The sequence below is a fragment of the Neofelis nebulosa genome, chromosome X (genome assembly GCF_028018385.1).
Source record: "Neofelis nebulosa isolate mNeoNeb1 chromosome X, mNeoNeb1.pri, whole genome shotgun sequence".
Lineage (NCBI taxonomy): Eukaryota > Metazoa > Chordata > Mammalia > Carnivora > Felidae > Neofelis > Neofelis nebulosa.
The window spans coordinates 84,310,084-84,382,172 of NC_080800.1; the positions used below are offsets into that span (position 1 = coordinate 84,310,084).

Below are 72,089 nucleotides of genomic sequence, written 5' to 3' on the forward strand. Positions count from 1 at the left end.
AAAAGATTTTTAAGTAATCTCTATACCCAACATAACATGGGGCTCAAACTTACAACCTTAAGATCAAGAGTTGCCTGCTTCACCAACTGAACTAGCCAGGTGCCCCTTGGCATGACCACTTTATACCTGTAATTTTCTAACTGGTGCCAAGATTTGTGCTATCCTCTTTTTATGAGGACTGTGGATATCTAATATGGATATCAGCCAATGTTTAACATGGCAGAGATTGGGGACTGAATGGTCATCACAAAGACAGTTTCCTCAGTTGCAGATTACCTTTGGCCTTTAATCTTCTTCAGTCTGTCACAGCAGTCTCAGAAATGAGCCTCTGAAGTTAACATATTATGACAGCCTTTGGTCTTTCACTTTCTTTTCCATTCTTCCCCTTCATAGCTTCAACTAAGTTGAAAAAAAGGGGAATTACACCTGGGCCTGGGCTTTGCCCAATCAGGCCTCAGTATCCCATGTTGTCTAATGAGCAGACCAGACTAAATGATCTGGGAAGGCCCTTCCAGCTCTGTTGTGCCAGGTTCTAGAATTCCAAGACATTGTGATCCATTGACCCAGATGCCTTATGGGAAATCCCATGAGAGATTCGTTTTCTAAAAGAGCCAATTGTTTGTTTCTCTGTGTGGGAATAGTGGTAAATACAGTCAATATAGCAAATGTGCTGCTGTGACCATAGTCCCAAGCATTCTAGCCCTTCTGATGGTCAGGGCTATCTTTATAACAATTATACTCACTGCCTGAAGTAGGTAAGGATTCATGCTAAATTAAGGACTGATAAGACTGTGATCAGTCAGAAAAACATTGTCAGTAAGTGAAAGGGGAGGGAAGTTAATAAAGATTCAGGACTTCTGTAGGTTGATAACTTGAAGGGGAGCTTAGAGTCAAAAAGATGTCCAATTGTTAGATTATTTTGTCATGACTGCCTTTCATTTTGGACTATACTCAAAAACCAAGCTCTTTTTATATACTATTATCCAAATAATACAGTTGTAACACCCCTTGACCTGTTAAATGAATTACCTCTTAAAGTTGTAGATGATGTAGTTTTGTTTTTCAAATTTTCATTTTTTAAATTTTTTTAATGTTTATTCATTTTTGAGAGACAGAGAGAGAAAGAGCATGAGCGGGGAAGGGACAGAGAGAGAGAGGGTGACACAGAATACGAAGCAGGCTCCAGGCTCTGAGCTGTCAGCACAGAGCCCGATGCAGGGCTCAAACTCACGGACTGTGAGATCATGACCTGAGCCAAAGTCGGATGCTCAACCGACTGAGCCACCCAGGCGCTCCTGTTTTTCAAATTTTTTTTTTTAATTTTTTTTTTCAACGTTTTTTATTTATTTTTGGACAGAGAGAGACAGAGCATGAACGGGGGAGGGGCAGAGAAAGAGGGAGACACAGAATCGGAAACAGGCTCCAGGCTCCGAGCCATCAGCCCAGAGCCTGACGCGGGGCTCGAACTCACGGACCACGAGATCGTGACCTGGCTGAAGTCGGACGCTTAACCGACTGCGCCACCCAGGCGCCCCTGTTTTTCAAATTTTTAAAAGCAGGAGTAACTTATCTTCTTGCTTCCCCTATCCCTACCCCAAACAAAATATTATGGTGAAGTAAATATATCAGTCAAAACTAAAGTTAGTCTAACTGAAATATGTGTGTATAGTTGTGTGATGGGGGAGGGACTGCCTATTGTAGGGTTTCTTGAAGGTGACTTTGAAAATCTTTTGCCAGGTAAATAGGGCATTGAACTGAGAAATGAAAAATCTGGGTTTTGGTTTTGCCACTGTCACTAACATCGTGAGACTTGGGTGAGTCACTTGGCTTCTGTGAGCCTCATTTCCTCATCTCTTGTGTGGATATATGTTTTTTTTTACCTTAAAGGTTTACTTTGAGAATGGCATGCCACCTAACTGCTTTGAAAAGAAAAAGGCTACAAGCCTGCTTGTTACCTTGATAGTATAGTCCCTCATGATACACCCCTTGCAAAGTAAGTATAGTTGGTGAGAACTGATGTTGCAATTGGGTGCTTGAAAAAAATTTTTTTTGAAGAACTACAGTGCTCACTAAAAAGAAATTACCTAGCAAACACTAATTAATTTCATGCTGTAAGCTCAGTGTGGGAAATTCAATGATAAATACATGAAAATCCTTGACCTCAAACTCATATATATGTATGAGGGAAACAGATAAAAAGAACCCTATATAATCTTACAAGTATAAATATAGAGCTATGTACAGAATGTTATTGGAGAACCAAAATTTGTCTGAGTGTTGGGGCAACAGGTGTTTGAGACAGCTTCACAGAAAATGTGATATCTGGTTAGAATTTTGACAAATGAGTAGGGATACCTCAGGTGGAAGAGTTCATAGGAGGGCATTTAAAAGCCCAGGGAACAACAAAGGCACAGAGCATTAAACTGGTTGAATTATTGAGTTCAGGGTTCTGTGGGTGTTTCAACATGGCCAAAGACAGGGTGCATTTAGGAGATTGAGGGGACTGGTGAGAGAAGAGGCTGGAGGAACTGGCAGGGTCCAGAGCAGAAAATCTCTTAGAGGTCAATTTCAGAAATGTGGAATTTTTCCATGGGGCGCCTGGATGGCTCAGTCAGTTGAGTGTCCAACTTTAACTCAGGTCATGATCTCTCAGTTCATGGGTTTGAGCCCATGCCGGGCTCTGTGCTGACAGCTCAGAGCCTGGAACCTACCTTGTATTCTGTGTCTCCCTCTCTCCCTTCCCTTCCCTGCTCATGCTCTGTCTCTCTCTCAAAAATGAATAAACATTAAAAAAAATTTTAAGTTAAAAAAAAAGGAATGTGGACTTTTTCTTGAAGACAATAGGGAGCTATTGATGGATTCAGAGCAAGAATGTGTCATAAATAGATTTGTGTTTTAGAAAGGCCAAGTTAGCAATAGTGTGGAGGATACAAAATGATACTGGAATTAAAAGTTGAACCAAGGGGTGCCTGGGGTGTCTCAGTTTGTTAAGCTTGTTAAGCTTCCAACTCTTGATTTCAGCCCAGGTCATGATCTCACTGTCTGTGGGTTCGAGCCCTGCAGTGGGCTCAGTGCTAACAGTGCAGAGCCTGCTTGGGATTCTCTCTTTCCCTCTCTTTCTGCCCCTCACCCCCTCGCTTTCTCAAAATAAATAAATAAACTTAAAAAAGAAACTACCAAAATGAGGTCAGGGAGAATAAAGAAGGGGTGGGGACAGATTTCAGAAATATTTCAAAGGTAGGGGTGCCTGGGTGGCTCAGTCTAAGTGTTCAATTTCAGCTCAGGTCATGATCCCACAGTTCCTGAGTTTGAGCCCTGCATTGGGCTCTGCGCTGACAGCTCAAAGCCTGGAGCCTGCTTCGGATTCTGTGTCTCCCTCTCTCTCTCTCTCTGCCCCTCCTCCACTTGTGCTGTCTCTCTCTCTCTCAAAAATAAATAAATGAACATTAAAAAAGAAATATTTGAAAGGTAGACTCAGCAGGACTTGGTGATTGATTTGATCTGAGGGCTATGAAAGAAGGAGTTGTAAAGGATGACTCCCAGGTTTCTGGCTTAGGTCATTGGGTAGGTGGAAGTCCCACTTACCAAGATTGGGAAGATTGGTGAAGGGAGTGGGAGAGGAAGTTTGAAAGAAATTGTGAGTTGTTTGGCTATAGACATGTTGAATTTGAGGTATTTGAGGGATGTCCAGTGGAAAGGTTCAACAGAGAATTGGAAAATAGGACTAGAGTGGTGGAGAGTCTGAACTGAAGGTAGAAATTCAAGAACCATCTGCATACAGGTTATCACAGCCATGAAAATAGTTAAGAACAGCCAAGCAATAAGTATGCAACAAAGGGAGGTAAAATCCAAAGATGTAATCCTGGAGAATAAGGAAAACCAAGAAGCAATGGCCCAGAGGAGCAAGTGAAGACACTGGAGAATGAAAGCCGAGGAAGAAGAGAATTTCAAAGAAACTGTGATAGCTCTGACAAATGTTACAAGAAGTCATGAGACATTAGGACAGAAAAGTATTGACTTGATATAGCAATTAAAAAGAAAGTGTGAGGAACATGGGAAAAGCATTTTCATGAGGAAGATAAGGGGAGGAAGCAGAGGATAGGTTACAGTCTGTTAAAGAGTAAATGGTAGTCGTGAGCATGTGGAAATACCTAATAAGAATAGGCTTTTTAAGAAAGTTGGTGATGCAAACGTATGGCCAACTAATCTTTGACAAAGCAGGAAAGAACATCCAATGGAAAAAAGACAGTCTCTTTAACAAATGGTGCTGGGAGAACTGGACAGCAACATGCAGAAGGTTGAAACTAGACCACTTTCTCACACCATTCACAAAAATAAACTCAAAATGGATAAAGGACCTGAATGTGAGACAGGAAACCATCAAAACCTTAGAGGAGAAAGCAGGAAAAGACCTCTCTGACCTCAGCCGTAGCAATCTCTTACTTGGCACATCCCCAAAGGCAAGGGAATTAAAAGCAAAAGTGAATTACTGGGACCTTATGAAGATAAAAAGCTTCTGCACAGCAAAGGAAACAACCAACAAAACTAAAAGGCAACCAACGGAATGGGAAAAGATATTCACAAATGACATATCGGACAAAGGGCTAGTATCCAAAATCTATAAAGAGCTCACCAAACTCCACACCCGAAAAACAAATAACCCAGTGAAGAAATGGGCAGAAAACATGAATAGACACTTCTCTAAAGAAGACATCCGGATGGCCAACAGGCACATGAAAAGATGTTCAACGTCGCTCCTTATCAGGGAAATACAAATCAAAACCACACTCAGATATCACCTCACGCCAGTCAGAGTGGCCAAAATGAACAAATCAGGAGACTATAGATGCTGGAGAGGATGTGGAGAGACGGGAACCCTCTTGCACTGTTGGTGGGAATGCAAATTGGTGCAGCCGCTCTGGAAAGCAGTGTGGAGGTTCCTCAGAAAATTAAAAATAGACCTAGCCTATGACCCAGCAATAGCACTGCTAGGAATTTATCCAAGGGATACAGGAGTACTGATGCATAGGGGCACTTGTACCCCAATGTTTATAGCAGCACTCTCAACAATAGCCAAATTATGGAAAGAGCCTAAATGTCCATCAACTGATGAATGGATAAAGAAATTGTGGTTTATATACACAATGGAATACTACGTGGCAATGAGAAAAAATGAAATATGGCCTTTTGTAGCAACATGGATGGAACTGGAGAGTGTGATGCTAAGTGAAATTAGTCATACAGAGAAAGACAGATACCATATGTTTTCACTCTTATGTGGATCCTGAGAAACTTAACAGAAGACCATGGGGGAGGGGAAGGAAAAAAAAAAAAAAGAGGTTAGAGTGGGAGAGAGCCAAAGCATAAGAGACTGTTAAAAACTGAGAACAAACTGAGGGTTGATGGGGGGTGGGAGGGAGGGCAGGGTGGGTGATGGGTATTGAGGAGGGCACCTTTTGGGATGAGCCCTGGGTGTTGTATGGAAACCAATTTGACAGTAACTTTCATATATTAAAAAATAAATTAAAAAAAAAAAAAGAAAGTTGGTGATGAATGAAAAGAGAACAATAGGTCAATACCTGCAGGGAAATTCAGGATCAAATGAAAGGTGGTTTTGATTTTATTTTTCATTTTTTAAAAAGATTTTATTTATTTTTTTAATTTTTCAATGTTTATTATTTTTAAAGGAGGGAGGGAGGGAGGGAGAGAGGGAGAGAGAGAGAGAGAGAGAGAGAGAGAGATAGAACACAAGTGGGGGAGGGGCAGAGAGAGAGGGAGACACAGAATCCAAAGCAGTATCCAGGCTCTGAGTTGTTAGCACAGAGCCCAGTGCAAGGCTTGAACTCATGGACTGAAAGATCATGACCTGAGCTGAAGTCAACGCCCAACCAACTGAGCCACCCAGGCACCCCCTTAAAATTTTATTTTTAAGTAATCTCTACACCCAATGTGGGGCTTGAATCCATAACTCTTAGATCAAAATCCTGATGCTCCACTGACCAAGCCAGCCAAGTACCCCTATTTTGCATTTTGAATGAGAGAGATTTTCCCTTTCTTTCCTCTCCCTCCCCTCCTCTCCCTCCCCTTTCCTCTCATCCCTACTTTTCTCCTTCCTTCACTCTTCCTCCTTCTCTACCTCCTATTCCTTCTCCCCCTCCTCCTCCTCCTCTCTCTTTCTCTCTCTCTTTTAAAAAGCTGAGATTCAGAAAGAGATTAAGCAATTTGCCACAGTTATGTAATTTGTAAGCATGTTATATACATCAGCAGGAAGAACCCAGTAAGAGTGGAAAGATTGAAAAACTAAAAAAGAGGTCCATGTACTAGAAATTTGATATGTGTATGATTATGTGGTCTGATCATGTAATAGCTAATCTTTACTGAGCACTTACTATGTGCCAAGCACTGAATTAAGCACTTTTCCAAAGTTATCCCATTTTATTCCCACAATAACCCTATGAGGTTGGTACTGTTATCACCTTCTTTTAACAGATGTGAACATTGAATCACAGGTTCAATGATTTGCTCAAGGCCACATAGTTATTGTGTGCTAGATCTTTCAGAGCCTTCAAATGACCCTTTAGAAGAGGAAACTGAGGCTGAGGGAGGTGAAGTCATTTGCCTAAGAGCCCATATCTAGTGAGGATTGGACCTGTAATGCAAACCTAGGCTCTGTTTGGTACCATAACCATGCCCTTAATCACTACACTGTCATGAATGGAAGCTATTACAATAGAGTATATGTGCATATTTTTCTAGATCCAGCTCTGTAAGACAAAAATGTTCCCCTTGAATTTAGTTGATAGTACTAATTGCCCTTATTCCAGAGAATTGATAGTGAGAGTATGTACTTCCTTGTAATGCACCACACAGTATAATGCAACCTGGGTATTTGTACGTAGTCCCATGGTGAAAGCAGAGACTAAAAAAACAGAGCTAGTCAGGCAAGTAGCAACAGTTGAGTTCTCATGTGACTTTTTCAGGTGGCTTTTTCAGCAGCCATGCTTCATCCCTCCATGCAGAGAATACTCTGAATGAGAAAGCTCCTGGCTCAGGTGTCCTTCCTCCTTCCAGCCTCAGATTTGCTAACAAGCTGTTCTGATGCCACTAGTCCAAGTCTGTAGAATGTAAATGTTATCCTAGATGTGAAGTATAATAGAGCAAGCAGTATAGGGCTGGGGAGAACAGCCGAATTGCTATCCTTTCAGGGATGACTAGCTCTCCAGTGGGAACAGCATGTGGATCAGGGAGAAGTGTATTATTGTAATGCCAAAATCCCCACTTCTGTACTCGCTTGTCACTGCCAGAGTTTTCATTTGGTGATTGGTTTTTGAAATATAGTTTGATATTTATTAGTCTTCATATTTGGAATAGTATTAATGTTTAATCAGATCATTATCATTCTTCATTCAACAATGCAATTTACCAAGTTTTGATGTTTTCTTAACTTTGGTTCTATTATACCCAAGGACCAGCTTGGGTGTGTGTGTGTGTGCATGCACATGTGTGTGTGAGTTCTATCTGATTTGATAAGTCCCCTTCTAAGGCTATTTTTCTGTGATCAATAGGTTAATGAAAAGGGAATGAATAAAAATGTGCTATATAATAAACCATGTGAGAAGGCATACTTTCATTCTATATATACCTACTGAGTATTGCTATGTATCAGGAGCTGCATGAACTAAAAAGCTGTGTAAGATGCAGTCCCTGCCATCAAAGAGCTTATTCTACATTTCTTCCATTCAACAAGTGATAATACTACCTGAGTTCCTAATCCCTTGATAGTTCCCATGCTTGGCTGATTTGTCTTTTATCAGCAGTGCAGCCTAGGAAGATCTTTAATCTCAACAGAGTGTATTTAAATTTAAGATTTTGACAGTCATAAATAAGATAATAATAATTACAATCTTGAGAATAGTAAATTGAGAAGGGAGAGAGGCAAGTGGGGAAACATATAAAGATTTCCAGGAGGTGATAGGTTCTGGACAAAGTTGGGACATTTGCATGGCTCAGTGAAAAGGGAATATAACTTTAAGAGTGAACTTAATATTTCAACTATAAGTGTCATTTCTTTGGTGATAGGTGGGGAGAAATGCTTATGGGAGAAAGTAAAAGGAATAGATTGTATTCACTACCTTTCTTCCACATCAAAAGTTCTTTTTGATTTACTGTGAATTCTGGGAGAGCAAGAGGCCCTGCTGGTGGATTGAGGGGAAAGAGGAAGACAGATTCCTGGTTTTCCAAAGAGCAGAGCAAACTGAAGGGAAAATGGAAAATCAGAAAGCCTTAACAACAACTGCATGACAATAACTCCCTTTTCTCTGGAAAAATATATGCATAAAATATTCAACTGACATTAAAGATTAATGATGAATTAATGAAAACACCCAAAGCACTTTATTTATATAGGAAGTTTTTTCCCCCTTTAGAAAACATGCCATTTTGGAGTGCCTGGCTAGTTCAGTTGGTGGAGCATGTAACTCTTGATCTCAGTGTCATGAGTTCAGCCCCCACATTGGGAATGGAGCCTACTTAAAAAAAAGAAAAAAGAAAAAATGCTGTTTTAAAACAGAAAGTTAGTGTGGGTCTCTGGAGGGATGAGTACTATGAGGATAAATGGAAGTGACTTTCAAGTGAGTCTCTTCTGTGACCTCTCGCCAACTCACTGTGGTGAAAAGCATCCACATTCAAGAATTTCATGACTGAATGGATTGGTAGGTGTCAGATACTTCCAGTGGGATCCAGCTTTCCCATCACCCCTCCTCCATACATGTGTGGTAAGGATGAGGAAAATGAAAGTCATTTCCACCTGATTCTGACACCATGTCTCCCTTCTCCGCTTGGGGGCTCTGATGGGGAAAGACAGTACCTTCCACCTGGCATTGCCTCTCAGTAGCTTTGTGAACTCCCTTGGGCTATTATGTTGGTTGGTACTTTGGCTTCTTTGGCTCCCAGCACCAGCTGATGCACTGAATTGAGTCCCAGTTGGGCAGGCTCTATTGCTCAGTGCTGTAGCTGTCTCTAGGGCATTGTTCTTGAGACTTCCAACAGGGCAGATTTGTGCAGTTGGTCCATCTGGACAAGATCTATAACAAGTAGAGCTCTGTGCAGTAAGCTCATCTCCATAGTCCACCCCCCACTACCCCCGCCTTCGGGCTGCAGCAGCCTGACACTCCAGCCCTGCCATGGAGAATATCAAAGAGATACTCTCTGCTCCTTTCAAAGGGGTATTGCTCGTGGCCTCTCATTGATTGGCACTACCTAGGAAGAAATGGGAAAATAGGGACTCTCTGCCCTCTTAATCTCCTCCCTTAAGCCAGTCCTTTAGTTTTGAATCCAGTTGGCACCAGAGTTATAATTAATATCATCAGTAAGATTAACTTCTGGTCCAGCTGCCCTGGTCAGCCCAAATTCTCTCCTCAAAACCAAGAGACAGATGAGAGGAGTATCTCAGTGAACAGAAAAGAGCAGATGAGCTCAATAGGAAAAAGAGTGAAAGAAAGAGGTGAGCTCTTGCTTTAACTGTAGGATTTGCTTTGGTCATTGGATTTATTGACTTTCAATTTGGAACACCATTTTGAGTAAGAGAGGGAAGGAGGGGATGGGAGGAATGAAACAGAGAGAAAGAGAGGGAGAGAGAGAGAGAGAGAGATTAGATTCACATAGGTACTTATTCTAGGTTCAGAGAAATGGACAAGATATTTAAGAGATCACTGGATCACCCATCTTCCAGCTGTTAGCCCTATACTTTAATCTTCCCTTTTTTCAGTGCTTCATAGTTGTGTCATTTCAAAGGATTCGGCATACCAGACCCATGCTTCCCCATGTCCCATTGGTATTTCAGACCTGAAATGGGCTCTTTCACATCCTCTCTATTCTGACATTTCTGGTAGCTTCAACTGACTGCCACCCTTACTCACTGTGGAAGGAGAAGAAAAACAAGAGAAGGGTTAAGAAATAACTGCAACTTATGGGTCTTTAACTTCTACAACTACTACTCTGATGTTGGCCAAGTCAATGTTTGTCCAGGATCGGGGTCTTCTATATGCCTAGTTCCTTTCCAGGAAGCTTGAAGCCCACGTTATCCTGGACAAAGTTGAATGGCACTTTTATTTGCTCACTAAAAGAAGGTTAAGGAGCAAGTTGAAAATGAGGGATCCTGGGAAATAAAAAGACTTCAGAGAAAAAGAAACAAATGATAGCCCAGCCAACAAAAGATTCTCTTAGGATATTTTCTATATTTTACTCCTTCCAGGTCCTACTACCTTGGATTTCACTTTTTTTTGAAGGTTTTCTAACATCACTAAGTTTCTTAAAGAGTAAGAATTTTTCTCTTTTTACACTCCTGAGCAGCCAAACATACCCTGCCACCATACTAGTTAGGGAATAAAACAAATATTTCTGAGACCTGGAAGTTCAGATGAATCTGGAAGGGTGGATTTTCTGAGAGTCTAAGATTCCTGACCACATTTCTGACAGTGTTGAACATCCTAGGAGATTTGAAGACCTCTCTGTTGAGTAATATAGCAATACCCTACCTCAGTGCAGCCCATGACTGTTCCCACCTTGCTGAGAGGTAGGGAACCTGTCACCCTGCTTTCTTCCCATAGTCAAGGACAACTGACTGTGTCACAAAAGGCAGCACTTGCGGATGAAAAAGACTCCCTATTTGAGCCTGTGGTAGGAGGGACAGAGGACAGAGCAAAGGCCAGGCTCTGGGTGGGAGGTAACAGCATGAAGAATGATGCAGGTTAAGATAACAAATGCCAGAATATAGTAGCAATGATCTGAAAATTCTCCACTGGAGAATTGGAAAACAGACAGGCTCCATCAAGGGAAAAAGGTCATCCTGGACTCAGAAATATGGCCAAACCTTACTCTCATGAGAAATGGGATAGCATGGAGAATAACCGGATTCGAGCAGATAAGCCATCTTTCTAAGTACAGCCACCACTGGCACCATGCAGTGTAGACATGCATAGCTTTGGGATTGGCTGTTGAGGTTCCAGAAATGAACTCTCCAAGCTCCTGATGGAATCCAATGGAGGGGGAATCTCACACAAGAAGAAGCAGGAAGACAACAGCTGGACTTTCTAGCCCTTAGCCGTACCCTATTCACAGTGCCTGGTGGATATCTTCTGACTGTAGGACTTTATAGACAACCCAGTAGAAGATGTTGAAGATGAGGAAAGTGAAAGGGAAGACAGCCTGGGAGATGGTGTCAATCCTCTTGGCTTGCTCCACGTAAAGTTTCTTCATGGTTTCTCCCTCCCTTAGAAGAGGGGCTGGAGGTTGGGGGGTATAAATATCAGAACTCTCCTTTGGACCTCCATCCCTTGCCTGCAGGCAGTGGCCTAGGCCATAGCCACGGAAATAGAAGTGACATTCTTGGATGATATCTTCCTCCTGAAATTACATGGCAGAAAAGACAGAATTTGAGGTTATAGCTCTAAGGCAGAGGAATAGAGACCAGGCCACACAGAAATATCTCATAGGTGATGCTAAGCAGACAGGTAACTTGGTATACAGGACCACTGCATGCTTTTTATGGCCACAAAACTCATGAGATAGATGTATGCTCAGCAGCTATTCATGGTACATATGGTATATTTTATGATTCCGTTGGCAGATAAACCCCAAGATGCCTTTTTAAATTGCATAACATCATTTAAAGCCATCTAAAACCCAGCGAAGTGCCAACCCACTGTGAGAAAGATATCTCAATGCCAAGTTATCTCTGACTGGTGATCAACAGAATAAACAGAACAATAAAACCTTTAGAATGCACAGTTAAGATATTTAGACTTGGTGAACTTGACTTTAATGACTTTCAAAAGCTGCAGGATTAATTCTCCTTCTATGTAGTATCTTTTAAAAAATTGTTTATCTCCATTCAAAGCTGAAAATTCCAAAAGTTTTAAATAACCTCGTTGGTCATTCAAGTTACAGTAAAGCTGATTACTCTATTGCAGATACATGTGCTTCTCTGCAACTCAGCAGATTTTGACAAAGGGGTCAGTACATCTAGGGTAACATTTATTACCCAATACATATTACATTTATGTAGAATATATGCATTATGATGAACACATTAGCATTGGGGAAATAAATTTTATATCAGCATTAAATAATGTAGCAGCTACACAAAGTTCATTTATCCAGTAGTCAGTGGATAACCTTAAGTAGCTATAATAGTTGGAAAGTGAGGTAAGTAAGGACAGAAAGAGAGATAGAGGGAAAGATAGAGATAGAGGAAGAGGGAGAGGGAGAGATATAAAGAAGGAGACATAGAAATAAAAAGAGAAAGGACCAAAGACACTGAGCTATCAATAGAGAGAGTTTTACTCATATGAGAGCCCTACAGGCCCCTACTCACAGCCTATTTACTCTTAGCTTATATACAACCCAGACACACCTAATTTTGTCTACTTCTAAAGCACACACTGCCATTATAAATGATGGTTCACAGTCTGGAAAATAGAGGACAGCTAAGTACACACTAGAACCTAAAAATACTTCATTCAAAGATGGTTGCAATTTTTGCAAGTGTTGATGTTTATAGGAGTAAAAGCTTCAGCTATCTAAGAAATCACCTAAAGTGAAATGCCCCCTTGTGGGATGATACCTACTACCTCCTTGGTTTGCCTAGGACTGGGGGCTTCCTAAGACTCAGGACATTTAGTGCGAAAACAGAATAGTGTATACGTATACTGAATTGATATGCCATATATCTGTATATTTATATATGTATATATATACATGTATATATGTGTGTATATATATATATATATATATATATATATATATATAATGTGGATAAAGTAGGTTTTAAACACATTGTATAGTTAGAAGGACATCATAGAGTCTTTATAATGGGACCTTTGCAGCTATGGTAACACACTGAAAAGTGGCTTCATAGGTGAGATATTGGTGTGGTGGGTCCCAGTAGCCCTTGATTATTACTTCACTAGAAGGCTGAGTCTGTCGCTGGGCATCAGGAATGGGCAAGTTCAGGCCAGATATTTACCAACAGATTCCATCTCTTTCTCTGTTTCCTGTGGGCTCATAGGACAGACCTTGGGAAGGGCATTGGTCTTGTTCACTGCCGTGTACCCAGCATGGTGCCTGGTATCCAGTAGGCACCCAGTAGATATCAGTTGAATGAATGAATGGACTGATGAGACATATGCTTCAGAATATAAGACAGGGAATGGCTTTGTTCTCATGAAGCTGGCATCCTCTTAGCGTCTCAAACTGAAGAGTCTACTCAGAAGAGAGTCTTACTCAGTTACAAAGTGCTTGGCAGAAAAAATGATTATTCCTTATCCCACCCATGCACAATGGCCTGATGCCCTTCAGCCTCTAAAAAAATGGCACTTTTGGCATAAGGAAGAATATAAGTCTGCCAACCAGAGAGCTTTGCCACCCAATCTTTGATTTTTCCAGTCTCTGTGAAGAGAGTTGTATATGTGTAGGCCAGAGGCAATTCACTACTGTGGCTTTGCTTTGACCCTGAGTGGCAGTAGGGCTGCCTTAGCTGTCTGTTCAAAGTTACTTCCATAACCTTTCACCAAAGGCCGTGTCTCACCTCACCTGTATTTTCTAGTTCATTTTTATACTTTTCCTACATGGCATTTGTGTTGGACCCACTTTGGAAATGAAGAACCAGAGGTAAACAAAATATCTTTCAAGTAATTGAAACATGAGAGAGGAAAAAAAATTTCCTCTTTTGCTTTCCATTTCAGGGTCCCTCACACCCCTAGTTCCCCACTGCTCATTCTTACCTCCTCAGCTTCTCAGCTCCTCAGCTAGAGGATAAAAGTATGGAATATGTTTGCCAAAGACTCTGAAAAAGAAAGTTGAATCCAACTGCCGTTTTCTGTTTCTATAGATTCATTTACTTCTTTTCTCCAATCATAGTAAATCTAAAGGGAATTATTTGGAAAAAATTTACCAGGCTGAAAAAAAGCTATCCCTCATGGGACAAAATATATGACCTCTAGAGTAAGCTGCCCTTGACTCTTTTTGATTTTAACATATTGTACCACTTGCAGTTGGTGACAAAGATAAGTGGTCTGAAATCCAAGGGTTGGGGTCTTGGATAGGAGTATTATCTATTTAAGCCAAATTCTGAGGTGTGTTTGGGGAAGGGGGAGGGACAATGGAGACATAAACACCACTTAGTGGCTTCCATGGCTATTGAAATAGAATATTTTTGTTGCAGGTATCTATAGGGGAGGACAGCTGGGTGCTAGAGAGTAAAGATATTCCAAAACCAAGTTGGGGAAGGAATGAACAATGTGAGAGGTAAGGTGTGGAGATGGGAAAGAGTGATAGGTATTTAGTAGTATGTATTGAAGTGAATGAAAAGAAGAGATTGGAGAGTGGGGGGAAGTGCTGGCAGAAGGAGAGAGGCAAGCAGGGTTCTGGGACCAAGCCCCTGAGAGAACTTGGCAGTATTTTGAAATTTCTTCCATTTCTCAAGTTATTCTGCTGATAATGGCAAGGCCTCCTCTCTGTTTAGCTTGAAATACTGCCCTCTCCAATGAGCCTGCAAAGGTTGGTAGAATAGGTAACATGGTTGCTGTGTCCAGAGCCTAGTGCTAAGGCCTGCTGAGGTTGTAAAAAAAGAGAGTCAGACCCTTCCCTGTGAAGCTCATAGCCTAACTGGGAAGACAAAGCAGAAATGTATGGAAAAGAAATTAAACTATTTTAGACAGTGACATGAAAAAAGACCACCATGCAGTGGAGATGGGTGGTTGAGGAGAGATTAGAGAACATGATTAAGCCTGGAGCTGGATGAACAGCTGGCTGGCTCCTAAAATACTCCTAACTTCCTCTTGGCTAAGGGCTCCCTGAAAATCATATGGTTGCTCTCCCCTCCCCTAAGAGGCTCCTCTCAGACCAAACACTCCTGCTTTTCTAGCTGGAACAGCACAGCCCAGAGAGAGGTTCTGGAAATAGATTAACTCTGCATAAACTTTTCCTGCCAGCTCAGTGGCCTCCAGGATTCCTGCTACAGTTCCACTGCAATGGTAATGGCTTTAGGAAACACAAAAAGGGACATGGGCTAATGGCACAGGTTTTGATTTTCAGGTTTTATTTATATTAGTAATAAGCCCAGCCCACTTTTTGGCAGGATTCAGGAGCCTAAGTGGGGCCCAGGCCGTAGTTATAACTTTGTAATAATTGAGCACTGGTTATGACAGACTCCATTATGATGTCAGGATCAACATATATATGACCAGGAAGGGATAGGCTGTGGGCAGCTGGGGGCTGGAGAGGTGCAGGGAAGGAGGTGGGACTAGTGTCAACCTGGGGTAGTTCTACAGTAATTGCAGCAGTACTCTGTTGCTAGGACACTCACAAAGGCAATTTAGCTGGCAAAAGGACACTGGAACTGTTTGGCAGCAGGTAGGCATTGAGAAGGCATCAAGATTAAAACCCCTATAAAGATAAGATTTTGGTAGCTGAAGGCAGGTTTGACACAGATAAAGAGGGGATAGTGACAGTTACCTTGGAAAAAGGGAGCACTCTTTTCTTTCCCTTCTGTCAAGTCTATATATTATTTTTCTAACATTCAGCATGCGATAGGAGGAAAGGTTTTAAGCCTCCTGAAGGAGTCCTACTCAAGGAGATGCAGTTGTGGATCAATCCACTAGAGGGCATGTTTCTCAGCCTGACTAAAGTCCAGGCAAGAACTGATGAATTCTGACAAACCAATAGATGAAACAGGAGCCCTGCTTTCAGCAGAAAGGGATCTTAGCTAGGGACATGAGATCCAGGAGTTGGCTTTTAAAGATATTTTTAGTGTGGACATATGGTTGGGCACTCCAGAAGCAACTGAGGTGGGAGGTGGGGTATTTGGAAGAGAGAAAATCTTAGTGCTGGAGTGGCCCCAATAGGCTACAGCCAGTGGGATCAGATCATTTTCTCTCCCCTAAGAGGTCATATGTGTATATTCTCTGGATTTAAAGCCTCCAAATTGGGCAGAAAACAAGGAGTCAGAGCTCAAGATAGACCAGAACTCTGATTATTAGGCCGCCAGTATGTAGCTCAGCAAAGGCTTTTGGCTTTGCACATAATTGGGCACTTGCTTCTGTGAAAGTGGCCCAGGAACCTCTGTTGTCATGACAACATACCTAGCACCCATTGTCTGGGCAATGGGAAGGGGCAATCTGCCTCTGTTGTCAGGGTCGCAAGATCTCTATTTCCCCTGGGTGATCATTCTGCTGTACAAGAAATGGGGTTAACAAACAAGAGTGAGGGAGAACAACACCTCACACCCAACAACTCTGATACACCCAACAACTCTGATGCACCCAATGAAGATCAAGGTGAAGAAATCCAACAGCCAGAAGAGGCAAGTAGTGGTTTTCAATTCCAGCTTAGCTATGGGGACCCTCTTATAATGCTTCCCTAGAAAGGCCCCAATGCCGGACTCTTGAATTCTTAACCACCAATCAATGTATGGCAACCTGGGGTACCTTCCTCCTGGGTGAGGGGAGAGCCAGGGAAAACCATTACTAATTCTCAAAGTAATCTCATATTGACTAAATTGACATGGTTCTAATACTAGCTAACATTTTTTTCAGTGTTTACTATGTGCGAGGCACTGTTTCATGCTCTTTTTTTTTTAATTTATCCCGTGATAAATTATTTCAGTAGTTTCCCAAGGAGACAATATCTCTGTGTCTCTCATTTACCTCGATAGCTTTTTTAAAAAAACATTTTATTTTTAAGTGATCCCTATACCCAATGTGAGGCTTGAACTCATGATCCTGATATCAAGAGTCACATGCTCTTTTTTTAAAAGAGAGACAGACAGTGAGAGCAGGGGAGGGGCAGAGAGAGGGAGAGAGAATCCCAAGTAGGCTCTGCACTGTCAGCACAGAGCCCGATTTGGTAAAAGGTGAAAGATTTATGCGATTTGAAGAGAAACCAGAGCATTACAGAGCCCGATTTGGGGCTTGAACCCACGAACTGTGAGGTCGTGACCCAGCCAAAACCAAGAGTCAGATGCTCAACTGATTGAGCCACCCAGGTGCCCCGAGAGTCACGTGCTTTTCTGACTGAGCCAGCCAGGCACCCCTGTATGTCCATGCTCTTAGTCACTCTACTGGACTGCTCTTACAGGGATTAACGTCTCATTGGACAGATAAAAAAATGGAATCAAAGAGGTTAAAATACTTAGTTTATCTGTGACCAGCCTAAGACTAGGATCCAGGGTTCCTGACTGCCTGTCTAGACCTTATAGCACTATGTTGGGTCTTGGTTTGTGGGAGGAGTAGTAGGGAGGAAGGAGTTCAAAGGAGAAAGGAAGTGGGCCCCTCTCTAGTTATATTTACCATACATTGGCGCCTCTGCCTTCTTCGAAGTCGCATGAATTCCTTATGCTGACGGGAGACAAAATTGACAGCAGCGTACTCCAGCAGGGCAGCGAACACGAAGAGCAGGCACACAGCCATCCAGATGTCGATTGCCTTCACGTAGGACACCTGCAACATCAACCAACAGAACAGTCAACCTTCTTGGAGCCCTTCCATGGTCTATCCAGTTGTTTGCCAGCCCATATCAACTGCCTGCTATTCTTCAGTTTTATCCTGAATTTCTCCTGGTTTTTAAAGAAGCTTTCCACAATATGTCCCATTGCCTGAAGGCCCTTGTGAAAGAGATCGGGCTACCCATCATCCTTTACTTCTCTGCACTCTCCACCCTCCACTTCCATCTCCCTTTCCTCCCTACACTTCTTTTCCTTTCTTTTATTCCTTTCTCACTTCTGCTTCTGTTCCTGTTTATTATTCTTTTCATTATTACCTTCTTTTGATTCTCTTCTTTCAATAAACAGCAATGAACATGAACACTGCTTTTGTTTGCCCTCTGTTAATCTCCTAGGGTTCTCACAGCTCTAATGGAAATTGGGCACGGTTTGTTATTCCCGTGTGAGACGTGTGAGGACACTTGAGGCCTAAAGAGGAAAAGTCTTAGCCAAGATTACTCAGTGAGAAGTTGGCACTAGGATTTGGGGGTTCTGGGCTTTTAATTCAGCGTCACTGCTATTCATCGAAGCTGCAGTCTCAATATCAGACTAGGAATTCCTTCCTTTCCCTCCTCTACCCCCATTATTCTCTTAACCCTGTGTGTTTTTTTTCTTCTGCTCTTTATGAGAGGACCTGCCACACCTGTTGGGATGAGCACTGGATGTTGTATGCAAACCAATTTGACAATAAATTACATTTCATATACAAAATAATAATAAAAAAAGAGAGGCCCTCCTAAAGAATTGAGCTCGGTGGCCCAAGGGAATGCCACTCAACCCCCAGCTATAGACACTTCTTTAATTTCAAGGTGCTGTTGGCATTTACCTATCTGGTTCTTAGTGCTCTCCTCTCACTACCTGCCTTGGAAGACTTTAAGTACTTTTTTCTTCCATTTCCCTTGTGAAGATTGAACATTTACCTCTCCTGGAATGGGGTTTTGGCTGAGTGGGGCCAGGAGAGGTACAGAACTTAGGTTTATGAAGTCCTTTCACCTCTTGAACCAGATGGACCCCCTACATAGTTTTGAGCTGCTGAGCCCACCTCATGGGACTCCCCAGTTGGAGTAGGATTCATGACAGACAACCTCTTTTACCAGCTATTTTGGGCAGTGAGGGTGCTACAGGCTCCAGGTAAGGAGCAGGTCTCACTGGATAAACCTTCTACCGTAGTGGTTCTTGTGATGCCACCCCCCCCCCCCTGCCTCTTCACCTGAGTCGCATTTGGCAATGTTTAGAGATATTTTTAGTTGCACAATTTGGGGAAGGGTTGCTACTGGCATCTAGTGGGTAGAGGCCAGGGATGCTGCTAAACATACTATAATGCACAGGACTCCTCCCCCGCCCCCCACACATAGACATACATACACACAACAATTATAAGGTCAATAGTGCTAAGGTTGAGAAAACCTGCTCTCTTTTAAGACAATTTCACTAAGGCAACCCTGATTAAGCATCCCTTGGTGTTTCCACTTTGCCACCTATTAAGAGGGCATCCTATTTCATTCACCATCTCCCAGTCCCACTGTGTCCCCAGGGATGTCAAGTAAGTGCTATGAAAATCCATAATAAGGTAATGACAAGGGAGGTCCATGAAGGGCTTTGGACCATCAAAAGAAAGGACACCTCAAGCCACAGGAATGAAATCTTATTAACAATAGTGTGTCAATAATACACCTTAAATATCTGTGGAATCCATCCACTCACTATCCTAGCTCATCTGAATGACTCCACACTTTCTTAAATGGTCTCCCTGCATCTATGCTTGCCACCTACAATATGTTTTCCAGACAGCAACTAGAATTTTGTTTTCAAAATGTAAACCTAATTATATCATTCCTCTGCTTACAACCTTCATGGCTCTCCATTATTTTTACAATACAGTTTATGCTCCCCTTAGCATGACATTTAGCCCCTTGCCTACTTCTTCAGCCTCATCTTGCCTCTTGTAATCTGTGACTCTCCCATGATAAATTTTTTCAGTAGTTTCCCAAGGAGACAATCTCTCTGTGTTTCTCATTTACCTATTGCTTTAAAAAAAACACTTTGTTTTTAAGTAATCTCTATACCCAACATGGGGCTTGAACTCACAACCCTGAGATCAAGAGTCACATGCTCCACCAACTGAGCCAACCAGGTACCCCAACCTCGATAACTTTTAAATGTTCACTTTATATATGACATCCTCTGGTAAGCCTTCCATAATCATCTCAGTGTGGTTTGGTTGCCCCTGCTATATGTACCCAGGTTACCTACACATTCTTAGCATCCATCAAATATACCTGGCCATTTCCTTCAATAGATTGTGAGTTCTCTGATGGCAGAGACTGTCTCTACTATGTTCATTATTCTATTCTCAGGGCTTAGCTGAGTGCCTGGCACATAGCAATTATTTTGTAAATGAATGGATGGACGGGTGGATGGTTTAGCAGTGTATTTGTCTCTGCTGGCTTCTGCTTGCTTTCTTGGCCCTCTTCACTAAAACCTGCCCCAGAAGTAGTGGGCCATTTAGATCACAGTTTCTCAAGAAAATTGGGTCCCTCCTCCCTGCTGCAACTTTAGGTCAATTCTGTCAGTCTCTGGCAGAAACTTCCATTTAGCCCTCTGTCCTGGTCTGAGCCACCCAGAGCTATGTAGACTGAGAGCAGGCAAAGAGACTGTGATCAGTGCCTTTGGGAGCCCCTCAAAAGGCAAAGAAAGTGTGGTTTCCTGGGAGCATGAGGAATGGCCATGCCAGCTGAATTCCATACAAGTGAGCTTCTGCTTCTCTCATCCTGGACACTAGAGTTGTATTGGGAGCGAAATTACTGACCTTTCCAGAAGCCCCTGACTTTATCCCACCTCTTTCCTTAGGGGTCTCCCCAAATCTAACATTGCACAAACTCAAGAGTGAACAGAAGCTCCCTGACTTAGTCCCTTACTTTGTGGGCTGGCCAATGAGTCTATTTACTTTGGGGGTGAATGCCTACATATTTTGCTTACTGGTCAATGAGACCACAAAAAGGTCATCAAAATATGATGAGAAGGCACAAAATACTGCAAACAAACAGCCCTCTAACAAAGTCCATTTTTTTTCCAAATGAGGAAACTAAGTGATTCCTAGGAGCAGACAGATCGTGCTTGCTCACAGGAGGGGACTAGAAAAGGAGGTTATCTTGGCAAGAATAAGGCGCTAATTGCAACCTCCCTGCAGGTCAGAGAAGAATCTCCTTGCATGGCAGCTGCAATAAACCAGGGCAGGTTTCTAAGGTCTGAACTACTTTTCTGTCTCTGGTTTTCCTACAAGTCTACTACCACAACACAGCCATCACAGCCCCACCTGGCCCTTTCGTCCTTGCCTAAACCCTGTCTGTCTCTCAGAGCCTTTTCAATATCCCTGTCCATTTAGGAAATACATTTATAGGAAATACTTTCTGACAACTTCCCCTGAAACACTTGATCCTAATCTGAACTTTGTCACTGTTTATCACTAGAGGACTTCGGTTACCTCAAAGGTTTTCCAGCAACTCAAAGATAATTGGGAGCATCACCAGCTGCTTTAGCCCCAGGTCCACCACTCCATTCTTTCCACTTAACACCTAACAATTTTAACAATAACAAACATTTATTGAATGATTACTAGGTGCCAAACACTGTTGTCTGTGTTAATACATTATCTTATTTATTTCTTTCAATAACCTTATGGAAGAGGTAATATTCTTTCCTGTGTCCCAGGTAAAGAGACTGAGAGGTTAAGGAATTTACCTAAGAATACCATTGGTAAATGATGAGGGTGGAACTTAAACCCAAATCTTCCTGCCTCCAATCTCCTACTCTTAACCACTACACCAATCCCATGGCAAGTTTGTAAATTCACCATGGATGCTGAGATTACACCCTGTTTAAGTTCCCTGTAAACGTCTTCTTAGGAATAAGCACTGGGAGATGGGAGATCACAGGGCCTGGTTCCCATCAAATCAAAATGAGAGGGACTATGTTCACAGTAAGTTCCACAAGTAACTGTGTTGCTTTTGCTTCCTATATTTTTCCATGGCCTAGAACAGTGCCTGGTACATAGTACATGCTCAATAAATATTTACTGAATGAATGAATCAGTTTGTTCCCTGATTTCTCAGAATCTTGCTGACTGTAAGGACATTGAGGTAACCTCTTAATTCCCTACATGAAGACATAAGGCAGGAAGAACCTGGGCCCAGTTTCATGAGCACAAATCTCTTTGTGTAATCAAAGCATCACCAGGCCACAAATGTTCAGAGTCCACTGACTTTAACTGCCATTTGCTACCTCAAAATGTTCTCACCCCAAAAGAATGGACGTTGTCTCTAAAGCTCTTTATAATAGTGTCCAACTTCTGACATAGTAAGAGACAGATGTTGGTTTAAAATCCTTATATATTTTTTTTGTTTCTTATGGGACATGACCTTGAGAAGGTTTATTCTATCTCGCTGGGCTTTATTCATCTCATCTGTACTATGAGGGAGTGGGACTTTCTACTTGCTAAAGGTCTTTTGATTTTGGACATGCTAGTATTTCCAGATAAGAGTCAGAGTAAGTCAGGCACTGTCTGCTCAGTCCCTACCCAGACAACACCCACAACCTCATCTTCCACATCTTTAGCAATATCATTAGCAGTATGTTGTAGGGGAAGAGAAAACTCCGGCCACTTGCTCTTGTTCAATGGCTCTCCTCTATCTTAAATCCAAGGCAAATAGTGATCAGAAGGGAACAGGACTATGAATGGGACTATGGCAAGCAAGTTCTCTTGCATGTCTCTTCACCTTAGGCAAAGATGCTCGGGAGCCAGAGCTCTGAGTTGTCATGGTGAGCACAGTGGTTATGCCTAGGCCCACACGAGCAGGGGCGGCATCCATGTTGATCCAGAAGGAGACCCAGGACAGGATAACGATGAGTAGGCTGGGGATGTACATCTGAATCAGATAGTAGCCCATCTGCCTTTCCAGGTGAAACTTTACCTCGATGCAGGTGAACTTCCCTGTAAGGAAAGAGGTGAGGTATCAGGCCTCAGGTTCCCAGCCTGCAGCTGAGCCTGAGAGGCAGGACTAGGGCATCCCTATCTCTATAGGTCAGCCTCTGGGAGCCTCAGCTGGGCAAATAAATGAGCCTTTCAAAATAGTCCCAAGGAGCACCAGAAGTTTGTTCTAAGGAAGCTGTCAGAGCAGCCATCAAAGACTTGGCCTCTTGGTCCAAGCACTAGTTTCCAGAAGAGGGCCTTCCCTGTGACCACACAGCAAGAGGATTAAGCACAGAAGGATTCCAGAGCCAGACTGCCTTGGTTTGAATTCTGAACCTTCCACATACGGTGTGACCTCAGGCAAAGCACCCAAGCTAATTTACCTTCAGTTTCCTCGCCTATAAAACAGAGTAACAATAATATCAACTCCATCATTGGAGGAATGAAATTAGGTAATGTATTTGGGGCGTTGAGCACATGGGTAGTTGGTGCTATCGTCATTATTAACAAAGCAATGAGCTTAGACTCTGCCCAAGTCTCAGCAGCCTTGCTTGAGCTTGCTGGTACCCCAGATGCTCTCTAGCAACAATTCACTGAAATAAACACTGTCTGTATCTTAAGCAAGTGGGAAGAGCTGGATAGGAAATATCTGGAAACAGTGTCCAATAGACATCAGCTCTGGATAGCAGGCAGCAGGTGCCCAGAGAGCATCAGGCAGCAGCATTCTATCCCACCAATAAAAAGTGCATTAGTCCAAAGCACATGTACCAATGCTCTGCCTCCTCTGCCAGCCATCTTCACTTTACCCTGCTTCCCATGCCCTGAGGCTACGAAAACACTAGCTCAGAGCTTCTCCCAGCAGCAGAGGCTTAGGATAACCAAAGCAAAAAGCAGGGGATGTGTATATTGCTATTTTATTCTGGACTAGGTTTGCTCTTATCAGGCCTGATTCCTCAAGGCTAGTAACTTCATCAATGACTGATTATGGCTATGTGATGCTGTGACCTCCTATTTTTCCCAGAGTCCACCCCACCCCAGACTTTTTGCTATGACATGTCTTTGTTAGGTGTCCATATTTTCTTTCCTTCCTTCATTTTTTCTATCTATCTATCCATCTATTTATCTAGTTTTGGTAATGGTAGTTTTATTTTTAATTAAAAAATTAATACTTATTTAGTATAGGAAAGAAGTGAGAAGTAGAGAAAAATAATATTTATAAGCTCACATTTATCAAGCCCCTACTAAGTGCCCTGATTTCATATAGTTTATCTCATTAAAATTTCATAGCAACTCTTTGGGGCAGGTAAAATTATTATTTCCAGTTTTACATATAGGGATACTGAGGCTCAAAGAGATTAAGTTATGTTTTCTTGAAGGCACCCAATAGTAAATGGTAGAATCAGAATTCCAACTCAGCTCTATCTTACTCCAAAGTTGTTGCTTTTATCTACTGTATCACATTACTTTAGAAATATTTAGTGATATTTCCTTCCAGGATTTTTAAACACATGCTTTTGGTTTGTTTCTTTTACCACAATATAATGATTCTGTGTATACAACTTTGAATCTTAACCTTTTCCACTTGTACTTTCAATGTTGATATAATAATCTTGCAAGCATCCTTTTAAACATCTGGATAATATTCCACCAAACAGATGCACTGTGTAATTTACTTAACCTCTGTCATGTTGGTGGATATTTAGAACAGTCCTAATTTCTTTGCTGTATAAGCAGTGACCCAGGAACCCTCTTGGGGTCTAAAGTCAATGTGGTATTTTGGACTATTTCCTTCTAATAAATTCCGAGAAGTGGGATTCCTAGATCAACATATAGGGAAAAAAATAACTTTTAAAGTTTCTCAAAGTATGCTTCTCAAAGTATGCATCAGAAGCCTCAGGATGCTTGTTCAAATGCAGCTTTCTGGGGCGCCTGGGTGTCTCAGTTGGTTGAGCGACCAACTTTGGCTCAGGTTATGATCTCACAGTTTGTGAGTTCAAGCTCCACGTAGGGCTTTGTGCTGACAGCTCAGAGCCTGGAGCCTGCTTCGGATTCTGTGTCTCCCTCTCTCTCTGCCCCTCCCCCACTCATGCTCTGTCTCTTTGTCTCAGAAATAAATAAACATAATTTTTTTTTAAATGCAGATTTCTGGGTATCACTCCAAGTGCATATAATAAGAATCTCTGGTAGGCAGAGCTCAGGAATCAACATTTTAACAGGCTCCGTAGGGAAATATAATGCAGACTGAAGTTTGAAAACCACTGACCTATACACAAATTGCCAGTTTTCTCCCCAATACAAGTTCTACTGATTTCCACTCCCATGAGCATTTTCTAAATTCAATGGTTTGTTCCTATCTCCACTTCCCACACCCCTACATACACAAACACATATTCATAAGGTGGTACCCAAAGCGTGTCAGTACACCATAGAAAGATCTACCTCCATTTTTTAAGATAAAGTTTGTTTATTTTGAAAGAGGTGGGGAGAGTGTGAACAGGGGAAGGGCAGACAGAGAAGGAAAATCCCAAGTAGGCTCTGCGCTGTCAGCACAGAGCCCAATGTGGGGCTCAAACTCATGAAACTGTGAGATCATGACCTGAGCTGAAATCAAGAGCTTGATGCTCAACTGACTGAGCCACCAAGGTGCCCCAAGGATTTCCCTTCTTTAGCCTCTAGCCTCTACCTCAGGTTCATAGCACTTTGTAGCCAAATTTCCAGGGCAACTGAGGAACAAGTAGTTCTTAGGGAAGCTGCAGGGAGCAGATGCTCAAGCTGGAAAAGCAACCTTTCTCCACTTCCTGGTCCACATTTCACATCTGGGAAAACAAACCAGTTCAAGAGTTGGTTGATGGTGGCTGTGGTATGAGGCGTGGATGTTAAGCCTGCCAGTGCCCTGAAGCCTATTACTTCCTGGTTCAGCAGAGCCATTGGCTACTCTCAGATGTAGATTCCCCACTTTCTATACAATGTTGGCCCCAGGACAGGTGGGACACTACTGTCACTCACTGGCACAGGTCCATCTACTCTGCAGCATGTGATAGGGACAAAAATATGGGCTTTGGAGTTAGAACTGGATTTGAACTCTAAATCAGCCATTTTCTAGGTATATGACTTGGAAAGTTGATTTAACTTCTTAGAATCTTAGTCTTCCCTTTCTGAAAAATGGGGCTAAAAATTCCTACCATAATGAGATAAGGCATATGAAGCACTTAGCACATTTGGCACAGAGTGGACTTTCAATAAAAGCTGGCTTCCTTGTTCCCTTTCCTCCCTCTGGAGGCCCTTCTGTGGCTTACAGCCAGTAAAGATCCTGGTTTTTACCTGTGTTGTAATGCTTGGTACAGTAGCCTAGATCCTTCTCATCCCGCAAGATAAACTGGGGCAGAGTCAGCCCCTCAGCCACTTGGACAGCAGGAGCATCTTCCAGCCACTCAAACACGAGGTCATTCATGGTGTAGCCAACTAAAAGTGACAGAGATGGCAGAGGGCTGCAGAGTGTGGTGCTGGGTGGGGTAGGGAGAGGGTTAGAACCAGCAGAAAGAACAGATGAGGAGGTAAGGCCTGGGTTTTAGGAGCTTCATGCTCATCTTAGAAAGGGAAACCTTTCTGAAGAGGGTACTTGGTCAATTGTCTTATGGGCCTAACCTAAGTAGGTAAAGAAAAAAGATTTCAGACTCCTTTCTATCTAGTTCTCAAGCTTTAGAAAGTCCCAGAGAGAAATTATTCTGGCAGACCTATAAAGCAGGTCAAAAGGGTTGGAAATATGTCAAGGAACCCAGCTAGGAACCTCCTGACCTGTCTCAAATCCAGTGGAGTAAGGATGTGTACTGACCACATGTCTTGAACTGAACCAGCCTCAGAGCTAGGCCTTCTGCCACTTCACCCCAGGGAGGAAAGACTATTTGTACCCTGCAAGTCATGCATGGGACAATGTGCATATCACAGACTCCTAGCCAGGGCCCTGAACTGGGGCAGATATTGAGAGTTAACATCTGAACACGCCAAGTTGCTCACAGCTAGCAGTTTGTAAAGGCTCCTGCCATATATTTGACTGTGTTCACACATGTCAGGTAGAATTGGAAGAAGAAACACTGAGGCCCACAGATATCCAATGTAGAGCCTTGACTCAGAGTAGCCGTGTGACTTTGGGCAAGTCATTTCCCTTTTGGTAAAATGCTCTACCAACTATTCACAGTTGTGAGGGGGTAATAAGAACCAGGATGTGAAAGTGGTTTGAACTCTAAAGAGCTGACCACATTCTACCCATCATTGTTATTATATGCTGGAAACAGCCTGAGAAGCCTTCTTCTCTGAGAATTGAATGCATATGTATTGATCTCACAGGAGATGGCCAAGGACTGCATATAGGTGATGGTCCAGACTTGTCATCCTTTGACTTCTCTGCAATTGGGGCAGCCCCTACAAGCTGGCACCCCTGCCACAGACTAGCCCTTGGCTCACCTTGACACTCTGGGCACTGTCCTATGCCTAGAATTGTCCTCTTCTGGTTCTCTACAAGTTATCTTTGTTTATGAGCAATCAGGGTTCAGTACCCCCTCTACCGTCTCTGGCATTTTTATAGGCATCTTGAATGTCTTAATTCAGGGCAAGTAAAGGTAGAATTACTCCAGGCACTGTGAGAGGGAATATATTTTGGCAGAGAAAGTATCTTTAAAATAACCCCCCACAACCAACACAAGCACATTTGTATGTAAAGCTGGTACCTTCCCATTCCCCAGCCCTGTGGAATAGCCAAACCGGTAAACAGTGTGAGGATGGAAAAACACATTGGGTGGCGCGTTAGTGGGTCCTGGCTCCTAGTCTCATCTGTGCCAACAACTGATTGTGTGTAAGGGTAAGTCCCCACTCTGGGTTGCCCTTGTCTAGAATATCATGGGATGGGATTAACTACCTGATATTCCAAGCCTTGCTCTGTGACTCTCTAGAGACACTTACAGCTCTCCAGCTGCATCGTGCAGGTCTGGATATCCATGGGGAAGTTCTTGAGGTCCATTGGGCAGGACAAAATGAGGGTCAGCCTGGTAGGGACAGTAAAAAAGAAGTGACATCAGCTTACTGCGGCCAAGTACAACACAGGGGACCCTCTTTCCACCCCTCAGCCTCCATCTGGTTTCTTCCCCTTGACCCAAACTTTCCTGGGCATCCACCAGGTGCACCTGATGCTGTAGAGCACATTCCCGTTCTTGAAGATGCGCAGTAACTTGTTGTCTGTGGTCACCTCATGGAAACTGGCCCCTTTATCATTGGCAAAGAACAGGTCTGGCTTCCAGATAGAGTCTAGCATGGAGGGATCAAGGTCCAAAGAGTCATCAGGATATTCTCCATAGGCTAGGCGTGGGTCATTCCACTGTTGCCGTAAGAAGACATTCACCTGGTAGTCCTGGGAGGGTGCACAGATGGGCCCTTCAGAGGCAGTGTTATTCCAGGGACCCAGCATGGGCAGGGGCAGGAGGGTCATGGGCAGGAGGGTCATGAGGAGGAAATGCTGGGAGCATATCTCAGGGGCAGTGGATATTTTCCACTGGATAAGGATCCTGCTTTGGCCTGATATGGCACAGGTGGGAAGGGAAAAGACATTTATTAAGCACTTACTATGTGCCGGGCTCTCTGCTAAGTGCTTTATTTATATGCATCATCTCATTTAAATCTTACACCAACACTGTGAGGAGGGTACTGTTATGATCCCCATTTTACAGATGAGGAAACTGAAATGAGAGATTTAAGTAACCTGTCACACAGCTATTAGATGGTAGAGTCAGGACTTGAACATGGGTTTTGTCTGATTCCAAAGACTGTGCTCTGTACCAAGCTACCTCCCATGATTGGCCATCTGCTCCTTAGGCTAGTCTGCCTTTAGCCACTGAACCCTAGGCTAGAGAAATATATCTCCCAGTGACCAACTTCAGATATCCCATGGCTTTAGCCATGATCATGAAACAGGGAGAGGAAGGCAGAGGGAGGAAAGGTTCGGTATCTGGTGGGTTTCTTCCATTCACACAGAATGGAAGCAGGGAACAAAGAGACTCCTTACCATAGTAGTCTCAGTGACAGAGCCAAAACTGTTGATGAAGATGTTGCAAGTCACGTTCACAGGTGGGCCTAAAGGTGGCAAAACACAGCCATATTGGCAGGGCATTCCAGGAGTCTGGAAGCATGTTCTAGGACTCCCTCCCTGAGCTTAAGGCCAAGGCACTTCTGGGAGAAGGCAGTGCCAGCTACACAGACCCATGGGCACTAGGGAGGGGACACTCCTTCTGAACTGTAAGAGCTAGCCCTGTGCCCCCAGCCTCCTCTTCTTGGGGCAGACAATAGGGGTGGCATGGCAGTGCGCTCCAAAGAAGAGTGGGGAAGAAAGGGTTTTTGTAGGATGAATGCTTCTTACCTTTAAAATTGGGTCGAATTCTGGCATCATATCCTGATGTTCGTCCCATAAGCTTGTCCAGGAAATCAGAGGGGGACATAGGTTGGGGCCCTTTGGTCCCAGAATTGACTTCCTCTTTTGCCAAGGCCACTCTGGACAGGATAGATAAAGAAGTCTGAGGCAGTTGTATTCTACATTTACCACAGACCCTCTACTTTCCTGTCCCTACACACCTCTGGCTGGTCTCTCCATCAGGCAGGAGGATAGGAGAACATGGGTGTCTGGGTACCTATTTGCAAAATGAGGAGAACAGAAACCTCCATAAGCCAACACTGCAGCTCAATAGTTAGTCCTAAAAAAGTGCTTTCACATATATGAGATCTTTTTACCCTCACAATTCTCAGTATAGTGAAGGTGAAGACAGATGAGAAAAGTGACTTGTGGGATTGGAACAGCCACTGTAGAAAATATTATGGAGATTCCTCAAAAAAGTAAAACTAGAATGACCATATAATCTAGCAATTACACTTTTGGGAATATATCCAAAGAAAATTAAAACACTAATTCAAAAAGATATATGTACACCTTGTGTTTATTGTAGCACTATTTATAATAGTCAAGATATGGAAACAATCTAAGTGTCCATCAACAAATAAATGGATAAATGGTATACACACACACACATACACACACGCATACACACACATATATATGTACACACACACACACAACAGAATATTATTCAGCTGTAAAAAGAAGGAAGTTCTGCCATTTGTAACAACATGGATCTTGAGGGCATTATGCTAGGTGAAAAAAGTCAAACAAAGACAGACAAATACCGTGTGATCTCATTTATATATGGAATCTAATAAAGACACAAACCAAAAGAGGAGTGGCCTACCCTAAAGTCTCAAAGTTGGTGAGTGACAAGATCAGGGCTCAAACCCAAGGGGTTGAGGCCTAACCTAGTATTCTCTTTCTGAAGGTGTTTTGAAGAGTGACAACTCACTGGAAATAACATGTTTGCTGCAACGTTTTGGCTTAGCCAAGGATGGGAAGGAGTCAGGGACAATTTGCATCACTGAGAGTTGGTTTTAGTTGCTTAGCCTTCATGCTAAGCCACTCAGGATCTAAGGACCTAGCTTCACCTAGCTTCTAGAGAGAGAGAGAGACTTGGCTTCTGGTGTTTAGTCCAACAGGAAGCTATGTTTTGAGCTGGATTTCAGTTAATGCTTGGGGAAGCTTCAGGCATATAACCTCTCTTTGGCAACAAAACAGGTGAGGTAGCAGGTCTCTAGAAGCATGAGAAGGGCTCCCAGAAGGATGGCTATGCCAAAAAGGTCAATTTCCATCTTTTCCCCCTAACAGCTTGATTTTGAGGAAAGGACCAGTGTGCTTTGGCCTAACCTAGAGGCTGGGCCCCTTCTCCCCTGACAAGTTTCCTTCTAAGAGCAGCAAAACTCCTTCCACATGCCTTCTTGTCTGCTTACCAGCCAACAGCTAGACTAGGGACCAGGAGCTCAGCCTTGAGGGCCAAGGTAGGGCTCAGGGCCAAACTCAGGTTGGACTCCTGGCTGGGCCTAGCCCTCCTGCTCCATCCTGCCATCATCATTGTGCTAGCCACAAGAGTTAGCTCTCTCACAGCCACTACTATTGCCACACTCTGTGGTTGGGAGGCAGGGTGACTACTGTCCTTCTGGGTCTAATTCTCTTTGAGCCAACAGACCCTGGTACATCTGTGCACCATGCTAGGCCATATAGATCATATGCACTGTGATCAGTAAAATAAGAAAAATAGCTAAGACATCATGCTACATGCTTTACTCACCTTATCTAGTTTAGTTCTCACATCAGTGCTCTCAGATAAAGGTTATTATTATCCCCCTTGTATATATGAGGAGACTGAGGATCAGCAAGATAAAGTGACTTATTCATGATCATACAGCTAGTAAATGGTAAAGCCAAGATTCTAACCCAGAGCTATTGACTTCAAAACGAAGTCCATCTACCACAATGCAATGATGCAAGCAGCCCAGGGTGGGCTGCCAAGGAACCAGAGTGGGGGAAGATCAGTGGAAGCCACAACCTGATGTCCTAGAGTCCTGCCTCTTTGAATCCCCTGAGCAAAGGAAGCCCTTACTCTGGGGACAGAGACCACTGAGGCTACAAACAGGGGCTGCCAGAGCAGGTGGCTTAAGCATGCTCTGAAAACCCAAGGAGGCTGGCGGTGGTGCTGGAGCAAGCAGAAATCTGTGGCTTCACTACAGGATGTCCATGCTGGCCACGTGCTGCTGCTGGCCACCTACCACCTGCCTGCTGGGAGGCCACATTGTCCTGTACATGGAGCAGCCAGACCCTCTCCAGCATCTTCGGCCCCACTCTCAGGTCACCTCTCCCAATAGTTCCAGAACTAAATTTTTTTTCTCATGCAAGCTTCTGGGGTGGGGTAGAGGAAGAACTCTGATTCTGCTACTGGGTGGTGCCTGAGTGACCTTGGACAGGTCACTCCCCTCTCTAGGACTCAAGTTTCTATATGTACAATGAAAGGCTTAGACTCAAGACTTCCTAAGGTCTTGCCTTGCTCTAATTGTCCAAGTGGGAATGCTGCCACTAAAGCTTGGGCCTTGAGGCAGCCTCCCCTCCAGGAAGGCCAATGAGCTCCACCATGTGCCCCCTTCTGCCTGCATCCTCCTACCAACTGCAGCTGAGCTGCCATTCTACTCTGGGCTATTTTTCACTCTTAGGAAGTTTTTTGCCCCACACATATCACATCCCTGCCTGCCTGCCAGCCAATGTATCTGTAAGCAGTGAGGCAGGAGGCTCCTCAGAGACAAGCAGTACTAGTGTGCTCCTTGAATTAAGAGAAGGAGGAGGAGGTTATTACCGTGGCACCTGGCCCTCTTCACCTCAGAAGGCACCCTTCTTATGACCATTTCAGCCCAAGCCACAGCTATCTTTCCTCCTCAACTCACCCTGTCCACCTAGACTGGCTCCTGGTCTCATGAGAAAGTGGGAATGGGTAGGAGTATATTTACAGGAAGCTGAAAGCATGTCTTGCCCTCAAGCCCAGAAAATGATTTTCACTTAGTGCCCCTTCAGGGACAGCAAGCAGCCACATGTGCACAGGCAGGGTGACTGCAGAGGGACAAGGTTTGCTCAGCTCAGCTTCATTCTGATATGGTTTAGAGCAAATCCCTGCTACTTTGAAGCCTATTTGGTGGGCAGCTGACAGACATTGGTGTCATTTTTAGGAATTTGAGCAGTGTGTGGCCATACTAGTAGGGAGACAGGAAAGGATGGCAGGACAGATGACCTCTGTTCTGGGGCTCATCTACCCAGCCCATACCCAGGCCCAGAAAGATCTCACCCATACAGAAGCCTTCCCACCAGCTCTGGGGCCTTGGCATTCCTCACAAAAGCCTCCCAAGTCCTGGTTGGGGGGAGAGTGTCCTTCCCTGGAGCCCTCCAGACTGTAAGCTTTTTTGTAAACTTAGAGGAAACTGTGCCAGAAGCCCCTGCTGCCTCCAGCCAGTGTTTGCATGCACCTTCTTCTCACTCCGAATCAGCTCACCTGAGGAGGACTTGCCCTGGCAGGGTCCAGAGGAGAAGGAAGGAGAGGGTTGCAGGAACAAGAGTTGTCATTCCACAAGGAACCTGGAGCTCTTTCTCAGCCTGGCTGCCAAGGTAGGTGTGATATCCCAGCAAGGGGAATGCTGCAGAAAGTACAGAGCCTTCCTCCAAGTTGGTCTGCTCACATGGAGCCTGTGGGGCCAGGCTAGGAGTTGTGCACTCTCCCTCCTCTTCTGCTCTCTTCTCTGCCCTGCCGTTACCAGTCAGGGGCCAGAACTATTCCCCCTGGAAATGATCCTGATTTGGATAACCCTACCAGCTCCTGCTCTGGCTTGCTCAGGGGCTCCGGAGGGCCTCAGCCTGCCTGCCTGCCTACCAAGGAGCCGAAGGAGATTCTCTTTGGGCAGCACTCACCAAACCCTGGAGTGTCTTGGAGGGAAGGAAGGAGGGCGACTGGTAGGAAGATGTTGCCCTCCCTCCCACCTCCCCCTAGATGCACCCTCCTAAAGCATCAATTTAAAGGCACAGTCGCCTGGCAGCTGGAGTGGGGTTCAGAGAGTGTCGTGTGTTGGGGAGGACCTTGGGCAGCCTCTGCTGCCGCTTGGAGAGGGCTGGAGGTGTTCTGTCCAGCTTCTAACTCTCCAGCTGGAGGAATGCATGCAGGCTGCCCTGCTCCCAGCTCCCCAGCAGTGTCCCTTATAGCCTGGAGCTAAGCTGGGACTGAGCTGTAACATCCTAATGATTTTTGTAAGGGGGAAAAAGACCTGAGAGGGTTTAGGCGGAGGCATTGGGTTCTCAAGCTGACAGCTTCAGGTTTGAGAGCAGGTGACAGGGAGGCCAAGGGCAGCGTTGGCTTTTCCTCAACCCTCTGGATGGAGACACAGGGCATGGATGATACAGAGGAACCTTGGAATCTTCCTCATATTGTTCTGCCTGCCTGTCTGTCCATCTGTCTGTCTGCCTGTCCCATCTCCTTCATCCTTGCAGTTTCATATCCTTTTCCCTGACTGCTTTCTTCCCTCAGGTTGTCTCTGGTGATCTTGGCCAGCCCTCCATAACTCTTGGAAACTCTCTTTACCTGATACCCTTCCCCCAGCCCAGCTTGGCTGTGGGAAGAGATAGGTGTCCCTGGCAGGGCCAGAGCAGGCCTGGCAAACAGTAAGCTTTGCAAGCTTCAGAGGAGGCAAAGCAGCCGAGAGCAATGATCTGGTGACCCAGCCCTGAATGGGAAAGAGAGGCAGGGAGAGGGGGTCTATCTACTCCCTGGCCTCTGCCCATTTGCTTGCAGCATCCAGGTGCTTTAGCAGCAACACATCTCTTGCCAGACCTTTCCCCCAACTTTCCTGAGCAGCAGCTCAACTGCACTGAGACTTCCTCCAGTGTGTCTCCCTCTCTCTTTTCCTCTACTCTCTTCCTCCTTTTCCCTGATGTTTTCCTCCATCTAGCCTCTCTTTATCTCCACCTCCCTCCTGGTTTCTTCTCTGTGTCTCACCTTTTGAGTCTGTCTTCTCCCTCTTCTTTGGCCCTCACTTTCTCTCCATTCCCTGTTTCTCTCTCAACCTCCCTGTTATCTCCATTCTCTTACTCTCTTCTAAATCACAACAGTAAGAAGCCAAGTGTTTTCATCTTCTTCAATGGAAACTCTCGTACCAGTTCTGCTGAGTTCTGAGTGCATAGGGGGACGGTCAGTGCCACTTTACAGGGATCCCAGAGCTGACTGCAGCAACCCCCCCAGCATCACTAGAAAGGGGTTTTGGGGATTGCAAGCTCTTCTAAGGGCCCGTTGGGTTGTTAGAGGGAGTTATGATGACAAGGTAATAATGCATAGAACTTGCACTTCATCTCCCTTTGGCTGTGTTATTATTCACAGGAGGAATTTTTTAATCACAAATTACATGGAAAGAAGATCATTTTGAACAGTACACACTGAAATGTTGATTGAGGGGATTGGGCTTTTGGAATTGGGACTAGAGACATTACAAGCTGCAACTAACATTTATATGGTCAGTAAGTACAACAAACAAAGTATTAATTTTCCTAAAAACATTTTTAGCAGTCCTTTCACCTGCTCACCCTCCCTCCTCATTTCTGGTAAGCATCACAGTGCCCACTCTGCAGGCACAAGCACAGGTGGGAAGAAAATCTTCCAGAACCTCTCCTGGCAGAGCTCCTGATTAAGCATCTAAGGGCAAGTGTGGGTGTGGAGAGGCACTTGTCTTCTCTGTGTAATGCACTCCTTGTGCCAAACATAATCATGTCATTTCCCCTGCCTCAACTGTTCCCTATTGATCTCAGGCTGAAGTTCAAGGTTCTGCATGATCTGGTCACTCTGCTTGACCCACTGATGTGTCTAGAGTCACCATCTCTCCAGCTTCCAGGTATTTTCACATGTTCTCTCTACCAAAGCACTCTTCCTGCCTCTCTTACTTATTCCTGTAAACTAAGTGTTATTGTCACTTTCTCAAGAAAGACTTCTTTTTTAATTTTTAATTAAAAACATTTTTTGGTAATGTTTGTTTATTTTTGAGAGAGAGAGAGAGAGAACATGGGTTGGGGGGCAGAGAGAGAAGGAGACACAGAATCTGAAGCAGGCTCCAGACTCTGAGTTCTCAGCTCAGAGCCTGACCCGGGGCTCGAACTCACAAACTGTGAGGTCATGACCTGAGCCAAAGTCGGATGTTTGACTGAGCCACCCAGGCACCCATAGTTTTTTTTTTTTTAATTTCAGAGAGAGAGAGACAGAGAGAGAGAGAGAGAGACAGAGAGAGAGAGAGAGACAGAGACAGAGCAGGGGAGAGGGGAGAAAGGGGAGAGAGAGAGAGAGAGAGAGAGAGAGAGAGAGAGAGAGAGAGAAAGAGAGAATCTTAAGCAGGCTCTATGCTCAGTGAGGAGCTGAAGGCTCAATCCCACAATCCTGTGATCATCACCTAAGTCGATATCAAGAGTCAGATGCTCAACCGACTGAGCCACCTAGGCCCGCCAAGAAAGACTTCTTGAAGTGCCACCACCCCCATCAAGTCTGGGTTTGAAGACCCTCCAATGTGTTCCCATAGGACCCTGGCCTTCCCCCTTCACAGCACCCATCATACTTCGTTATAGTTGTCTGCTTACTAACCTCTCTCCCCTGCTGTACTGTGAGCTCCCTGAGGGCAGAGACATATTATCCACCAACTCCCTGGGGCCCAGTCCAGAGCATGGCACATTATAGGCAAATAGTGTACATTTGTTAAAAGATGCATCCTGGGCACTCAGAGATGCTTCCCTGAATCCAGTGCCTGTGCATCTTTGTCAGGCAAGAATGATAAGTTTGACACTCAGAGAGAGGGCCAGCATGAGGTAATGGTAATAAGGAGAAATGAGGAAGAGGTTTTTATTCCCTTGCCCCTTAGGCCTGTGGCCTCTTAGTCATCTGGAATTCTTGGCTAATGGAAGTCATAAGCCCCTTGGGACTGGTGCACTGTCTTGATCTCACCTGTGAGCCCTGAGGGATCCTTGAGTGGTGACAGCATAGTAGGGTCAGCTTGTTGGGAAGACAGATCCTTTCTTATGAGAGGCTGTAGCGATGACCAAATGTCTGGCTGGCATGATGAAGGGGTACAGCTTTCCTAAGGTTCTGGAAGCAAAGTTTTTGGGAGGAGAAGGGATGGAGAGGTGGCAAAGAACTGGGTAATTTCTCCTAGGAATTGACAAGAGGCAGAGGAGATGCCTATTTAAGAGTTCTTGTGCCAACAGGAAACCACACTCTCTGCAGATGACCTCAGCAATTTCTGGCCTGGGAAGGGTACAAAGTTGTGTTCAGCTTTGCTGTATATCCCCTTTCTCTTCTTATTATAAAACTATGATGGATATGATTCTCCATGTTCCAAAATGTATCACACCGTTTTCCTGTTTTGCAATTGATGGCCACATTGGCCCCAATGTTGGGGTTGTGTAGAGGCTACAATAGGCAAAGTGTTTTTCAGGATAAAAGATATTATTTCATCATGACAAAATTACTGAGCTGCTAAAAATTGATTAAGCACATTTTCATAAATGTTTCATTCCAGGAAAGAGTCTATCACATTTCAGCCCGATGCAAAGAAAATGGCAATTGCCCCCTCCTGACAAGCAGACTTCCTGAAACCTCATTCTGGAGGACAGCATATTATTTGGTTAACTCAGTGATTTCTAAGACTTACTTTTGGGAGGAAGCTGGAGAATCACTTTGCATACCTTCCTGGACCCAATCTCTCATACTGCCTGTCCAACCTATTGACGTACAAACTGGTCTGGGGTATACCTCAAAAGGCAAGATCTGTCCCCTGTCTGATGAAATTTGCAGAGAATTAGGTACTTCTCAGAAGCACTGAGGTAAGATTTTTTTTTTTTGGTGGTAGGGGGGGTGAAATAAAAGACAAACACCTTTTTAAAAATCTGCTAACAAGTACCAGGACAACTGCTAACAAGTACCAATTGGATCTCCAAGGAGCAAGGCTGCATCTTATTGATGTGTGTGAGTTTTTCTTTTCAGGGTCATTTTCAACCTCCACGTATGTGACAGTTTACTCGAAAGTGGAGGCTCAACTTCTAGTGCTGAGGGAGCACTACCAGCAGAGGTGGGAAGCCCCTTGGCCCTCAGACTCAAGGAGACATGCATACTGTATGCAGGTAGTAGCAGTGCTGGGAGTTTCACAGTCCTCGATTCATCCAGAGGAAGGAAGAAGAACAAAATGGCAGATGTGTCAGGCACATTCTGTGCTCTCCTAAGGCCTTTGGAGACTGCCTGGTTTAAGTCTGATGTTTCAAATATTAGCCTTTCTTCTTTTCATGGAATATTTCAAGCATGGGTTTTACAGACAAAGCCTGAGGCATCTGAACTTGACCCACAGAGAGGTTTACTGAGCTCCTCTGAGTCCTCAAAGACAAACCAGGTATCACCAGCAAGATAACACCAGTGAACAATGGTACCGCCTCTGTTGGCTTTATGTTTAGTGTCCAGGGGACAACAGAGATGTAAGGCTTTAGCCAGGGAAGGTGTATTGACTAGCACCCAAGTATGAACCATTTATCTCCTGTTGGACCCTCAGAATCATTCCTCGTCCAATCAGCCACTTGAGAGCAATTCACTAGGCATGCAGGAGCGTTTCATTAAGGTTTCCACAGAGTTTGAATTGACTTTCCTAGTCTCTTGGCTCTCATAACTCTGAAACATTCTGTTTTGGAGACAATAGGACCATGCCATGCCTCTCCTCGAAAGTAAATTGGTTTTTGCTTGTGTTCATGCTCATGAATATCTTATTTCACTCCTTTGGGAATTGTGATCATCCATGCCATGTAGGGTGTGAAGCCCTTACATAACATTAAACCAACAGAATTTGGAAAGATGAGTAAGTATTTGCTGTTTGGAATGCATTGCATTCCCACCAACTCATACATGCACTCAGCAAATATTTACTGAGTGCAAATCATATGCCAGATGTTCTAGGTGCTGGACCTACAGCAGTGAACAAAGCAGATGAAGTCCATGCCCTTATGTAGCTGATATTCTAGTGGGGTAGTAATATAGTTCTTTCCCAAAGAAGGATCTGCATGGGTCATCAGCAGTGCCCCAGGGCTTGAGTACCTCTCATAACATTTGAGTGGGGCACTTATTCCATATCCTGACAAAAAGAGAGACTACTTTTCAGCAGGGAGGAATGAGATTAATTTCCATCCATCCCAGAATCTGTCTGCTAGTAACATCACACAGGTCATCACCTGCTAGACACCCTTCCAAGAAGCTTATCCCCCAATAATCCAACCCTAAACAGAATACACATGTCCAAGTCCCATGAGTATCTCTAATGGTGCAAACATATCTGTCTGTAACTGCTAATAAGCACACTCCTCACTAGAAGTGTTGGGATTAACAGCACATTTAACTCTCTTGCTGTGGTGCTTCTCTAAGTGGCCTCCAATTATTTACAATTCTCTCTCTCCCCTGCCTCTCTTCTTTGTCTTTCCTTTCTTTCTTTCAGCCTGTTTTTTTTTCTGTCTTCCTGTCTTTTCTTTTCTCTTTATTTTTTGGTATTACCATGAATAAATTCAATGTCTGCTACAATAGGACATTGGTCACTGAAGTAAGGAAAAGTTTAATTGATGACTACATGGAACTAGGCAGAAAGCTGAATTTGCACTAATGGTATCAATCATATAGTTAAGTTAGGAAATTTTACATGGCAAGACTTAGAAATTTAACATTAGAAAAATGCCATAGCTTAATCTTGCACTCTTGTCTGAACATGTGCACATGTGTGCATGCAAACACACATACACACAGAGCTCTTCTTGATAATCTGAAGATGCCCTTGCAGCCAGCAATTATCCAAGGGTGTGACTGTGAGGTGTGATGAAGCTGGGATGTGATAAGTAGTCCTTTTCATCCTGAGTGCAGGTGGATCTTGTTCTTTGGTTTGTGGCTGTGGCTTCTAAATGTACTGTACTAATGAAACCCTTTTAGCCACAGTTACTTATGCAGAATAATTGGAATCCCTAGGTAAGGTGCCAAATTGAACTACTTGTCTTTGTACAGGGTAGGTTAATTTATTTTGCAAAATTTATGCTGCATATGGCCCAAAGCAACAGATTCTAATCAGTGACTCACTCCCAAAGAGTCACCAGAGATGTTAATCAGACAAAAGTCTACTCTAAATCTCAACAGGTCACATACACCACCTTTTGCTACCAACCACTCCTGCATTGAGAGACCAAATTATTTTCCATGTTCAGAGTCAGGTCTATGAAATGGTAGAATGGAATAGAAGAGGACCATTTAGAAGGTTCATTGAATAAGGACTAACATTTTTGTGCTTTAGAGAAGCATCCAGGAGGAAACTGGAAGCATGGGCAGGGGAACTCGGCTCATGCTGAGCTACTGAAGGGAGAGAATTTGAAATGACTCTTTTTTGGTGGCTCAGATTCTGGGAAAAAGTTTGCTGAGATTCCATTCGAGATCAAGTAACAACCAGCAGCAGTTAGAAGATTCCTAGAGAAAGTTAAACTAAAGATATATGCCTCAGACCAGAGACCATATCCTGGAGAAGCTGTTAATCAGTGCTAAAAAGTCCAGTGCGTCAGGAGTCTTAGCTCAAATTAATTACATCCATTGAATCCTAGGGTAGAAATGAGTTCACCATAAACTCTAATGACGCCAAAGGGCCCTCCTCTTCTCCTTACTATAAGAGGGTTCGCTGTTCTCATTACTGTGGGAGGGAAGTTTCTGGCATTCAAGTGCTTCCAGCTGGTCAGAGGTAAAGAAGATTCTTTGTTCTAAGTTGGTGGGATTCATAACTATAATTAGGCACATTTCAGTGTCTTTAGCTGTTAACTGATTAATTTCAATCTATCTGCTATTATTGGTCTTCCCTAGATCCATTTCACAGATGGGAAAACTGAGACCCACAATACTGTTCATCTCTGTCTTCTCTGCCTGACATTCTGCACCTGTACTCTTATTCTGCCTCTGCCAACATAACTATACTATGTTTACTAAGTTTGTAAAAGCCAAGCCAACCAATAAGACTGACTTAAACAGAGATAACACTGGGCTTCTTCTTGTAGTTGGTAGCCAGGAAATGCTTAGATGCCTTTCTCATGTCTAATTCTATATTCTGTCTCTGGCTTTTCCGGTGCTCTGCAACTACTCAAACCTCTACTCACCTGCACATTCAGAGTGTCATCTTCTAGAGATTAAATGAAATTTATTGATGCCCAATGAGGATCGAGGTAGGTCTCTTCATTTGAAGAAGAAGGGAATAGGAAGTACAGTAATTAATTCATCATAGGACTTGATTCTGCCATTCAGATCCCCCTTGTCTCAGGAGGTGAGTAGAGAATGGAGAAAGGACAAGTGTCTTGCTTTCCTAGGAATCAAAGGATACTCTGGAGACTTTTGTAGGAAAAAACTGCACTTTTTCCAGCCTGCCTTGGTCATGGGATAGGCTTCTTTTCTCAAAGGTCAAACAGATTGGCCACGAGGCCAGGAGACAAAGCCAGGTGGGCCTGTCCCGCAACTGACTGCCTTAGTCAAATGAGAGCAAACTGGATCCTTAAAACATTAAGGGACAGTGGACAATCAATCCATAATCAATACTTCCTTCTAAATCAAACTTTGCTGTGGTTAGTGATGAAATTATCTCAAAGTGATAAGTGAATCTTTTCAACCACCAAAAGAATCATGGATGAAATTAACACAGCAACTATTTTTTTTTCTAAAGGGCTTGATTCTTTTCTGATCTACTCTACAGCCTCCTGTGCCATACCATATATCCTCTTCAATCCTGCACTGTGCCTGAGTTGAGTAGAAGGAAATGCAGTTGATTCCCAAGTTCCTTCTAATGTCTTTATGCAGAAGCTTGGCCCAGCCAGCTATGAGTAGAGATGGTAGCAACCTTGAATGTCTTCTCAGGTGGTTTAGAAGTGCCTTGTGGCTTCCATTTGGTGCTTGAAGCATATTAATGTGGTGAGGAATGGGGGGAAGGGAGACTAAAATTCAACAAGAGAGACTTACCTGCATGGGACAAATGAAGAAGAGGGGCTGGAATTTTCCTCAAGATCTCATGCACAACCACCAAGTCATAGAATGTTAGAAATGGCTAGGATATTAGAGACCAAATCTAATCCCATCTTTCTGAAAACCAAAAAAGGTGAAATGATAGATGATCTAGCTGAGAGTAGACCTCAGAAACTTTGGCTCCCAAGGCAGCTGCTCCCTATGACATTGCTGCCTTCTACACAAAGCTCAAACTATCTTCTGTGTTGTGCTCTGTGACATTTTCCCTATGCCTCTCTCTGCAAGGCATGCATGTGCACATCTACATTCTGCACTGCACGTGGTAACCACGAACTCTTCCCAGCAAAGCACAGGCCTGGGTGATCTGGCCTTCCCAAGTTGCTAGCTTGCAGTAAAGGGTCAGCAGTAGGGCCAAGGAAGGCCCTTTATATTAACCTACAAGTCAGCTAAATTATGCACACACATGCTGCTTCCACAACTGTTTACTCAATAACTCATTCTCTTTCCCCACCCCCCAAAAAAGCTGAGGAGAGACATGAGAGAAGAGAAGAGAGAAGAGAGCAAGAAAGAGAAACAGAAATGAGTAGGTTCCCATAGAATATCTTGCTACCCACCCCCGATTTACTCAATTTGTTTAATCCCTGTTCTGTGGGTCCAACTTCCCTTGCAACCCTGGACACACATTGTCCCATTACGATAATGATAATGATAAAAAAAAAATGTTGCCTCAGCAGTGTCTTTCTTTATCCAGAGACCTCATCAGCATAGAAGATTGGTGCCAGAACCAAATGTTGTTTTCTACAGATGGCTGAATCTCTTCTTCAACCACAAGAAATAAGCAATTTGGAAAGAGGAAGCTGCATGCTACAAGAAACAAGTTGATATACGCCATGAGAGCCCACTCTTGCTCTTGCTGTGAGAAAGCCCGCTCCTGAGACAGTTGGTAGGCAGTCCAGCACTCCCAGACCCATTCCATATCTGGAAGAATTCAGCACCAATCCCCTTGTTTCAGGTGTAGCAGCGATTCTATCTCTACAAAGATGGCCCGTCTTATATCAGGCATCATGTCAGGTACTTCCTTAGCCATGATTTCCATCAGATAGCAAATATTTTTTAATGTTTATTTATTTATTTATTTTTGAGAGAGATAGAGAGCACGATCAGGAGAGGGACAGAGAGAGAGGGAAACAGGATCCAAAGCAGGCTCCATGCTGTCAGTAGCAGAGGATCTGAAGCAGTCTCTGCACTGTAAGCACAGAGCCAGATTCAGGGCTCAAACTCACAGACTGTGAGTTCATGACCTGAGCCGAAGTCAGATGCTCAATTGACTGAGCCACTCAGGTGCCCCCTCACAAGTATTTTGTCCCCAGAATCAAGCTCATACATGGCAAGTGGAGAGCCAAGCCTCATAAAAAGGACTCCTAGCACCCAATAGTCTTTCACAACAACACAGGTGCCTATGGATAGGAGGAGCAGAGCCTGGCTTATGGGAAATACTTGCTAAATGTGTGTTGCATGGATGAAAGAATGAGTAAATGCATGAACTGAGTGTCTGAAGAGAGAAGAGGTTCACAGTGAGGACTTCTCAACCCCCTTGCTCCTTTTTCTCCTCCACTGCTCCCATGTATCTAACCAGAAAGACATGTATTTCTTGTCTAAGGCCTTTTTTTTTGACAAGACCCCCTTCTAAAAAATGCTGATTAAAGGGTTTGCCTGGACCCCTTTTCCATTCAATGAGTCAAGATGGGAGCTTTCTCCCTAAACCTCTTCTGAAAGTAGTCATGAAAGGAGCAGACTTTGGTGCTAGACTACCCGGTTTAAATCCTTACTACCACTTGTTCTACCACTTACTAGTTGTGTGACCTTTTACAAGAGATGTGACCAGTCTAAGCCTCAGTTTATCCATTTGCTAAAGTGAGATAATAAATAGGACATCTACCATTGTGTTGTCAGGAAGATTACATGTGATAATAGGGCCTGTCACAATCAGCACAAGATAAATTTTGATTATTCTTGATCCTGGCACCCTTCTTTCCCTTCGTCTGCTCTTTGAGCTGAAGTGATTTTACTGCACTGTATCCCCCCAGCTGGAGGATACAAGAACAGAAAATGTTGGCTTTGGAGGGAGTGACATATAATTCTTACCCAGAAAGCAAAGACCAAAATTTACTCGGTTGTCAGAACTGGAGCTGATAAAACATCTTGGATGAGGGATTACCTCTGGGAGAAGAGATGGTTAGAAATATTGTTCACAAGGAGAGGGACAGAAAGCTGTGGGGACAGGCAGAATCAACAGAGGAGATAGAAGGGAAAGGAAGGATAGGGAAACAGAAGAAAAGGTTTGGGAGAAACAGGGAAGGGGTGGAGAGCAAGGAGAGGCTGAATTGCTACTGGAACATTAAGCACAAATGAGGAGAAATAAAATTAACATATTTATTGAAAAGAAAAACAAGGAAGTGAGAAACATCCATGTTTGGGGAAATCTTGTGTGGAAAGGAGCAGGTGCTCAGGGCTTCTGGAGGCTGGTTGCCATGGTGATGCTATATGTCTTCTTTTCCACTACCCTGTGAATCTGGCAGTTGATCCTTCCTTTCAGGTCTAGTTTCTAAGTCCAGGGCTTAGCCCTCAGTGAACCCTTGGTGTTTCCATTTCTAGCACCTTGCTTATGCTGTGGGACTTGCTGGCATGTTGTCATGGTTCATTCTTGATAGGATACCTGTTCAGAAATAAAAGAGAGGGCACATGCTGGGAAGCTCCAGGGAGAAGGACTCTGTGCAGCTCTTTCCAAATGGATGAAAGGAGTTTAGGAAGTAAGGAACACTTTGACCAGAAGGATATCAAGGCACTTACAGTGACTCTTCGCTTTACAAGGTAAAGGTAGGAGGAAAATTTTCTAAAAAACTAAGGTGACTAATCATCCTGTTTTGACAATACTGAGGGGTTTCTTGGGACATGGAACTTTCACTTATGTAATGAGGAGAATCCCAAATAAGCTGGGACAAATGGTAACCCTAAGAATAGATCCACTCATAAAGTCCAAGATGAAGGGAACCCACACTCTTCAGAGCCTGACATTAAACAATCACATGCAGGGACCACAGAAGGCTCTTGAGAGAAAGCCACTATTTAACCCAGGTTCATAAACATGGGCAATAATAACATAGCTTGGCTTTTGCCACCAAACCAACTTCCGCGTTCTATACAACCATAGTATGTAAAGAGACTTTTCAAGTTCCGGTAACATCAGAAACACTAGGAGACCTTATTAAAAATGCAAATTCTCAGGCTCCACCCGACCTGCTAAATCCAGATCTCTGGGGGACAGTACAGCCCAGGCATCTATATTTTACTGAGTTTTCTAGCCAGCTGTGATGCACATGGTCTGAGGGTTGGTGTTGAAAAGATTCAACGGCAGCAGTCAGAGTCAGTTTGACAAGTGAAAGCCAACAAGCCTGATTCTCTGAAAGCCTGACTCCTCCAAGGCAAAGGGCTTGGAAATGCCCTGGGCCCAAGGCAGGGACACACCTCAGCCCTCCTGCACACATCTTCCCTGCACTGTTTGCCTGGCTGGTGCCTTCTCTGTCTCAGGGTCAAGCCTACACACCACCTCCTCAAGAGTCCTTTCCTGGCTTAATACTTGATTGTGTGGGCATGCACAACATCCTGCTCTTTATTTTCTTCTGTTTATTACAAGTTGTAATCTCACATCCATGTGTGTGGTTCTTCATAAATTCTCTCCGCCCTCCTCACTAGACTTTAAGCTCCATGAAGTCCAGGTCCGTGCCTATTTTTCTCATTGCTGAGCACCCACAGCACCTAGTGCAGGGCCAAGCACAGGAAAATGGCAGCTACATACTTTGGAATGAATGCATGAATGAATAAATGAATAAATGAAGGCACGGATGAGGAGGCAGTGGTGACAGCCCCACCCTGGAGGACAATGCCGAGTAGCAATCCTCTGTGGGGCCAGTTCTAGCTTCTCTGTTGGCAAGGTTGCTTGCGATACCATTAATGGTGTTGAAAGGTGGCAAAACAGGGCCTGGTCCCCCTTCCTCCTAAGTTCCAGCCTCTTGGAAGAATCCTAGGTCACTCTGAAAATGTAAAGCAAACAGAGAAGTCAAGGCAGCCAAGTCTGAGGCAACAGGCCAGGGCAAGTGTCACATTTCCAGCTACTTGGCTGGGTACCTGGAGGCCAGGGAACTTGCTGCCCTCTTGCCCTGGTCCTGGCCTGCCCAGCCCCCTGGCTCCCGGAGGGTTAAGTACTGAAGGGAAGCACAATTTGCCACCCCAAAACATGCCCTTTGGCACAAGGATTATTTTAGGCTGATTATTTTTAAGAAACAGCAGACAGGTAAGAGACATTGACATTTACAATGGAAATCTCCATTTGTAGAGGTGTCTCCCTCTCTGTACCAGGAAGAAAAGGATGGCTAAATCTCAGAAACTCTTATCGCTGGGGAAGGCAACAACCTCAATCTGCATAGCAACCTTGCCCTTGCTTACTGTGCTTTGCTTGGTAACCTCCCAAAACTGAATCCACTCCACCCCCAACACCTTCCTTTGTCTTTAGCTGAAGATGATATTTGAGGCGGTGGCTTGTGGCATTTGGGGGAGTTACTCAGTTTTCCTGGGTCTGTCCCATGGATGCATGTTATTAAATGTGTGTTTATTTTTTTTCTCTTGTGAATCTGTCTTTTAATACAGGTGAGGGGGGCTGGTATCGGTCAAGAACCTAGAAGGGTACAGGGAAAACTATTTTCCCTTCCCCCACAGCCCCTATCCTGCCATATGCAGAGTCATGGGCAGGTGGCTGTGAAACCTGGGAGCATTGTTCTTCACAACAGTATTTCCAAGGGAACCTAGAAAATGAGGACGGTCACACATGGGTTTGCATGAAATCACATGCAATTTGTGTCAATCTGTATATATCCTTCAGGGGTGGCTCAGGTAATCTGCAAACCACATCTCATCACCAGAATGTCATGCCCCCTCCAGAATGAAAAGCCAGTCCCAGTGACTTGAACCCAGGGACAAATGAAAGATTTGAAAGGTCACCATTCAACAGAGCAAACTCTGGAGAAGGAAGGTCTCTGATGAGAGACACAGAGCTACCATTTATTGAGTGTTTCTTAAGGTTGTGTGCTGACTGCTGTACATGTGTTTGCAGGAATATTTTGAAGTAGGCACTATTGTTGTTCCTGTTTTACAGATGAGGAGACTGAGGCTTTGTCGGGCTAAACAGGTTTTCACAGCCATGCACCTCGGAAGAGGCAGAGCTAGGGTGTGAACCCAGGAAGGCTGTCTCCAGAGCCCACGCTCTGTATCACTAAACTGTATATGTTTCCTCATTTGTACAAGTGAAGATTCAGCCAGAGAAGCCAAGCCATGTGCCTGGAGTCACACAGCCAGATAGTGCCAGAGCTGGAACCAGAAATGAGGTCTCCTCTTCTCCACTCTGGATCTCTTCCCCACATGGCCCCATCTCTCTAGGTACAATAGGGATAACTTGACCTACTTTACCCAGCCAAGCAGAGTCCAACAGCCTAGACAGGGGCTGAGTTCTCCTCAATCCCATGACTGGGTTTTCTTTGACCCCTCAGCACTGCAAGGTTCTAAGGCTGGGAAGCATGGTGGAATTAAACCTCTGTTTGTCCAAAGCTTCTGAGAAGGATAACAGCAGATGTGCACTGTTGTTACCCTGCAGTGAAGAGCCTGCATGTGTCCCATCACCCTCAGGGACTCCCTGTCACAGGCTCTATAGAGAAAGCTCCCACCCTTGTCACTGTACCTCTTCTTCTGCTTGGCTCTGTTTCTGGCTAGCTGTGGGAGCTGGGGCCAGAGAGGTCACTGCCATCCAGGGCCTTTAATGAGAGGTTTTGTCATGCCCAGGCAGCAAAGATGAATAATTTAGTAAAGGAAGCCCAGGAAATTTTGTTTTTTCAGAAATGAGTCCCTTGACACTGGGAGAGGCAGAAAGGGCTGCATCTTATTATGGGTGTAATGGGGGTGGGATGACAGTGTACAGGAGAAGAGGAGGAAGGCTACACATGAGTTCCTAACAGAATTCTTGAAGATCCTTGCCAAAGCCACTTTGCCACTTAGAAGTTAAGCCTACTTAGGCTGCTGCAAATCCCTAGTAATCTGTTGCCTTTTGCCCCATGAAACAGTGATCTCTTAATGATCAATTCCTGCTTCCAAGGAGCAGGGTTGTAATCTCTAGAGGTGGTGGCCTGTTTTTTTATTCATCGGACTTTAAAAATGATTAAGAATGCTCATAAGGGAAAGAAGACAGATGGGTATAAGGAATGACATGCATTCCTGGTCCTCATTTAGGTGCTAGGAAAAATAAACAAACTCACAGAAGCCCTTGCCAGCTTGCACTGAATCTTACCACATATCCCTCTGTAGTTGAGGGTGGTGGAACGGGGAGGGGAGGCTAATTCCCAGACAACACCTTTGTGGAGAAGACATCAAAAGGTTTTCCTGCAAAGTGATGTGTTTCTACTTCTGACAGTGCATGAGAGATGCCAAGTTTCTCCGAGTTGGCAATTTCAGATATGGCACCAGGGCTCTAGATCATTCTTGTTTGAATAGAAGGCTGCAATCCTTTAGTGGGAATTGACACATGACACAAAACAAGGTTTCCAATGCCTTATATGACAAGGAGGCCAAGTGGCTTATGCTCTGGGGTTTTAGATTCAGAAAAGAGTGAATTTAATTCAAACTCCACTACTTGGCTGTGTGACCTTAAGCAATTTGTATCATCTCCTTGAGCCTCAGTGTCCTTATCTGTAAAGTGAGTAATAGTAACAGAACTCCCTCTTTTGATTGCTTTGAGGACTGTAGGAGAGATAAGTGAACTGCAAAACTTTGTACCTGTGTGAGGGATATGATTAGTATAAAGGCAAGTTTAGCAACCCACACTCTCTCACTTGGGCTTCTTCTGAAAAACTGATTTGCCATTGCCGGGAATAAAGTATGTGGTCAAGGAACTATGTCTGTGAAAAGCCAACTGGCATTTGGGGAAGCCAAATAATGACTTTAATCTCAGTAGCACTTCCCTAACACCAGAGGTATAGGGAAGTAGGCTCTGGATTCCAAGAGATGTGGGTTTGGTACCAGGCTTTGTCATTTATTAACCATGTGAATTTGGAAAGGTTAATTAACATCTTTGAGCCTCATTATTTTAATGTATGGAATGGAACTGAATAATACTCTCTACTCCTGAGTGTTGTCATAAGGTTTAAATGAGAGTATACTTAGGAAATACTTAACACAGGCCCTGGTACATAGTCATCATTCAATAAAGGAAAACTTTATATGCTGTTGCTGTTATTTTGAGTGATCAACAAACTTTGGGATCATACACATAGTAGGCATCATTCAAAAAAAATTCACTAAATATACACTGTGTGCCAAGCAGGGACTGGAGACACAATGGTGAGCAATATCAAATGTGGCACCTGCCCTCATGGACTTTAGTCAAGTGATTTTCAGTAAATGTTTGGTGAGTGAGTGAGTGAAAGCAAGATTCCACTCTGACACAGAAATTAATAACTCTAAGTCATTAAGGTCTTACACGTTAGGCCGAAGGGGAGATGATCATTTTTCCAAATTCTGGGACTCAGCTGCTCACTAAGGGAATACAAAGTGTGCGCAGATGGTATCAGGTACAGGAAAACATACAGATGAATGAAGATAATGCTTTTAAGAAGGAAGGAGTATCCAGTTCCCTTTGCAATAGGGGAAACCAAACCTACTAAGAACAAATTGAGCAAGTAACACTTCACTAGCTGTGAACCTGAGTAAAACTCCCGAGGCCTCCTATTTGTTGTTCTTACTGCTTCCCTTTCCTTTGTTAAAGCATGCATTTAGGAAAGGATCTAAGAATTTGCCTACACTGCTGTTGTGTAGGGCCAGTATGAGCTGCCCGGGGACTAGCCTCAGACCAGATTTCTGAGGCAAGGCCCAGCTTATTATGTGGGTCAGTAAATCTGCTCTAGCTTCATCCCCAGCTCTAACCTCAGTTTCCTAGGAAAGACAATTGCCAAAGTAGTCACCAGTGAGAATTATAGAGCCTCTGATATGACTTGAAGGACTGCTCACTTTGGCAGTTGGCTCTCTTTCCATGGGGGTCAGGGTCAGTTTTGTGGACAGACCAAAGCAAACAAAGGCTGTGGCAATGGTGCCTTTGTGAGGCCTGGCAAAGCAGAGTTGGCTGTCAGATTAGCTGAGTTTCCAGGAACTTTTCCTGAGTGTGCCTCATGTTTCTTGGGGGAGAGTTACACTCTCACCAATGACCAGATGCCTCTTGGGCAAGGTGAAAGTGGATATCCACTGACTTTTACTTTCTATCTCCTCCTTCTGCTTTTGGCCAAAGAAGGTGCAAATCACTTCGGGTTGCAAAGGGCTGACTGCTCCCCCCACACCCACCCACCAAAGGATTCTTCAGACTGCAGAGGCTTGTCTGAGGGGAATAAGTAAGAGAGTGGGGAGGGCTGGCCTTCATCAGGACCTTTGAGGGTTAATCCAAGTTGGCACTGAAGGCCCTCCTCACCTTCCCAAGAGAGTTTCTGAGAGATGCTGCCTAATGAAAACCTGCCATCCCTCACCTCAGTGTTCCCTTTCCTCCCTGTGCTGCTCCCCCTTCCTTCAACTGCCACATCTCTCCAGGACCAGTTTAATTTGCCCTGTATTGAAATCATCCCAGGCAAAGCAGCCAGCCTCCTCTCTTCACTAACAACTGGATTGAGGATTAAGAAGGTCTGAAGGTTTACTGGTTGCCATGGTGAGGAGTAGGGCCTGAGAGGATTAAGGAGCTGGGAGCTTGAGCATTTTTGTTTGGTGGTTTTGATGATTTCTGTTTGCTTTCCTTTCCCACCCCCACTTCCCCTTAATTTCCCTACCCCCATTCCCTTCAAACTCTCAAACCACTAAAGCAGAAGGAGATTACTAGGAGGAAAATCAGCTCCTGATGCAGGCTACACTAAATACAGGCTGCCCTGCTAAGAATAATGTGTGTGTTTGCAATGCAGACTTCTGGGAGGGCCAGGTTTGGGCCACAAGATGTTTCACCTTGGTGGCATGGTGCAGCATCCTGAGGCGGAAGGGAACTGGTGGGGGAGGAGGGTTTGCTGAAGCTCTCTAAAGCCTCCATAGTTTTTCCTTTCTGGTCACAGAATATGAAAGGCATAGGCAAACTCAAACCAGGAATTTGGGCTGAGGGAGGCCTCTGGAAACAGGGAGGCAGGTCAGTCCTGGCAGTCAGGGAACTTTTGTCCAGTGTCTCCCACACCCTCAAGATAGTTTTTAACTGGATTCCAGGCACCCAGTCCACTACATCTCCCTCCATCTGCTGCCCTCTTGCCACTGGTGACCAAGGTAGAGCATATTTGTGGAGAAAATATGGGCTCTTAGAGGGCTACAAAGGTATTATATTGTTTTTGTTCTATAAATAGTTTCCTTCAATTCAGTTCATTGTTCTAAGAAAGACAGCTGATTCAGAGAGATTTTGTGGACTGGGTGCCTGGATTCTAGTCAAAAATGACCTTGTTGAATAGACACTTCTCTAAAGAAGATATCCAGATGGCCAACAGGCACATGAAAAGATGCTCAACGTCGCTCCTCATCAGGGAAATACAACTCAAAACCACACTCAGATATCACCTCACACCAGTCAGAGTGGCTAAAATGAGCAAATCAGGAGACTATAGATGTTAGAGAGGATGTGGAGAAATGGGAACCCTCTTGCACTGTTGGTGGGAATGCAAACTGGTGCAGCTGCTCTGGAAAATAGTGTGGAGGTTCCTCAAAAAATTAAAAATAGACCTACCCTATGACCCAGCAATAGCACTGCTAGGAATTTGCCCAAGGGATACAGGAGTGCTGATGCATAGGGGCACTTGTACCCCAATGTTTATAGCAGCACTTTCAACAATAGCCAAATTATGGAAAGAGCCTAAATGTCCATCAACTGATGAATGGGTAAAGAAATTGTGGTTTATATACACAATGGAGTACTACATGGCAATGAGAAAGAATGAAATATGGCCCTTTGTAGCAACGTGGATGGAACTGGAGAGTGTGATGCTAAGTGAAATAAGCCAGACAGAGAAAGACAGATACCATATGTTTTCACTCTTATGTGGATCCTGAGAAACTTAACAGAAACCCATGGGGGGAGGGGAAGGAATAAAAAAGAGGTTAGAGTGGGAGAGAGCCAAAGCATAAGAGACTCTTAAAAACTGAGAACAAACTGAGGGTTGATGGGGGGTGGGAGGGAGGAGAGGGTGGGTGATGGGTATTGAGGAGGGCACCTTTTGGGATGAGCACTGGGTGTTGTATGGAAACCAATTTGACAATAAATTTTATATATTTAAAAAAGAAGAAATTGTGGTTTATATACATAATGGAATACATGTGGCAATGAAAAGAATGAAATATGGCCTTTTGTAGCAACGTGGATGGAACTGGAGAGTGTTATGCTAAGTGAAATAAGTCATACAGAGAGAGAGAGATACCATATGTTTTCACTCTTATGTGGATCCTGAGAAAGTTAACAGAAGACCATGGGGGAGGGGAAGGAAAAAAAAAGGTTAGAGAGGGAGGGAACCAAGCCATAAGAGACTCTTAAAAACTGAGAGGAAACTGAGGGTTGATGGAGGGTGGGAGGGAAGGGAGGGTGGGTGATGGGTATTGAGGAGGGCACCTGTTAGGATGAGCACTGGGCGTTGTATGGAAACCAATTTGGCAATAAATTTCATATTAAAAAAATGACCTTGTTTCCTTCTTAATTGGTACCCTGGGGCTGAGGAGCTACATGAAGGGAGAGCTGGGAAGGAAACCCTGAGTGCACCAGGAAGGCCAGATCATGGCAAATGGTGATGTCTCAGTGGCTCCTGTGTCCTCTTTCATCCTGGGGCAACTACATAAAGCTAGCTTGATTGGATGGACTTCTCAGGGTGAAGGTATTACATGGCATCCCAGCATCCTTAGATCAAGCTGTTTGTCCATCCTAACCTGGGAATAGGGACCCTGCTCCCCTTTTAACCCTCCAAACTTGTATTTTCAGCTTCCAAGGTCTATATTTATCCTCTCCTAGGTGTTGTTGGGTGTATACTCTCAAGTTTTTGTGTCCATGTTTTGTTCTCCCAGACAGACGGCATGCTTTCTACAGGTTGGCTTTATGTCAAAAACTCCACTACACTCCATCTTCAGTGTTTTGTAACACAATAGGATCTTGGTAAATTGGTCTTGACTTACTGCTCAAGAACCAACGGCCACACGAAAGGTCCATGCTATGTGAAACCAGCATAATGTAGCAATAGCAGGAAAATTTGCTTATTATATAGAAAAATAAGATTAAATATGCTTATTTCATGCCATATACAAAATAAACTTTAGAGGTATTGAAGACTTAAACATGACAGGCAAAACTATGCAAGTAACTAAAAAATGTAGAAGAACATCTTTGTAGCATTGGGGTAGAAAGGTTTTCTCAAGGTGGAGAGCACATACATCATAAAGGCAAAAGTGGATGGATTTGATTAATGTCCATTAAAAGTAAAGATTCATCTTCTATGAGGGACACAATGGGAAAATCAGAGGTGGCAGGTTTGGAGAAAATATTTGTAATGTATATGAGAAAAAAAGGTTAATATCCAGAATATGTAGGGCAAAAAAGAGATAGGAAATCTGATAGAACAACAGATGTACAAATAGGCAACTTACAGAAGGGGAGGTTCAAATAACTGGATCATAATCCTCTGAAGAAATGTTCAACCTCATAATTGGGGAAGGCAAATTAAGACAGCAGCAAAATGCTCTTTTATACCCATCAGACTGACAAAACATTTAAAAAGAGTAAGCTAATAACAAGTGTTGGTAACAATATAGGGAAACAGGGATCCTCACACATTGCTAGGAATTATGTACATGGATATAGCCATTTTGGAGAGGAATTTGGAAGTGTTTAGAAAATTTAAGTTTGTACATGCCCCATGGCAGAACAATTCCACTTCTGGGTATATATCCCCCAGCAACTGCTCTCACAGGCACACAGAGTGGCTTATATAAAAATGTTCATTGCAATATTGTAATAGAAGTTGGAAACAACCTAAATGCCCATCAACAGGGGAATGGATACATAAAATGCAAAATATACAAATCATGGAACACTTTGCAGTAATCAAAGTGAACACACTAGATCCATAGATGAAAACCTAATTAGCTCTCCATAACTGTGATACTGCATGAAATAAAGAAGAATAAAGAGGTGTATAAAACAGTCTCATTTATGTAAGGCAAACACACAAGAGTGGGTGTCCATCCAGAAAGGAGATTGGATTGCGAAGGACAATAAAAAGGGAAAGAAATAAAGTAGGATGAATAAAAATAGAAATAAAATTTTAAAAAAAGTGGGTCATGCATGAACTAATGATAGTGTGACTCTAACAGAATTTTAATCAATGCCATTCTTTGCATGCAAGGCACAGCTCCCTGCCCACCAAAAAGGAAAATAAAATAGAAAGAAATGAGAGAAGGTATAGGAAAGTACCCAAAGCCATGTCTGGCAACCAATACTTGCTCAGCAAATGTGAGTTTCTTTTTTCCTGATTCATCTCTTTTTTTTTTTCTTTGAGAGGGAAGGCATGGTGAGTAGAGAGTACTAAGAGACAAACACCTGGGCATTTGGATCTGTCCATGGCTTCCAATAGGTCCACCTGGAAGAGGTGCCCCTGTTGGAGGACACCAAATGTGAAACAAGGGCATGTGGTTAGAGACCAGCAAGAGGTCTCCACATCCTGAATGTTTTTCAATGGTATGTGAGTTCTCTCTGTTCCTTATGTCCCCAGTCCTACCATCTTTGTATTGAGAACTTGACCCAAAGTGCCAAATCACTAGGGTAGCCAGGCTGGCAGTACTGGATCCATTCACTTAGTGGTGAGGAGAAGCTTTCCCTCTTCTCCTGACTGAGACAACACTACACCTGCCCAAAGACCTCCTGGCTACTCTGGGAAATGGGCTCCATAACCAAGACACCTGAGAGCTCATTTAAGGAAACTTCCCTCCCCATATAAGGACACAGGAAATGATCCCAAAGGCAGTGATACTGTTCAAGAGACTTAGTCCACATACTGAGCTAAAAAGTCCCTAGCAGGAAGGTGCTCAGAAAACCTGATTTTCATTTGCCTCAGCCTTCATTTCTGCTGGAGGCCAACCTGTTTAGCCCAGCCTGGCTCAGCCTGAACAGGGCCAGTTCTGGAGGCCTTTAGTGACATGCTGCCAAAGAAGAGAAGTAAGGTAAGGAGTGGGAAAATTCTTGTTCCCAAGGGCAAGGTTTAGGAAGAGCAATCTGTGAGACTTGAGTCGTGACAATAGAGCAACCAGACAGGAATGCTTCAGGTCTCCAGTGTGACTTTGACCTATTTTGTAGCTGAGGGATAAAATTCCCTCATAGAGGTCCCAAGACAGAACCAGGGCAGAGAGAGAGGGAGACACAGAATCTGAAGCAGGTTCCAGGCTCCACGCTGTCAGCACAGAGCCCAACCCAGGGCTGGAACTCAGGAACCATGAGATCATGACCTGAGCGGGCTACTTAACTGAATGACCCACCCAGGCACCCCCAGGCCAGTGTTCTAAGAACCAAGAGAATGGTATTGTAGGAAAGGAAAAATTATTCCTCTACCCTTCAAGATTTCTCAGCTGGACTAAGAATTAAATTGACATGAGGCAGATTAACAGAAAAAAAAAAACATGAAGTTTTATTACATGTGCATGGAAGCCCAATGATGAAATTGAGACCTGAAGAAATGACCAAGGCAAGCAGCTTCTGTACTTTTTAGACAAAAAGACGATAAATCTGTGAGGAATTGACAGAAAAGAGAAGACTTAGCTTTGGGAACTTCAATTAGTAAGGAATTCTAAACAGAATTTGGGCTGAGGTAGTAAATTAGTAAGAAGTAATAAGAGATCATTATACAGCCTTCTCAGTCCCGAATTTCCCAACTTTGGTGATAAGTATGTCTTTTTACCTCCTGGTACAGGGAGGGTACCTTTCACAAGGGAGATTTATTTCCAGATTTCAGGGAGAAAGAGGAAGGTTTGAGTGTCCTTCTTGCACAGGATGTCTCTTAAGTAACTTTTATTTAAAACAACCAATATGTCAAAGTGGCACATTTTGGGGGCAGTCCTCTGCCTTGGCCCCTATAGGAAAGGAACAGACAAGTATACATGGGGGCATAAAAGGGAAGAGATTTTGGAAAGAGCAGTTATTTATGATTTACTCTCCTTCTCTTCTTAACCAATCTCCTGCTTGCTGGGATTCTTATTGGGCCAGTGTCAGGACTTGACATTGACCTTAGTTTTGGTGGTGTTAAGGCAGATGGAAGCCTGGTCCTACCAGGCCACAAAGCTGCTTGCCTGTCTGTCTGGGAAAAAAGGGACTCAGCCATGTGAGCATCCATATTTATGCGCACTTATCTCCTTGCCTTCATCTTTACCTCCACCTCCCTCCCCCCACTTCTAAGCTGCAGAACCCTGAGTCCTCCTGGCTCATTCCTCTACATCTGTTGTCTATCTGTCTGTCTCTTGGCTTTCAAGGTCAGGCATTTGGGATTTGCTGATTTATTCATTTATTTTTTGTTTGTATTTAAAGATTTTGCAGGCTTCCTGCCCAGGAATGCAAATGGCATGGGGAGTGCCAGTCTGCTCTGAGTACTCCTTTGTCCAGTGTCCTTGGCTAGATGAGGGAAAGAGGAGGGGCTGGGGCCAGGTGATAGAGGAACACTCCTGGCCACATGTTCCAAGGGTCACTTTGTCAGCTTTTTTTTTTTTTTTATCAACGGCCGCTCCCCCTCCTCCCACTTGGACTCATGAAGGGATAGGCACTGAGGTTGGGGAGAGAGTGCAAAGAGATAGGAAGAATTAAGAGTTATGGAGCACTTTCCATGTGCCTCTGAGGTCAGTACTATTATCATTCCTCAGTTAATAGTTGAGAAAACTGAGGTCCAGAGAGGTCTCAAGGGCAGTTATCTGTGGAGATGAGATTTAAAGCCAGGTTTGTCTGACTCCAGCTGTATAGTCCTTAACCACTTTGCTGTCCTGTAAGGAGCCCTAGGTTATACTCCTGGCCATGTCACCAATATCTGTGGCTGTTAATGCAAAAACCTCCCTAGGCTTCCATTTCCTCTGGTATAAAGTGGGAATGACAGCCTTTGTTCTGCTTAACTCCTGGGGTCACCATGAAGATCAAATGGGCTAGGGGATATGAAAGAATAAAAAACCACATACCCCTGGTGGGAGAATGGAGAATAGAATGAACACGGGTCTGTGAATTGGGCTGCTGGGCTGCTGGGGTTCCAGTCATGGCTGTGACCTTCTCTGGTTCTGTGACCTTGGGTGAATTACATCAGGTTTGGTCCTCAACAGTAAAATGAAGGAGGTAAACTCGAAGGTCCTATTCAGGTCTGTGGCTCTGATAATTTCCCCTCTCTCAAGTCTTAGGCCATCTGTCTGCTGCTAGAGTGAAAACTATCCCACTTAGCCTTCTTCCTTCACCGTATTCACACTGGCTATGAAATGGTTTTGAATGAACACAGAGAGAGAACCCAAACAGTTTCCATGTCTCCTACTGCCCCCCTTTCATTCTCTACCACCACAATGTTAGTCCCTGTTATTACCCTCCCTGCTACTTCCTTGTCATTAATGGAGGGGAAAGACTGCCTTGACCCCATCTCCTTATAGTCCAGCACATCCTTGCTCCCACTTGGTGTCACCTGATGCTGCTTTTGGGGATATGGGAAGATCCTGGTCCCAGACTTAATCTGTGGAGCAGCTCACAGTAAGAGGCTTGACCTAAAATGCTCTTCTCCCAGTCATATCTCAAATTCATGAAGCACAATTTTACTGGGTATTTATTATGTGCAAAACATTCTGCTGAGCACTAGGAATAAAATAATCAGGTAGATGAGAAGTTTAGAGCCTGGTGGGTGAGATGAATGTGTCTCTTAGTACATGGAGCACTTTGTGTGCTTACTAGAGCATTCAGAACTCAATTGCATCAGATCCTTAAAACTTCTAGAAGATATGCAAGGCAGCATCATCTTCATTTTACAGATGAGTAAACTGAGTCATGTGCATACATGTGAGACCATGTGCCTATAAAATTAGAAGAGTGAAAATAGAAAAGTAGGTGGCAATTGTAGAGGTGTTTGATGATGTGAGGTAGACATGTTATAACAACACAGGGTGGTGAGCCACAGGAAGAGAAGTATTGTGGGAAGGCTTTGTTTTAGGTTTAGTGAGTTTATTTTCAGGGAACTGAAGGGTCAGCCACCAGACTGTATTTTTATGCAGAGGGTTCAAAACTTAGAGAACTCAGGGCCTGAGCACTGTTCTCAGGTAGCCTATGGGTTGAGAAGATGGAGGGGTACTGCAGGGTAACCAGAGTGAAGGGTATGAAACTTCCTCTGGATAACCTCTGTTGAGTCTTCCTTAGGGAAGTTCCAGAATGGAGCCTTAGGATTTCATTGGGAGTTGAGGAGGCTCTCCACAAAGTTTTGCTCACAGAACCTTTAATAAACCAGTCTTATAGGACAGCCCAGTGTCTTCTTAGCATCTGCCCTAGCTAGGAGTGCTCTCTGAGCTCCTGGAGCTCTGCATGTTGCCCAGCCCCCAATGCTCTAATCTTTTTCAAAGGTATAGCTGGAGGACACATTTGCCTAGCTTCCTAACTAGCAAGCAATCTCTTCTCTGGCAGCCCTGCTCTGCCCTTCTGATGAAATAATTCAGCACAGAAGTATATGCATGTGAGTGTATGCATGTGTGTGTGTAAGGAGGGCTGGGGGAGCAGTTGTATTACCTGAAGAGTAGAGGGAATTTTCTTCCACCCTCCACTTTACTAGCTACCTCCTTCTCCAGACTCCTGATTTAGCTGTGCTTCCTCCCTTCTTTTTTTGGGCCTTCTCACATTCCTAGGAGGGTCTCCCTGCTCTATGCCCTAAGCCCACACTGGCCCAGGGTATTACTAAAGCAATGAAATAAGATTTTTTCTGCCCCCACCCCCAGGCATAGGGAACCAGGTCCTGAGTGGAGAAGGACTAAATCAGGAGGTAGAGGGCAGGAGAGCAGGTTCATCTACACAGTGTGCATAGTGGCTTGAAGCATGGGATTTGGAGGCAGATTGTTTAGGTACAAACCTTGGTTTTCATCCTACCTGCTGTGTAGCATTTCTATGTCTCAGTTGCCTTGCCTCTAAAAGGGGGATAATATGGAGTGCCTGGGTGGCTCAGTCGGTTAAGTGTCTGACTTCAGCTCAGGTCATGATCTTATAGTTCATGAGTTTAAGCCCCACATTGGCTTTCTGCTGACAGCACAGAGCCTGCTTTGGATCCTCTGTCTCCCCTTTTCTCTGCTTCTGCCTCTCCCCCACTAGCTCTCTCTCTCAAAAATAAATAAACATTAAAAAACTGGAACTGAAGGAATTAAAAGTGATTGTAGGGCACCTGGGTGGCTCAGTCAGTTAAGCATCTGACTTTGGCTAAAGTCATGATCTCAGGGTTCGTGAGTTCAAATCCCCATCAGGCTCTCTGCTCTCAGCACGGACACTGCTTCAGATCCGCTGTCTCACACTCTCTCTCTGTTCCTTCCATGCTCTCTCTCTCTCAATAATAAATAAACATTTAAAACATTAAAAAGGGGGGATAATAATACCTTCCTTATAAGGATATTTTATGATTCAATGCATTATTGTCTATAAAGCAGTTAGTGTGGGAGCACATACTAAGCACTCAATAACTATTAGCTGTAGTTGTTTTCCCTTCTCCACCCTCCACCCATAGTCAAGGTAGGATGAGGTGTATCATGGACTCTTCCTCTACCAGCCATGCCGTTCCAAGGCTGGAGCTTGTCTGACCTTTGGAAATGTGTTGTCATCTACTCCCCACCCCACCCCAATACAATTGCTATTGATGTTGTTTTAGTTCTTGTGGGGAATAGGCTCAGGAGGATTTGTTCCCAACTCCCAAGCTGCCAGGGATTCTTATTAGATACCTTCACTGATGAGGTGCCCTGGCATTTTCTAAATATTTCTTTCCAGGGATTCTTGGCTCAGCCTCAGCCCAGTGTAATCAGCTCTGAAGCCCTGAAGACCTCTAACAGTGCTGCTTGGTGAGTTCCAACATTGTCTTTCCTTGAGGTTGTGAGGACCAGTGATCTACCTCATGCAGAGAACAGAATGGTCTAGATTGGGGTTGGTAGTAGGTACCCTAAGCCTCCTAGTCAAGAACAGAGGAAATGTCAGAGGGAGCTGGGGAGGAGGTCATAGCCTACAGGGGCCAAGGGAAGGCCATCCATGCCCCAAGCAAGGGCATGCTCCTCACTGACATCCACCAGTACAACCCACCAACGAGGTTACCTCAGGAAGTTGATCAGCCTGAGGGAATAAGAGAATCTCAAATCAGTGAAAATTCCAGCACTGAGGGAAGATGAAAAAGAGTTGAGAGATCCAGGCCAACTTTGAAGAAGCAGAGAATTAAAAATAGCTGAGGTTTTCACTTATTTTCTTTTGGTGGGGAGGGATTAGGAGGGTATTGGAACTGGACAGGATGCAAGAAACATTTATTATGCCTGATCTAGGAAGAGGTGAGCGTGTGTGAATTCAATTTTCTGGATCAATGCTTGGAGTGGTCACATATTGCCACAGATCAAGGATCCCCTTGGCACTAGAATTCTCTTTGCAGCAGGCAACCCTGCCCCCCTCACCCATCAGCCCTCTGCCCATAGCTGCTGCTACTTCTGTTTTTCCCAGGGCCTGAGTATGCTCCTATGCAGGATTTGACACTGCATAGTCAAATTGCATGTTGACTGACACTTGAATTCACATTTGCTCCATACACACTGAAGGCAGCTTTAAAGTAGACACTAGGAGTGAGGGTGGCAGCCCTGCCCCCTGCCCCCAGCCAATAAGGTCAACTTAGAGGCTCCAGAGGAAGTTGGAGCTGAGGACTTGAATCTGGAAGACAAACATGATTCATCCCACAAAGTCCTTTAAAGATGCAGGCCCTCAGTAGCCAGACATTTCACTTGGGGCTTTGGTGCTTGTTTGGGATAGGATCAGGCTGCAGCATGGTCCAGCTCCTGAGGGTTAGGTAAAAGAAGGTGCTTCCAAGAAGGCACTGGCTAGGAAGGAGCTGGGAGGGTAGAAATCTAGACAAGGTTCTTACCAAGTCATCCCAGCCCTTAGGCTATGGAGATGTGGAAAGGAATTAAAGAAAGAGAACAACTATTTATTAGATCCTTATGATTGTGTGTCAGACAGGGTGCCAGGGCTTTCCTGTAATGATAATAACTACCTTTTAATGAGCCCCTACTATGTGTCATGCACTTACTGTACATGATCTTACTTCATCTTCACAACTACTTTCTGAGTTTGGCATTATTATCTCCACTTTGAAATTAGGTGACAGAAGCTCAGAAAAATTAAGTGGCTTGCCCAAAGTTGCATGTCTTGCACAGAACTGAGAATGGAATCTACTTCTGACTGACTTTGAAGCTGGTGCTCATACTACACAGCCATTCCTCAGTGTAAAATCCTCTGAATCTTTGTCCCAGGAAATGTTCTAGAAAAAAAAGAATTTCTTGATTATATTAGTCAGAATAGGGTAGGATAAATATTGTAACACACAACCCCCAAATCTCAGTAGTTTAATGTAATCAACAGATATTTTTTATCTATGCTGCTTAGAGAGAATGAGGATGGTCTGGGCTGGCGGGCACTGACGTACACAGTTATTCAGATACTAAAGCTCATTTCCTAGTGTAGCTTGGCCACCTTTATGTCCCTGAAGCCCTTTACTGGATCCTCTGCATTCTGCCAACAGGTGAGGGAAAACAGAGGAAGTAGAGGAGGCACACCCATTCTTAATTACCATGCTTGGAGGGGACACACATCACTTCTGCTCACATTCCAAAATAAGGATGACCACCTCATTGCAAGGAATCCTGGGAAATGTAACTTGGCGATGGGCCCTGTAAGAAGAGGAAATGGGTTCAGTAAGCATCTGTATGGTCTCTGCCACACTGATCCATACTCTAGTGCAATCCCCTAAAGTATCAGCTTGTGATGGGTTACTTAACCTCTCTGTGCCTCAATTTCCTCATTTACAGAATGAAGAGAACAGTGGTATCTACTATGTGATGAAGATTACATAAGGATTAATACATGTGAAGCACTTCTTTCAGAGCCCAACACATATCAAGTACTTGATAAATTGCTTCTAGCTGCAAACTTCATTCTCTTCATCTTTTAGAGACCATATGCACGTTAGCGTATTGGAGATTCTGAGAAGCTTTGAAGTAGAAACACTTATTATTTTCAACTTTGGCCAACCCAGCCTTTCCCCAACAGAGCCCTGAGGGGCCCCCTTTTTAAATTACACCTTTCAACATCCAATGAAACTAACTGGCATCCTCTGAAACATGTTTTGGGAAACTCTACTCTCCTTCCAGCCAGGGACTCCAGTAAATTTGTCAATGCTCTGAGATGTTTCCATTTGATGTTACAGATACTTTCTTTCCTATTCATTATCTCCACTTTGGTTGGGGGTGAGAGGAGGTTCTTTTTAAAAACTGCTGGCCTGTGTCAGCTGAGCTGCTGGGGACAGAGAAAGAGGCATTGTGTCTTTGTTGGGGCTGGGACTTTCTAAGAGGAGGAGTGGAAAGTCTGCTGGTAGCTTTGGTGGTTGTGGGATAAATAAGACGATGGAAGTCCAGATGGACCTAGTCAGCCCTCCACTCTATCAATCCAGATCAAAGCTTGGAGAATCAAATATCAAGAATGCCATGGATCATGCCAATGATTCTATTTCCTTCTTAAATCTATGACTGCAGAAGGGAAAATGTTGTCTAATTATTTAATAAAGACCAGCCATGAATAAGGCACCATATTAGGCTAGGACTTTGTGGGGAGAAGATATCTGGTCTTAGAGCCCTTACACCTGGGCTATATGTAGCTTACCCTCTGTACTGTCTATCCACAGTGCCCTTGTGGGAAGGCCCTGAACATGGGCTTCAGCAGCTCATAAGCAACCACTATTTTGGCTGATTCTCAGGAAGGAACCAATGTTTTTGAGATAGTTTGCCTCTGCTGCCCCTTTCTCAAGACTCCAGACCTTCCTCCTTGGTCCCATCTCTCTGGTTTCCTCTGTTGCCTGCTGGCCTAAAGAAGGAGCCCCTCTCATCACACCTAAAACCAAGGGTGTCTGACAGCAGCTTTAGCTCTACTCTTAGTGCTACAGACTGCCACCTGCTCACCAAGCCACCCCTAATGAAAGTATAATCCAAATAAAGTGACCTTAGTCAGATACAGCCTCCAGGCAAACTCCCCTGTTCCCTTAACATACAATTTGAGATCGCTGCCCCTAAACCACTGCTGCATGAAAATGGCTGGAAATTTGTTCCTTGCCTCCCTCCCTTTCTTTATCCTCAACACCTCTTGAGACATTCCTGACCGGTAATTATCCTAGAGCAGACATGCTTAGGTCAATGAATGCTCACACTTCTTCATCTGAGGGTTCTCACAGCTGTGACTCATGCCCACATCAGCCAGCACATCTGGTCCCTTCTCCCCAAGAGTGCTTCCTTTAGCATCTCAACACATGGCAGCAGATGGGAAGGAGAAAATAGGGGGCAGGAGGTAGTCTCATTGTGGGAAGCTAAGGTAAATTCTGTGATGTGGAGGCCATATCTCATACCCTTTCTGACCATTCTCCTCCACCGCTTGTGCCCAGAACAAGGTGGGCAAGAGGCTGACAGCATTAAGAATTCACTTCATCCTTGCTGAGTGACCGACAGCCAATTCCCCACTGTCAGCACTAGTCAGAAGCTCTGCAGTGGCGGCTCTGGCTCCTCCCTTCATGTTCCCTTGCAACCCCTGTGTTGAGCTAGCATTCTCACCAGGGTGGTTCCAGCTCCTCAGCTCCCAATCTCCTCAGCCTGGAAGGGACTGAAGGAAGTGATTTGCTTGGTTTTGTTCTGTGCAGATATGATTGGATGATTCAAGAAACCAGGTGCAGTTTCCAGGGCACATCACAGAACACATCAACGTACATCACCACCCACCCACAACACACACATACTCACACGTGTGCGCACGTGCACACACACACACACACACACACACACAATTTGATGAGCAACTACTGTGTGCAAGCTTAATGAGAGCATTCAAAGTTGCTGGGAATAATCATGGAAGGGATGATATGCCAATATGTGAACTAAGAGTAAGATGCAACCTATTGGCAAATGGATTTTTTAAGAACAATTGCTAGGAATCTAACCCACTCCCCCTTGAAATACTCTTTTAAAAACAGCATGACATGATACAAAGAACAAGACCTGGTTTCTTGTGTGCGTTTCTCTTCTTACTAACTGGGTAGTCTTGGAAAAGTTATTTAAATTCTCAAAGTCTCAGTTTCATTATCTGCAAAATGATGATCATAATAATTTCTTCTTTGTGGGATAAAAGTAAGATAATGTGTGTGTGTATTTGTGTGTGTATATATATATACATATATATATATACATATACATATATATGTATATATATATACACATATATATGTGTATATATATATATATATGTATATATATATATTAGCAAGCAAGAATGCACACTATGGGGAAGCATGGGGTCTTTCAGAATTTGAACTTAAGTGATTTGGGAGAGGGTTTAATGAAGTAGGGTTTTACCTGAATTGGATGCTGTCAGGAAGCAGAAGTAATTCTATAATTGGGTATCTCAGAGAAAGTGGAACACTTTTACACTGTTGGTTGGAATGCAAACTGGTGCAGCCACTCTGGAAAACAGTATGGAGGTTCCTCAAAAAATTAAAAATAGAACTACCTTACAGCCCAGCAATTGCACTAGTAGGTGTTTATCCAAAGGATACAAAAATGCTGATTCAAAGGGGCACATACTTCCCAATGTTTATAGCAGCACTATCAACAATAGCCAAATTATGAAAAAAGCCCAAATGTCCGTCAAGTGATGAATGGATAAAGAATATATATATATATATATATATATACATATATATACATATATATATGTATATATATGTGTGTGTGTGTGTGTGTGTGTGTATATATATATATATATATATATATATAAACATACACTACTCAGTGGTGAAAAAGAATGAAATCTAACCATTTGCAACAACGTGGATGGAACCAGAGAGTACTATGCTAAGTGAAATAAGTCAGAGAAAGACAGATATCATAACATTTCACTCATATGTGGAATTTGAGAAACGCAACAGATGAATATAGGACAAGTGAAAGAAAAATAAAAATAAGATAAAAACAGAGAGGGAGGCAAACCAAAAGAGACTCCTAAATACAGAGAACAAATTGAGAATTGCTGGAGGGGAGGTTGGTGGGGGATGGGTTAAATGGGTGGTGGGTATTAAGGAGGCTACTTTTTGGGATGAGCACTGGGTGTCATACTAAGTGATGAATCACTGGGTTCTACTCCTGAAGCCAAGACTACACTGTATGTTAACTAACTTGAATTTAAATTAAAAAAAATCTTATCTAAAAAAAGGGGAGATTAGAGATAAGATAAAGATGTAATTTAAGAAGAAGGAGTCACCCATATTAGCCAGAATTGGGAGAAATTTGGTCGTTTCTATGGTTTAGATAATGTTCATATTTTGTCTGTGTTCAGACAGCGGTGTTTCCACTCTAATCCTCTCCCAATTGAGCTATCTTGCCCCCCACACTGGTCTTTTTGGTCTTGATCCCATCATGGTCACAGAATGGCCTTGTCTGATATTGATTTTCTATGACATTGTTCAGCAGGAGAATAATAAGGCCCAACTGATACTACCAGACCAGGTCCTAGTTGTCAGGGGATGCCTGTTTCTTTTTTAGTGTCTCCTTTATAGCCAAGGGCAGATGAAGTCAGGCTGTAGGACACTAATCAGTGATATCCAGATTCTCACCGTTGCCAAGATTTTGCTGATCAGGAAGTTGTTTAGAGAATGTAGTCTGTAATAGGACTAGGGTTAATGTGTTCTCCTTATGGTGAAGAATGAGTTGTTGAGTCCTGTGATGTCACAATGGTTATGGAGCAGCATTTGAATTGCTGAATAGGATACATCAGCAAACTGTAATACTAACAATTATCAGAAACAAAATGATAATTAGTCAAGGCAACAAGTGGCTTTCCCTCCTCCCCAGCTGTTTTGTTTATCTTGTATATGGGCATACAAGGAGTATTTGCTATAGCATAAAATTCCCCTTGGTTAGTTAAAAGGAAATCAAAGGTAATGTGATTGTCCATAACAGCCCTGGATACTGAATTTAGACTAGTTTGTTGGGCTTTCTGACTAGAGGTTGTGCTGTTTATGACTTTTTTTAGAGTCAGAAATAAATTGTGGACCATCTTTGCCAGTTGTATTATTCCTAATGTGGAAACCACAGTTTGAATAGTATCTATGAAGAGGCAGTTTATCCCTTCTGGGAATTCTCCAGAGTAACTTGTGTTTTATTTGGGAGGTAACTGGGTAATTGGGGGGTAAATTAAAAATTACTTCTAGAGAAACATAATTCTCTAAGGAAGTGTGAGCGGGGGAGGAGCAATGAGAGAAAGTGACCCAGAATCTGAAGCAGGTTCCAGATTCTGAGCTGTCAGCACAGATCCCGAACAGGGGTTCAAACTCACAAAGCACGAGATCATGACCTGAGCCGAAGTCAGATGCTTAACTGAATGAGCCACTCAGATGCCCCTTAACAGTTTTTTGAGTCAAGTTGAACAGTTCTTGCAAAGCAGGCCAAAGGGTCTCTGAAGGTCTATGTAGGATGTTGAGAATTCCCTAACAGAAGTAAGCAGAAAGTTGTTTCCATCTCCATTCATAGTAAATGAAGAAGCCTAATTGGGTTTCAAGTATCACAGAAACTGACAGTGAAAGGGCTTTCAGTATTTCCTAGGAGGTTAGCTGAAAATTGGTGAATGTCTTTTTGTCCATAAAAGAGTTTGCACAGCACAGGGAACCATTGGGCTTAGAGGTGATCCAGAACTAAGCTAATTGAAGTTTTTATACGTTTGCTATTGTTGTTAATAGCTCTTAGACAAGGTGCTTTGTCTTAGCTACTGGATCTAATGAAGAACTGAAATAATATACCTTTAACCATTCCCATGTAATTAAGTTAGTACCCCAGTGCCTATCTAGAAACTTCATAAACAAAAATGAAAAGAGAGATTGTGAATCTAAAATCCTGGAAAAATCTTCTGGTAGAGAGGTATCATATCAGTCTTTGTGTTTAAAGAGGGGTATATTTCTTTTAACTTGAAAATTATCAACGTAGAATGATATCAGTATTTGCATATTTTACTTTTATCTGGAAGATAAACTCTATTTTTAATATGTCACATTACTTTAATACTAAGTTCTTATAACAGTGTGATTTAAAAGTTGGAGAAATTTAGAGAAACATAATTATTGTTGTCTTTTCTTTTATGAGGTGAATGGGCAAATCTTTGTGTTACTTAATGACCATTTTAGAAAATTCAAAGATTTTTTAGGCATAAAAAACCTTAATTGCTTTATTATTCTGCAATTGGGAAAGGTAAAATTAAGAATAGTTGTTAGAAGGGACAAGGTAAATCATAAATATCTAAAGGAAGAAATATTTATTGTTAACACTGTAAAATTACCTAATGATAAACAACAATGTCTATTAGGAAATTAGCTTTTTTTTATAAAAGTAAAGAATTGCTTAAAAAGCAATTTCAGAATATGTCACAAAGCTCTGAGAGTTAACAGAATAATTTGGTGACAGAAAGGAACCTCTACTAATCTGATCATAGACTTAGTCATTCTATATAAAAAAGACCCATATTCTAATTTCACTCCTTTGGAACATTATTCATGTAACAATTTTTAATAAAGGATTTATTAATGTATCTTTATATATATGTATTTATGAATACACAGATATATAAATATGAAAATAGGCAATAATCTCAAGCTTTTATATACAGTTTTAAATATAATTAACTTATCAGTACTTATAATAAAATATATGTTATATTAAATAACTATGACAACTTTTTAAATAAGCAAAATGAAAATAATATCCATTATCTTATATACATGTTTCTATTTCTCTGTAATTCTTATACCAAGTACAACTAACCGTTTATATTAATTCTTATCTTTAATCAAAATACCCAACTTTTCTGTCTTCAGACATAAGAGAAAACTAAAGAACAGAAAGTAAAAAATTATTTAGCAATTTTTTTCTCCATGAGAAATTGTTTACCATTTTAACAGTTTCAGGAGTCTATATATATATATATATATATATATATATATATATAATATCTATCTATATAAATATATATATATATATATAATATCGTTGAAAAGGGTTTGCATAATTTGTTAGTTGATTGCTACTAAAAAACAAGAATAAATATATTTGTATCTGATTTATTTTTTTTCTGGAAGTATCCAGACATCCTAACATTATTTGTAATTAACTTAGGTCTAAGTTCTTAAAATTATCTAAGAATCTGGAAATTATAATTTATTTTATTTTATTTTTTAACATTTTTCTTATTTTTTTAAATTTTATTTAAATCCAAGATAGTTAAAATGTAGTGTAATAATGGTTTCAGGAGTAACATTTAGTGATTCATCACTTACATATAATACCCAGTGCTCATCCCAACAAGTGCCTTCGTTAATGCCCATCGCTGATTTAGCCCATCCCCCACCCAACACCCCTCCAGCAGTCCTCAGTATGTTCTCTGTATTTGAGAGTGCTTTATGGTTTGCCTGGAGATTGTAATTTAACTAACACACTGAATTCTTATGACATACCATTTTAAGAATTCCATAATATTTTGAAAAGATATCCATTATTACTATTCTATTTAGTTGAATACAATTTTCTACACCTATTTCAATTTAAACACTTTTTAGAAACAATGGCAAGTTATTTAGTTCATAAAGCCAATGTGGGAAATTTAGGAAGTTTCAATTATAAAAAATTTAAATTTAGTCTCGAATAAACCAAAATAGTGTGCTAAAGACCCTGAATCACACTAAAATTCTTCTTTTATCCTGAAAGTAAAGACTCTTCTTACTTTCTAATAGCTATAGTAAGCTATTAGATATTTTCTAATAGCTATTAGGTAAATATACTTTCCAGTATACACAAAAAGTAACATGGTTCAGTAATTTTTAAAATTTTCTTTTAGACAAATTTGACTTTATTTGGACTACATATCCCTAGGGTATATGCAATATAACTAAATTATTTTTTGAAAAGTTAATATTTCAAGTTTCACAAGAGAGGAAAAAGAAAGTAGAATAGAACAAAGTAAAAAAGGAAGAGAGACCCAGCTACAGTCAAGTATGTGATTATACTACAAAGGGCTAGTTATGCTTTCTCTGCAAGGTGAAGAAAGTTAACCTGTAGAAGTATAGATTTTGAGGTATACACACAAAAAAGAGTGGCATATAGCTCGTTTTGATATAATTTTTAACTTTTATTTATTTTTGAGGAGGGGAGGGGCAGAAAGAGATGGAGACCTAGAATCTGAAGCAGGCTCCAGGCTCTAAGCTGTCAGTACAGAGCCTGATGCAGGGCTCAAACTCATGGACCATGAGATCATGACCTGAGTGGAAGTTGGACGCTTAACCAACTGAGCCACCGAGGTGCCCCAATGCTGGTTTTGATATAACATTGACTTTATCAAGCTGTATAATTAAAAATATAACATTTATTAATCTCTCAAATATGGAAACCAAGGAGATGATATTTCCTAAGCTAAAAAAAAAAATCCTGATCTCTCTTTTAGACAAACAAGATAATCTCTTCATGAGGGTTTCTTTTGATTTCTGTTCTAAAATGCCTCTCTTTCATGTCCAAATCCCCTCAAAGGGGACACTGCAATTTAAAATATCCCTGGTGAAGCTGTGCCAATTGGAGGGATAAGAATACAACTTAGCATCAGGGAGAGAAAACATGGAGGAAGCAGGTATGTAGCCCAGAAGAGGTGCATTTTTAGACTGAGAAAACCCTGTGAGAACTCAGTCTGTAAAGATGGTGGTGGTGAACTTTGCCCTCAGAGTTTGGTTGAAGGCCAATTACCTCCAATCCAAGGGCAGACAAAAAGCTCTGATTCTGGGTAGGTGCAGCTAAAGAAAGCAGGTCTCAGGGACACAAAGGAAAGATTAAGAAGTCTTCATAAGGTTTTAAAATGATAACCTGAGATAAAGTTTATCTAAAAGACACTGGTCTGAGGAGACCTTCTGAATATCCCTTGTGCCAGAACAAGGAAAAGTTTATCGAATCTATGTCATCCTTTCCATATAGACTTTTCCTCTTAAAAACAACATTAACAGCACTATACAAGCAGACAGACTATAGGGCATGTGTAAGAAGGCTAGAAAACAATTTCATCAAGGAACAATATAAATCCAATCAGATAACCAAAAATACTCCAAAGGATCTCCTTTCAAAAAGTAAAATAAACACAGGGTGCGTGGTTAAGTGTCTGACTCGGTTTGGCTCGGGTTACGGGCAGGTTCGTGGTTTGTGGGTTTAAGCCCTGCGTAGGGCTCTGTGCTGACAGTTGTGGAGCCGGCTTGGATTCTCTGTCTCCCTCTCTCTGCCTCTCTCCCTGCTCGCTCTCTATCTCTCTCTCTCTCAAAATAAATAAACATTTTTTTAAAAAAGCAAAATAAACCCAAAGCTGAAGAAATTCAATGAAATATCAGAGCTCAGCTCAGCATGAATTTACTTCCCAGATATGGGCAGATTGGTATCTCAAACAAGTAGACACAAGAAGTCTAAGCGATCTATGGTCACTATTACTAAGTGGAAGAGCTGGGTCCAAGGAAGTGAGTGTTTCAACTGAATCTCAGTGAACCTCCATTTCTGTCAATGTCCTCCAGCCAAAGACCACAAGGAGCACACCTGGGGTTGAACAAGTTGAGCTTATTGCTTGTTGCCAGGAAGGCCAACACAAGGTGGAAAGTGGGGATGTTGAGGTGTCTCTCTTTGTTGCAATGAACAATAATCCCAGCTTGAATCAACCGCAGGCATGTCCTGGTGGTGTTTGGCTGAAGGGCATTGACAGTGTATGATGTCCAAGAGCCTACATTTTTGCTTCTGCCATTTAGTAACTGTGTGACCTCAGTCAAGTCACTTAAGTTCTCTGATATTCAATTTGCTTATCTGTAAATTGTACATAGTAACAGTATTCACTTCTTTCAGCTGCTATAAGACCTACAAGGAAAATTTGTTTAAAAAAACATAAGTGTCCAGGTTGTGTCTCAACTGGCACCTAGACTAAACAGCTCAGGAATCCAGTGGCCTAATGAATCTGGGTGCCTGCATTTTTTCTGCAGATAGTGGGCACTGCTCTACTGGCCCTGGAGTTGGCCTCAGGGAGAGGCTTGTAGCCTGCAGTATACCCTTCTCCCCCAGTTAGGGAACCCTTCACCTGAGAGCAATTTCTGCAACCCTCATCCTGGACATACTTGTTCTCTAATTGTAGTGTACTGGGTAGTGGGAAGAAGACTAGACTCAGACTGAGAAAAACTGGGTTTCAATCCTAACTCTTTCAGTGCTAGCTGTGGGTTTCAGAAGCCTCAGTTTACTCGTGTGTAAAAATGGGTATAACAAACCCTACTTCATGTCTTGTGCAACTAACCAAGATTATGTTTTTGCATGAGGAGTGGGGTGATAAAATGATTCTTTCCTTAGTTGACACCAAGGTTTCTGTTCAGAAAAAGACAGTCTCTTTTAAGGAGAATACTCTGATATGGCAATTGCAGGGAAGAAGGAGAAGTTCTGATGGAAAGGACTGGAAGATAACACATATGTAGCTAAACTGCCCTTCATAAGAAACAAACATGAATTTGGGGTGGGACAAAGAAGGAAAAAAAGGAAATGGGAGAAGGGAGAAAGAAGCAAGAGTGGATCTATGACAGGAGAATGGTTTGCACAGAACTCCCAAATAGTAATGCAGCCAAGAACTTCTAAATGCAGGATTGTTTAGTAATCAATTTTTGATTGTTTATACTGCTATAACATATGACCCTTCATCTACTCAAACTTTGATAAATTATGTTATTTGCATAAATGCTTCATGTGAGAGGTCTTCATAGAAATCCAGGAAGAAAAGGAGCATTCCCAGTCTGGTGTGATGAAAAATAGTGGGGAGTAGCCATGGAAGATGAATTCTTTGTGAATCAGAAGCTCATTAGGAGCCCCAAATCAGAAAACCACATTAGCCGTGGGATTCTGAGCTCCCTTAGAATTCTCAGGAACCTTGGGGAAGACACTAGGCTTCCTTGACGGGGGGGCTGGAGCCAATTTTATCTGACTGTGAAAGGACAGGCTGACCCTCTACTGATCTGGCTTACATGTGCACTTAAGGCTGGCCAACCACAGGCAGGTGCTCCATGCTGGCTATGTTTGAATCTCCACTTGGTTAATGTCTCTAATATGCTTTCCCTATGTGGTTGTTAGCTCCCTTAGGCTAGAGGTGTGTCTAGAAATCCTCCCATTTTTTTGTGTTCCCCTCAAAGCCTGGCAAAGTACTGGATACAGGAGAAGAGGAGAAGACAGAAGATAAACAGGGAGGTTAGGCTCTAAGTCTTAACAACTGCACTTGTGCTTTGTCCTAGGCTGGGGTGGGACATGAACCCAATTTAGCATGGTACGAAACCCAAACTCCTAACCATTCCATTATGCAGCCTGCCTCAGAGTTCATTGCATCTTGCTTTGACTCAAATAATCTTACCTAAAGCTAGGTGTGGCTGCACTACCCCCCCCCCCCTTCTGGGCCCCAAGGCCTGCAAAATGAAGGTATTGGGGGCCCAAAATGGAGAGTAGAATGTGTGTCTATAGGGAACGGTGATTTCTTGTTTGTGGTTTCCCTAGCAACCCTCCCCTTCCACCACCCGGCCTGCCCCCAGAACCAAACTTGGCTTGCCATAGAAACTGTTCTTGCTGATAGGGTTGCCAGAATTAGCAAATAAAAATACAGGACGCCCAGTTAAATTTGCCTTTGAGA

General features: G+C 43.1%; 1 protein-coding gene across 2 annotated transcripts; it reads right to left on the reverse strand.

Moving 5' to 3' along the window:
• Nucleotides 1-7,830: 7,830 nt before the first annotated feature.
• Nucleotides 7,831-32,799, reverse strand: LOC131502446 (glycine receptor subunit alpha-4). Of its 2 annotated transcripts, XM_058713199.1 has the most exons (9): nt 32,459-32,799; nt 28,909-29,039; nt 28,558-28,625; nt 27,683-27,906; nt 27,462-27,544; nt 25,827-25,967; nt 22,312-22,526; nt 17,346-17,495; nt 7,831-11,403 (listed from the first exon to the last, which is right to left on the reverse strand). In XM_058713199.1, the coding sequence occupies exons 1-9, from the start codon at nt 32,527-32,529 to the stop codon at nt 11,113-11,115; spliced, it is 1,374 nt and encodes a 457-aa protein (XP_058569182.1). In that variant the 5' UTR covers nt 32,530-32,799; the 3' UTR covers nt 7,831-11,112. The 2 variants fall into 2 exon arrangements, with proteins under 2 accessions (XP_058569182.1, XP_058569183.1); XM_058713200.1 differs by lacking the exon at nt 25,827-25,967.
• Between the last annotated feature and the right edge of the window lie 39,290 nt (nt 32,800-72,089).

What these genes read in the sequence shown, in the direction of transcription:
- LOC131502446 (XM_058713199.1), bottom strand. Translation starts at nt 32,529, where the DNA reads ATGACAACTCTTGTTCCTGCAACCCTCTCCTTCCTTCTCCTCTGGACC. An exon ending in AATTCGACCCAATTTTAAAG is followed by an intron (nt 28,626 to 28,908) that starts GTAAGAAGCATT and finishes TGCCACCTTTAG; the next exon opens with GCCCACCTGTGAACGTGACT. An exon ending in AATGTGCTCTACAGCATCAG is followed by an intron (nt 27,545 to 27,682) that starts GTGCACCTGGTG and finishes TGTCCCTACCAG; the next exon opens with GCTGACCCTCATTTTGTCCT.